Source organism: Carassius auratus, chromosome 4 (assembly GCF_003368295.1).
Source record: "Carassius auratus strain Wakin chromosome 4, ASM336829v1, whole genome shotgun sequence".
NCBI lineage: Eukaryota > Metazoa > Chordata > Actinopteri > Cypriniformes > Cyprinidae > Carassius > Carassius auratus.
Genome location: NC_039246.1, coordinates 6312298 through 6379242, shown reverse-complemented (window position 1 = coordinate 6379242; position 66945 = coordinate 6312298). Strand labels below are relative to the sequence as shown.

The following is a 66945-nucleotide window of genomic DNA, read 5'->3' as shown; positions in this document are numbered from 1 at the left end:
TCCGGGGGCTATTCCAAAAAGCAGGATAACCTCAGCTTTCGGTTTTAAAATGATATGTAATAGCTGCTTGCTCTCTGAAGATGACCTGCTCCGGGGCAGGTGCTGTTCCAGGGTCAGTTCATAATCAGCGCACTTGTGATCAGTGGGCGTGACAGAGAGCGCATAATATAGATTAGTACAATACAGTTATGTATATAGCAAGTGGTCTTCGGTAAACCCAGAGTTTTCTCGGTCTCTTCCCCCTTTTAAAGCGTAAGCAATTTTTAAATACCTAAATCATTCATTCACGCTGCAAAAAAATACTTTTATTGCTGATATATTTGCCCTATTTCAAATATTTTCAATACAAGAAAAAATATATACGATATTTAGTCTTGTTTCCTGGGGTAAACAAGTAAAATTAATTGCAAGGGGGGTAAGAAAAATCATCTTAATGAAAATAGAAACAATATTATTTTTCTCACTGGACAACTTTCATTTTCATCATGCAGACATGGTATATGTGACATAAATGGCATGTCTTTTTTTTATTTGTTATTTTTTATAAGGGATCCATAAGATGAGGAGGCGGCATTAATTTGCAGTGCGTTACATTTACGTCAGGAGAGGATTTAATTTAATTAAATTTATTTTGTCATATACACATGCATATTTATTTGAAAGTTACCATTTTTAAATGGCGTTCACTTGATAACATCTTTTTGGGACCTCTTAGTAACCTTATAATTAGAATTTCCTTTAGGATTTCCAGTGTGGTTGGATGCATTGATTACACACACGTTCTCACCATCGCACCTTCTGAAAATGAAGCTGATTAGGCTACTGTATGGAATGGAGGAATGCCAGATGGAAGGGTAGTGCAAGATATATGCCATAACCTTCACCACAGCTGTTAAATAAACCAAATTTATTTGGTCATCTTTATGTTCTACAAATACAAAAGCAACAAATGATCCCTTTCCCTGATGGATTTTAAATATTAGTATTGTGGCCATCTCTTCTTCATCTAAGACAAGGGTATTGTTCAAAATTAATATATAACATGTAAGTCTGCTATTAATCCATGTTATTGATCACATGTTTTATAATGTTATTGGCTTATCACACATTCGTGAATACAAAAGTGCACCAAAAACGATTGGTTTTTCAGTACTTCTGTTGGGTGACTGAGCTGGCAACTCCATCCTTGAGATGCCCTCCTCCTCCAATAATTCTGTCACCAGTCTTGCTCGATGTGGGTGTGCGTTGTCATCCATTAGAACAAATCTGGCCTGTCAGGCTGCCATTTTTGATGATGACAAGCTCTGTCCACCCATCGAGATAATAATAATTAGGGGTCATATGATGAAATTTCAAATCTTGCCTTTCTCTTTGGAGTGTTACAAGATCTTGGTGCATAAAGAAGATCTGTAAAGTTGCAAAAGCTAAAGTCTCAAATCCAAAGAGATATTCTTTATAAAAGATAAGCTTTGTTGAAATTGATGTGTTTCAGAAACGCGGGGCATAGAGGAGCAACAATGATGTACTTTATGTGAAAAATAATGTTTTTTATAACTTTAAACCACATAACCACACTTCATGACACCAAATACACCAAATAATGCTATTTTTAGCAACATCTTATGACCCCTTTAAAAGTCGCATCTTAAAGTGCTTTACAAACATATAAAAATATGAAGTTTAAATACAATAAGTGAAAAGTACAGGAAGTAAAAAAATCTAACAAAAGACTACAAACCTTTATAATAAAAGACAAATGAATCACATAAAAGCTAACCTAAAAAGTAAACTTCAAGGGATTATTTAAAAACACTAAGGGATTGTGCATTCCTAATCTCAGAGGGCAAGGAATTCCACAATTTGGGAGCCAATGAAGAAGCCTGATCACCCATAGTTTTTAGCAGAGTTGTATGAACCGTTAAAAGACCAGCTTCAGAAGAGTGTATGAACACATGTAGGGATGTAGGGTGTTGGGTGTTGAAAGCTCTGACAAATATTGAGATGCCAAATTATTCAAGGTCTTATAAGTGAGCATGAGAATTTTAAAATCAAAATGAAAACTAACAGGAAGCCAGAGCAATTTTTCCAAGATAAGTGTGATGTGCTCCCTTGCACTGGTCTTAATCAGAATTCTTGCAGCTGAATTTTGTACCAACTGTTATTTACTTAGGGTAGCTTTTGTAACTTCTGTCAGCAAAGCATTACAATAATCAAAATGCAAAAGAAGAAAAAAGTGTTAATTAACATTTAATCCACAGAAAAAGTCAATATGGGATGTAATTTACCTATGTTTCTGAGATGAAAAAAGATGCTTTGACTGTATTACAAACATGCCGAACAAATGGTAAGTTGGTGTCCAATATCACCCCCAGATTTTTTTTTGTTGTTGTTTAGTTTGAAACTGTAAAGAAGAGCCATCCACACTTAAGGTTACAGGCTCCGTTTTGTGCAACTGGTGAGGTGAACCAATAAGCATAACTGACTGTTTAGACAGAGAAAATTGGACTGGACCAAGTGTTCTGAAAAGTTGGCCAAGTGGAAAAATGTAAATACTAAAAAATAAAGGGCCCAAAATTGATCCCTGAGGAACACCAGAGTGCACCGCACCGACCTCCCCAAACCATGAGCAATGATCTGCCAAAATGTTCATGCTGTACAACATTTTGTGACAAATGTCTCTCCCCAGGGCAACGCCTGTTTGGGAGGTTCATGCAGAACTCATCTGTGTAAAGCACTGTAGCCTACTAATTCAGTGTCCACCTGAATTTTTTTGTGGCCCACTGCAGATGTACCAGTTTGTATGCTCTGGAAAGAGGCGATACTCACACCCATGTTGCATCAAGAAGGTAATTTCACAGACTGACTGCAGCCATGAAACAATTTCTGTGGGCATGCAGGGTCAGTAATCGGTCTTGACAGGCCTTATTAACAAAAACTAAGAGTTTGAACTGAATACATTTGGCCACAAGATGCCAGTAAAGTTGGTGAAGGATGAGAGTATTGTGTGCAGATTTTTTTGTTAAACGTAAGGGCTCAAGCAGCAGAGTTTTATACCATTTGGAGGCAATGCATAACTTTGGCAGGTAAGGCGCTATATAAGGAGTTACAGTAATCCAATCTGGAGGTTATAAAAGCATGTATAATAGTTTAAATATCTCCTAAATTAAGTGAGGGATGTATACGAATAATATTCTGCAATTGGTAAAAGTATGATTTAACAGTCTAACCAATATGTGAATCAAAGCATAACAAATAGTCAAAAACACCCCCAAATTCTGCACAGTTGTTGAGGAGCTAATCTGGACCATAAATATCTATGAAGAAATAATGCTGGGAAGAGCTCTGTGATTTACGGCCAACCAAAAATATTTCAGTTTTGTCTGCATTTAGTTTTAAAAAGTTATTTGACATCCATGTTTTAAAGGGTTAGTTCACCCAAATAATAAAATTATGTCATTAATGACTCACCCTTATGTCGTTCCAAACCCATAAGACCTCAGTTCATTTTCGGAACACAGTTTAAGATATTTTAGATTTATTCCGAGAGCTTTCTGTCCCTCCATTGAAAATGTGTGTACGGTATACTGTCCATGTCCATAAAGGTAATAAAAACATCTTCAAAGTTGTCCATGTGACATCAGATGGTCAGTTTGAATTTTCTGAATCATCGAAAATACATTTTGGTCCAAAAATAGCAAAAACTACGATTTTATTCAGCAGTCTCGAGAATGAATCAATCTTTAGTTCGTTATCTGGCTCGGCTCTGTGTTCATCTTCAGTTCTCTCTTCACAGCAGTTCAGTCAGTGCACTGTTTGAGTAAATGAATTACTCTGGGATATTGGTTTGTTTTAACTCAGAGGTAGTTTCAGCCACATTACAAAAAGTTAACAGCTTAAGTCATTTTAAGTATTTTCGATGCTTCAAAATATTCTAACTGACCCTATGATGTCACACAAACTACTTTGATGATGTTTTTCTTACCTTTATGGACATGGACAGTATACCATACGCACAGTTTCAATGGAAGGACTTAGAGCTCTCGGACTAAATCTAAAATATCTTAAACTGTGTTCTGAAGATAAACAGAGGTCTCACAGGATTGGAACGACATGAGGTTATTAGTTATTAATGACATAATTTTTGGGTGAACTATGCCTTTAAGTTACTTGTCTTATATTGTCTGACTATAATATTATTGCCTGATTTTGTTCTATTTTGTCAACTAAAATAGTAAAAAAAAAATCACAACTGAGCTGCTGCACATTTCCATTCAAACACAGCGTTGTTTCATTTATGAATGAATCTCCATTTTTTAACGAGTCATTTCGGTAACTGTGCTTTGCTTTAGTGTTGTTATGCATCTGGATGTCTGTGTCTTCCCCTGGAACCTCATCCACTCATCGCAACCATCACAAGCATCACCACTTACCTTCGGCTCGATTCCCCGCAGTTCCTGTGCCATCCTCTCCTGCTGCCAACTCACCACCACCATCTGGATAACTCACCACCTTCCACCATCTTGGATTATCGTCTTCCCAGCGTTGTTTGTGTTCTAGTTTGTTTTGTTTTTGTCTTCATTAAACCTTGTTCATACTCGCACTTGTTTCCATCTTCTCCTTCACCCAGTCATCACAGAACGCTCTCACCACCATGGAAGCAGCGAGCAGTACCTCCTTGTAGTGAGGGACTTTATCCACCACAGCGTCAATCATATGGATCAGCAGCAGGAGTGCATCGCAAACACCGGACGCGCTATCCAAGCGCTGGTGGCACAGGTGTCCGAGCTCACCCAGCAGATCCACCAGCTCACCTCTCCCACTGTGCCCATCGCACCGCCTGTGCCGCCCGTCCCCCAGGAGACCCTCCAGGATCACTTCCGGCCAGAGCCGTGACTTCCGGCACCAGAGAATTATTCCGGTGAGCCAACCTTCTGCAAGACTTTCCTTAATAAGTGTTCCATGCACTTTGCCTTACAGCCCCGCACCTTTGCCATCGAGGAGTCGAAGGTTGCGTTCATCTTGACTCTACTATCTGGCAAAGCCGCCCTGTCGGGGACGGCGGTGTGGGAAAACCACACCCATGCAGGTGGGTAGAGCTCGGCTGTCCCGGAGGGAGAGAGAGCGGCAGAGGTCCCAAGAACTATGTTTATACTGCGGAGGCTCAGGACATTCCATCTATTCCTGCCCGGTAAAAGAGCCAGCTCGGGAGTAAAAATGAGGCTACTATCGGGTGGGATCTCCGCTGGGAAGTCCTCAACTACATCATCGACTCTCCTTCCGGTGAAACTGCGTTGGGAGAATCACACTCTCGACTGTCACGCCCTTCTGGACTCTGGAGCCGAAGGTAATTTCATCGACTCACTCTTTGCATGTCACCTGAACATTCCTGTCCTGCCTGTGTCTCTTCCCATTTATGTCACCGCCAGGAACTGCCTCAACGTCACCCACTATACTGAACCCATCACTCTGCTCACATCAGGCAATCATTGCGAAACCATATCCTTTTTTCTCATGGACTCCCCCGTAGCTCCCATTGTCTTAGGTCACCCCTGGTTAATTAAATATAATCCACAAGTGGATTGGGGTTCCAACACTGTCACATTGTGGAGTGAAAGCTGTCATGAGTCTTGTCTGGTTTCTGCTTGTCCTGTTGTCCCTGTCTCTGTTTTTCAGAAGGAGACATGGTATTATCAAATGTGCCCGCAGAGTATCTGGACCTAAAGGAGGTGTTCAGTTAGTCCCGTGCTGCTTCTCTTCCTCTGCATCGTCCCTACTACTGTGCTATAGATTTAGTGCCAGGTAAGTCTCCGCCTAAAGGCAAACTTTACTCTCTTTCTATTCCAGAGAGGGAGGCCATGGAGAAATACATTTCTGATTCCTTGGTATCTAGGTTTATCCGCCCTTCCTCTTCTCCAGCGGGGGCGGGATTCTTTTTTGTGGGTAAGAAGGATGGCTCTCTGCAACCTTGTATTGACTACAGAGAGCTGAACAACATTACGATAAAGAACCCCTATCCATTGCCAGTTATGTCTTCAGCTTTTGGGAGGTTACAGAGAGCATCTGTATTCACAACTTGCCAGGGGTTTTCCAAGCACTCGTTAATGAAGTGTTGAGAGATATGGTAGATCAGTTTATATATGTTAACCTGGATGACATACTGATTTTTTCTTCATCTCTCCAGGAACACGTTCAACATGCCAGACGAGTGCTCCAGAGATTACTTGAGAATGGGCTTTTTGTCAAGGTGGACAAATGTGTATTCCATGCACAGTCTGTTCCCTTCCTAGGGTATATCTCCTCGTCCGATGGAATACGTATGGACCCTGATAAGGTTAAGGCTGTGATAGATTGGCCATCTCCAGATTCCCGTAAGGCCCTACAGCGGTTTCTGGGGTTCGCCAATTTCTATCGGCGTTTTATTCGCAATTTCAGCCAACTAGCCTCACCTCTGATGGCCTTGACCTCTCCCAGTACTCCGTTCAGGTTGTTGGACACAGCTGAGACTGTGTTCACTAACCTCAAAAGCCGCTTCGTTAAGGCTCCCATCCTTGTGCCCCTGACCCCACACGGCAGTTCGTGGTGGGGGTCAACGCATCAGAGGTAGGGGTAGGAACAGTGTTGTCCCAACGTGGTGCCTCGGACAATAAGGTACATCCTTGCGCGTTTTTCTCCCATCGTTTATCTCCTGCTGAACGCAATTATGACGTTGGTAACAGAGAATTGTTGGCCGTCAAATTGGCTTTAGAGGAGTGGCATCACTGGTTGGAAGGCTCAGGGGTATCTTTCATTGTTTGGAACAATCATAAGAATTTAGAGTACATTAGAACTGCCAAAAGACTCAATTCCAGGCAGGCTTGGTGGGCCCTTTTTTCGGTCGCTTAGATTTTACTCTATCGTACCGCCGGGTTCCAAAAATGTCGAACCCGATTCTTTATCACATCTTTTTGATCCCTCTGCCCGCCCTGTGACTCCCGAGTGTATTTTACCTGAGAGAGCAGTGGTCTCAGCACTCGTATGGGAGGTCGAGTCGAAGGTCAAGACGGCCTTAGAAGGGGTAACGCCTCTGCCCGGTTGTCCACCGAATCATTTATTTGTGCCGGAGGAGTTAAGGTCCGAAGTCATTCAGTGGGGTCACTGCTCTAACATTGCTTGTCATTCAGGGATAAGTCGTACTAATGGGTTAGTTAAACTACGATTCTGGTGGCCACTTATGGCTCGTGACGTCCACGATTTTGTTTTGGCTTGCTCAGTGTGCGCCAGTGGTAAGTCATCTAATCGACCTCCTGATGGGCTCCTTCCACCGCTGTCTCTCCCTTCGAGACCCTGGTCCCACATCGCACTAGATTGTGTTACTGCCCTCCCGCCCTCTAATGGCATGATGGTCGTTTTGACCATAGTGGACCAGTTCTCGAAGGCGGCACATTTCATTCCAAATTACTGACAGCCAAGGAGACAGCGGTCACTGTCCTAGATCATGTCTTTCGGCTTCATGGCCTCCTGGTAGATGTGGTTTCTGACAGGGGATCACAATTTATATCCAAATTTAGGGTACCAGCCACCAGTTTTTCCCAGTCTGGAATCTGAAGTCACGGTCCCCTCCGCTCATGCGTATGTCCAGAGGTGTCTCCGCACCTGGACCAGAGCCCGCGAGACTCTGCTCCGGGTGAGGCATCGCACTAAGGCCAAGGCTCCTGGACCACCCTTCGGGGAAAAGGCAGCGCTCACTCCCCAACCTCCAGGTGTTGGGTGGCCTCCGCCAGCTTGATGGCCTCCACCAGCTTGTTGATGTTGGGAGGGGTTCCGCATACCGGCTGCCTGAAGAAGAGAGCGGATGCAACAGCACAACTAAGCAGCCAGGAGACCCCTCAGGGTGACTTGGACAGACATCCATGAAATTCTATACAGTGCTGTGCCAGGCCTGATGATCAAGGAGGCTCCCGCAGAAACTTGTGATCTAAGTTACCAAATAGCAGAACATGAAGTTGGATGGCTGTACTGATGAGTGTTTAGTAAACACTGTAACTGAGCACTGCAAAGGAAACTCAGTTTATTAGCAGACACATAACCACCAGCCTTTTTTTTCTCTGAAAAAGAGATGAATGAGAGCGGAGCATTTTCATTGAAAAAACGCTCACAATGCATGCAGATTGCCTCCTCAAAGACATTGCGTGTATGCTCTTCACCCAAACAAATGACGCAAAGATTATGTGTGTCATCAGGTGTCAAATAACGCAGACACGGGTGCACACATTGTCTAAACGCTTGCTAGTAGTTGCCATGATAGACAGAGAAAGATCACTCTTACCAGTTCTTTCAGAGAACTGCACGCTTTAAACAGGACACTCAGTAGAGACGAAGAAGAGAATGACGTGTTCTACCAGTGCCTGTTCATAGTCACATCGGTAGTGACTTCTGAGGCTGTGGCCGGCCAATTCGTTGGTGTTTTTTCAATGTATGCTTCACACACAGGTCACGATGAGGTGTTCCCCATAGCGCCCCCTAGAGGACGTGGTTCGATACTCCCTTGAAAGGGAACTGATCTTCCAACTTTTTAGCTTAGTTCCTTTTAGCCACTCTAACCTCTTTAATCAGTGTGTTCCTGGCCTGATTGTTCATTTCTCTAGAAAGCATCTTTGTCCTGACGAAGATGTCTGAATTTGGCTGTAAACCATGGCTTATCATTGCTGAATGTTAACTAAGTTCTGGTAGGAATGAATATATCCTCACAAAAACTAATATAGGATGTTACAGTCTCTGTGAGTTCGTCCAAGATAAACAAGTATGACTGTGTGTCATGCAAGCTCTTGGTGGAGAGAATCGGTTGGTTCTCCAAGTGAATCCGAGTTCTTTGGATTCATACTTACATTAGTCAGTCTTTTTTGTCAAGATAGAAAACACTGAAAAGTTTGGAAATTGAATATGAACAACCATTATTGAACACAGTTTGAGAGGACACACCTTTGTTCTGTGTTTCTAATTCAACAGGGAAGAATACATTAAAGGAATAGTTCACCCTAAATTAAAATTAGCTTGTAATGTACTTACTCTTGGCCCATCCAAGATGTAGGTGACTGTTTTCATTAGTAGAACAGAACAGAAGATTTTAAACTCAAGATCTACTGTGGTCCTTTTTTTTTTTCGTTTAACCTGTTAGCCTTCACCCCAACGCCTAACGTTCTTAACACCCTTCAACTCGCACGTGTCAATGTTTACGAATAGATTAAATGAAATGGGACAAATTTAATCTTGACAAACTATATATCATTATAAAGATCTAAGCCTAAAGCATCGACAACAGATTGCTATTTTTCAATGGAAAGCTTATAAAGACTGTATTTGCTAGATTTTTTTAAGCAGTACATACCAGATTCGTCGTAATAATGAGTCACAAACACATCCACAGCTGTAAATCCCGGTTTGTTAGAAAGGGAAGGGGTCCACTGAACAACATCTCATGGAGCACGTTTAGTCCAATGAAGCAATAACTGAAATCTGGCTAAAACCAAATGATTATGTTGGTCTAAATGAGTCTACTCCACCAAACTACTGTTATAAGCATGAGCCCCGTCAGTGGCGGAAGTGTTGCAACAATATATAGTGATATTCTCAATGTTACCCAGAAAACAGGATACAGGTTTAACTCTTTTGAAATACTTCTGCTAAATGTTACTCTGTCAGACATGCAAAAGAATTCTAATGTATCTCTTGCTTTGGCTACTGTGTATAGACCACCAGGGCCGTATACAGAATTCCTAAAAGAATTTGCAGATTTCCTCTCAGACCTTCTGGTTACAGTTGATAAGACGCTAATCATGGGAGATTTTAATATTCACGTTGATAATACAAATGATGCATTAGGACTTGAGTTTACTGACCTAATAAACTTTTTTGGAGTCAAGCAAAATGTTGGGCCCATTCATCGTTTTAATCATACACTAGATTTAATTATATCTCATGGATTCGATCTTACTGCTATAGATATTGTACCTCAAAGTGCTGATATTACAGACCATTTCCTTGTATCGTGCATGTTGCATATCACTGATATTAACTATTTGTCTCAGCGTTATCGTCTGGGCAGAACTTTTGTTCCAGTCACCAAAGACAGATTCGCAAATAACCTGCCTGATCTATCTCAACTGCTATTTGTACCCAAAAATACACATGAATTAGACGAAATTACTGACAACATGGGCACTATTTTCTCTAATACATTAGAAGCTGTTGCCCCGATCAAATTGAAAAAAGTTAGAGAAAAACATACTGTACCATGGTATAACATATACTCACTCTCTCAAGAAAGTAACTCGTAGTCTTGAACGCAAATGGAGAAAAACTAACTTGGAAGTTTTTAGAATTGCATGGAAAAACAGTATGTCCAGCTATAGACAGGCTCTAAAAACTGCTAGGGCAGAGCATATACACAAACTCATAGAAAATAACCAAAACAATCCAAGGTTTTTATTTAGCCACCAGCGTTTATTAGTAATGACTTTATGAATTTCTTCACTGATAAAATAGATAACATTAGAAATACAATAGTGAATGTAGATTCTATGGCGTCTAACACTTCAGTTTCATCCATCGCACCCAAAGATAAACTGCAGTGCTTTACAACCATAGGACAGGAAGAACTAAATAAACTTAAATAAACTACCTATAAAGCCCTAAATGGTTTAGCTTCTGCGTACCTAACTAGCCTTCTACCACGTTACAATCCATCACGCTCCCTAAGGTCACAAAACGCTGGACTTTTGGTCGTTCCTAGGATAGCAAAGTCCACTAAAGGAGGTAGGGCTTTCTCACATTTGGCTCCCAAACTCTGGAATAGCCTTCCTGATAATGTTCGGGGTTCAGACACACTCTCTCTGTTTAAATCTAGATTAAAAACGCATCTCTTTCGCCAAGCATTCAAATAAATGTATTTCTCAAATTGTGAGTGTAGTTGCATCTGATCAAATGTGCATTATTATTCATTAGCTTGGGTTAAACAAATTTTACTTTGTTGGATCAGCAGCTATGCTAATGATGTCTCTATTTTGTTTCTATGTTTTGCGATGAGATTTACATCCCGTGGTAACTAGGATTTACACAAGCTCCAGTCTGGACCCAGCACACCTGAGAAGAGATGATGCTAACCATCAGAGGACCTCAGATGATGCTAACCCTGAATCAACAAACAGAACTAACAAATATTGCTACAAGTGTGACTGCATCATATAATAATTATTAATGAATAATATTAATAATGTTCATCATCTGGCTGACTACGTCTTGTATTAATTTTTCTAAAAATCCTGTCAAACATGCACAAACTGACAGTCACCACTTATAAGCTACTACTAAATATTGTAGAAAAATAATTTTCTGTAAAGTTGCTTTGTAACGATTTGTATTGTAAAAAGCGCTATACAAATAAACTTGAATTTAATTGAATTGAATCGAATTCCAGGCAGGCTTGGTGGGCCCTTTTTTCGGTCGCTTAGATTTTACTCTATCGTACCGCCGGGTTCCAAAAATGTCGAACCCGATTCTTTATCACATCTTTTTGATCCCTCTGCCCGCCCTGTGACTCCCGAGTGTATTTTACCTGAGAGAGCAGTGGTCTCAGCACTCGTATGGGAGGTCGAGTCGAAGGTCAAGACGGCCTTAGAAGGGGTAACGCCTCCGCCCGGTTGTCCACCGAATCATTTATTTGTGCCGGAGGAGTTAAGGTCCGAAGTCATTCAGTGGGGTCACTGCTCTAACATTGCTTGTCATTCAGGGATATTTTTGAGCATTATCAAATCTGGTTCATAAAAAGCCCAAAGGGTCTTTCCAAAGACATCAAAATTATGTGTGTAACACTGAAGTAAGAAACTGTTACAATTTAAAGTTAGGTAAGCCACTTTCAGCTTTGAGTCCCTTAATGGGAGGTTCTGGCTAACAGGTTAAAGCAAGTAGTGGTTGCATTTTTTTTTTTTGAGGATAAAAAAGGAAATCAAGGAACAAAAAATATATAACTGTGGCTCTTGATGATAAATCGAGGAGTGATGAAGCAAAACAATCAGTCTATGCAAGAAACCGAACATTATTTACAGCATTATTACTTAAACCATAGTCTTAGGCAGTGGGGAATAAGATTATTTTCTGCATTTGTTTCAATGAACTGGTTCCGTTCTCTAGTTCATTTATGCTACCACACAATAACTTAACGCGCCAAATAATTATGTGAAATGTGAATGTTTAAATCATACAAAGTAAATAAATAGGGCTGTAGTACTCGAGTCCGGTCTTGGACTCGAGTCCGGACTCGAGACATTTTTCTGTCGTCTCGGACTGGTTGAATTTGCACTCGGACTTGTCTCGGACTTGGCCATTGGACTCGCCAAGTCTTCTAGTTGGTCTTGACCGAGTCCAGCAAAAAAATAAAATAAAAAATTTCTCCTTCATAACAAAACCACATTTGCATGATGTCGCTACTGAAAACGTGTGGATAACGCTAGGCGCGCCGCTCTCCTTATTTCCAAAGCACTCTGTAATCTGCGCTTGCGCTCCAGTGGCGTCTGCTGTTGCTGGGCAACCATGACCCGCTCTCCATGATGACGCAGAAGTTTCAGCAAAGAATAAATGGAATTCCAGCACTTAAAATCACTTGCAGTAGCTCTGCTAATAGATTCATTTAAAAAATGGCTATCCTTGTACAACTATGATCATCTGTTTCTCCATCTTGCCTTAGCTTTCAGTATTGTTCCGGGAAAGGATGTGCATGACCAGCAGTGCACTTACTGCAACCTGAAAAGTTTAGATGTTTCTAATTTAATTTTCTACCTGTTAGATTGTGTTTTATTTACGTCTACACCTAGATAGCCTTTTTTTTTTTATCAATAAACGCGTATTAATGTATAGCCTTATGCAACAATTACATATGTAAATTTTAAAAACTTTATATATGACATTACATATTTACATTTTCATGTAACAGCCAGTATTTGTATCTGTAACAATCACAATTTTTTTCCTATCTGCATTCGGATACAACATCGTACGGTTACTTGATAAGACTGTTATGACTTTTTATATATTTTTTCGTAGTTATCACTGAACAAGTATGTCGTGTTAAACTGAAATAATTATTAATTTATAAAATAATATTTATCATGCAAGCAGAGAGATGTCATGACAAACGTGTCATAGTGATCATTTGAACACGACTGAATCCATTCAATGCACACATTCTCATTACGCAGAACACTTTGAGCGAGTCTTAATGTTAATGAACTTCACTAAACAGATGTGTGTGTTCCGCGCAAACCAGCAAAAGGTAAATATGCAAACATGTAGGACAAGTAGACAATGTATCCGTATCGAAGCTGATTATTAGCCTACTCTTGAGAGAGAACTGATTTGGTTTTTGAGAGACTGAGACGCGCAGCGCGGCTGTTTGATTGGTGAGCGCGCTATGCTTATTCCATTCATTCGTATCATGGTAGCCTAAGCTTTCAATATTTGCCTTTTAAATATATGCAAATAATATAACGTGTAGCTATGATGTATTATTATAGGTAAAATTACTCTTGCAATGCTCTGATTTCTGAGAGATAAACAGAGAGGCGACAACAATGCAGTGTTTGATTTGCGCTCTTTTCACTCATAAAGTTTACATTCATTCACTTCTGGCGCTGATGCCCTGGCTCACCTGTTATCTAGCAAACACCAGACTCTGTCAGCTTTAGCCGAGTATTCAGGCAGAATTATTCCTTGAGCGTTATTCGTTTTTTAAGCCATTATCCGTGCCATTCCGAATAAGGTATTCGGCTTCAGGCACAACCCTAATTATTACATTACATATTTTATTTTTACATGCAACATAGATAAGGTCATATAGTAACAGCTCCACGCAATATTGTAATTCTAAAATTCACGTCGTTCTTGCAAACACTTTGTATGCATTATGGTTAATGCATGCTGGAGTAGTCGATTGTTTCCGACAGAGCTCGACTAGTCTATGCAAGCACAAGCACAGTATCACAAAATGTCGCTGTATTTATGTGCGCATGTCCAGTAGAGCCAAACGTATCCATTCTAGCCTTGCTGCGCGCATTTGTCATATCCCGAGCTTTGCGTGTGTCTGTGCACTGTGCCAATTAGGCATAGTCATATACATTTTTGACCACAGATATAATGTCAACAAAAAATAAAGTACATAAAAATTATTTGACCTTACAGTTCCAAACTTTGTTTATCCAAGTTTAGCTCCCAGGGTCGGACTGGGGGTAAAACCACTCATTAGCAAGGCCCCAAAGGAAGAGAGGGCCCTTGAAAAGTATGAATCTGAAATATATATTTTTTACCTGGATATTTTCATGGGTGGGGGCCAAGGCCCATCAGGACTGCCTATGCATAGGGCCCAGGATCTTGTTTAACGCCCCTGTTAGCTTTAACCCTAATTATACACACTTGAACCTAATCAAGCTCTTACTAGACACACTAATCTTCCAGGTGTTTTAAGGCCAGTTGGAGCTAAACTTTTCAGAGTTGTTACTTTGCACATGCTTTTTGAACATTACAAATAATAATGTAAAATGATTTTCTTAGAATAGGAGATATGCTTTCTCTTGCATCACAAACATTATCAGTAGTTAAGTATGTGGTCTTGAAGAGGACCCTTTTTTCTTTCATTTGGACTCGGTCTTGGACTTGGACTCGAAACTTTTGGACTTGGACTTGACTTGGACTCGAACCTCCTTGGACTCGGTCTTGACTCGGTCTCGACTAGTCCTGGACTTGGACTTGACTTGGACTCGACAAAGCCGGACTTGACTACAGCTCTATAAATAAATGTCTTCATCAGCTCAACTTTTACATAAGCAATGAGAAATCATAAAATAGTTCATTTTGTCCTTTTTTTCAAGTACTTGTTTCAACATAAAAATCACTGGCTCATTTTCAATCTGAGTTGGAACTGTTTCCTATGTTCAATGTACTGTTTGATGAACTGGAAGGCTGAAAGAGTATGCAAAACCAGAAACACAGGATCATACATGCTGGTATTTTGGTTCATTTCAAATTGGAGTATCTGTCATGCACATCCGAAAGCTAGTTTGATTGAGTGACTAAAATCTTGAAGCAGCCTTCCTTTCAGAAGTGTTCCTAAAGGAAAGGTCCTTGACTGGTGTCCTTAAATAAGTGAGGCAGGAAGTGGTCATCTGATATTCTCATAACCGCACTTTAAGTGACAAGCAATCCAAAAAGTGTGCTGACAGTCCAGGAAGGAGCAGGACTGGAAATGACTACAGATGGTTTGGTGAAAAGATATGTGCTGCTTCACGGCATCCAACTGCCTCAGACCCTCCCTAAAGTCCCTGAGACTTCCCTGGTTGCCAAGCGTCTACGGACTCAGCCAGAACAACCAGCGGAGCAACACCAGTACAATCTACCAGAGAGCACAGCAGTTCAGGCAAAGCAGAGGCAGAATTATGTTGGGCGACCCACTCTCAGACCAAAGGCAAAGGTGCTAATCCTGAATCCATGCCCTAGAGACCATACAGGAAAACTGCAGAGGCATTCACTTCGCAGTTCAAAACGAGTGCAATGGGACACAGCCAGTAAAGAGGCAGGGTGTAAAGCCCACAGACTGAAACTGTTACAAAAGAAGTGAGGTTTAAAAGGAAATGCAGAAAAAGAAAAAAAGTATATATTTTAATGCATATTGTTCATAGTGTCTAAAGTTGTTTAGAGTTTACCATATGTAATAAATAGAAGTTTACCATAAATAGAGTTTACCATATGTACTTGTGTTGAATATTATTTAACTTATTTCATGTTTTATTGTTTTTAAACATTATATAACTTTTTAACATTTTATTTATAATTTCCTAAAACGTAATTAACATTTTATTAACCTTTTTTTTAATTTTAATTATTCATTACAGTTTTATTATTTAATTAATTTGCTTCTCAATTATTATTAGTGTTTTTAATGATGGTTCTTATTATTATCAATGCTAAAATAGTTTTGGTGCTTAATATTTTGTAGAAATATTACTGTGGTAGATTGTACTGGTGTTTTTTATTATTTGGATTATTTGATGAATAGAAAAAGAAATAACCTTTAGTAACATTCTAAATGATTTTACTTACACATTTTATCACTTTAATTCAAATTCTATTAAACACACACACACACCAAACATTTGAATAGTAGTATATCATGGCACAGCTTTTTTCAACAGTGATAACAGAGCAGCAAATCAACATATTAGAATGATTTCTGAAAGATTGTGTGACAATGGAGACTGAAGACAGTATGATGAAACTAATTAAAGTACAGATGTGTTTATGTCATCCATTTATCTAAAATACAACACAAATATTTAAGCACACACAAATGTTGCTACAAATTAGATCCTACTACTTTATTGACGCCTCTTTTCTCCTCTATGGAGTTTCTTTGTTGAACCAGGCAGACGTTGTTGATGTTTTAGTGGTACTTGTCCTCTCAAGTGATTAAGTAAATTCATATACAGCTCTGCACTTAACCTTCAAAGGCTCTGTCATAAATGTATACACTAAACTAACTTTTATATGTCTGCCATTGCTGCATTGTTCTTGATGTTAGACCCATGTCTCCTAAAACATTTTTCATTTGTGGAACAGCATCTCTCCATGTCTTAAAGACAGTTATCCATAGGATGGTTTTTATCACAGAGCCAAAGACCATGGATAGAGATACATGTGCATGTGTGGAACATGAGAATGTTATGCTGCTGGTTAACAAATTTGCCAAGATAGTGCTGTTGAACACAACCTCTTATTAGAGTTAATAAATATGGTTGTGTGTGAACCATAAAACAAAGCATGCATGGATCATGTATGTCCGAAGTGCTGCCTTGATGAAGTTGAATTTCCAGAGACAGGCTGTACTGAGGATTCTTGGGTTCAATGGGGGCAGGTAAAGTCAAAGAATGGAGAGAAAACCTTTGCAAATGTTTTAAAACAAACATACACAGGGATGTACAAGAGCTATTTCTCAAAAGGCTAAATCTGGAGAAAGCAACCTTTGAGAAAAATATTGCAAAATAAATCGAAAAAGAAATAAATTGTATGGGCAGTTGTGCTATAGGATGGATGGAGGATGCTAACAAATAAATGTAAGGATATTGCACATTTTTATTGCATAAGTGGGGAACATTTAACTGTTCATGAAGTAGATTGCCTGAGGGAAGAAACTGTTCTTGTACCTGGCTGTCCTAGTATTTGTGACTCTGAAGAACCGGCCAAATGGCAAAAGTTCAAAAAGGGGATAACTTGGATGTAAGGGATCCAGAGTGATTTTCGGAGCCCTTTTCCTCACACAATGTATACAGTTCTTTAAGAGTGGGCTGGGGAGCACCAATAATCCTTTTAACAGTCCAAACTATTCTCTGTAGTCTCCTCATCTCTGATTTTGTAGCTGAACCAAACCAGACAGTTAGTGAAGTGCACAGGACAGACTCAATGATGGCTGAGTAGAACTGTTTCAGCAGCTCCTGTGGCAGGTTAAACTTCCTCAGCTGCCGAAGAAAGTACAACCTTTATTGGGCCTTTTTAACAATGTCAGGTCAAGTGAAGTCACCTTTATTTATAAAGCCCTTTAAACAAAATGCATTGCGTCAAAGCAACTGAACAACGTTAATTAAGAAAACAGTGTGTCAATAATGCAAAATGACAGTTAAAGGCAGTTCATCATTCAGTGATGTCATCATCTCAGTTCAGTTTAAATAGTGTCCTGTGCGATCATTTGCAATCAAGTCAACGATATCGCTGTAAATGAAGTGACCTCAACTAAGCAAGCCAGAGGCGACATCGGCAAGGAACCAAAACTCCATCTGTGACAGAATGGAGAAAAAACCTTGGGAGAAACCAGGCTCAGTTGGGGGGCCAGTTCTCTTCTGACCAGATGAAACCAGCAATTCAATTCCAGGCTGCAGCAAAGTCAGATGAATGAGTGCAGTGCAGAAGAATAATTTTTCCTGTGATTGTTGGCGTCTCTACTGTGTTTGAGCTCCGTGACTATATATTTTTTATCGCCTATTTTTATCTTAAAAATCTATTTTATACACCATCATTTCCGTTTATATAATGTGTGAATATATAATCTATTGTATTCTACAACAAAAAACAATCAGAGCGCCTCTTTATCACTAGTTTTATTTAGATCTCCTGGGTCCGCTATTAGCTTATAGCCCATTAGCATCAGTGAGCGTGGTTGTTGCTAAACATTGCTTACATTGCTAATACTCTATTCACACACATTACCACTGCTGTACTCACTGTTACTTGCTTTAATGGCGGATGAATGTCCACCTTTGATTTCAGATGAGGACACGTTCGAGCTGCATTCGGTGGAGCTCAAGGCCATGGAGAAGCAGATTCGCAACCTGGCGGTGAGGCAGGCCCAGCTGAGAGAGCGGAGAGCTGCGCTGGAATCATCAACAGTTATACCAAATAAACTGTTTCACTTATCCTCTGCGTTTGAGTCCTCTCTCTTAACGCCCTGACAGAATCTACTGACCATTATGAACTCAGCGGAGGAGATCGATGTCCTCCGAATCTTCAGACAGCAAGGCACGCTGCTGGGTAGACAGCAGGAGGAGATCACTGCTTCAAGTCTCGTGTTTTCGGAGCTGTCACTGCAACTGACCCAGCTCACTGAACGGCTTGACCTGCTTCAGATTATTCCTCCCGCAACTCCTGTTGTACAACCTCTATCTGAACCAGAGGCTGTGGCTTCCCGTCATGCAGAACCTCGTCTCAATCCACATGCTCCTTATTCTGGTGAGCCCAACTCATGCCGTTCATATCTGTCACAATGTTCACAGATTTTTTCACTCCAGCCCTCCTGTTTTCCCACGGAGTGATCTAAGGGGGCATCCACCATCACGCTTTTAGTCGGACAAGCGAGAGAATGGGGAACAGCCATGTGGGACAATGAACATCAGTGTTGCAGCTCATTTAAGTAGTTTTTGGAGGAGCTCCGCAAGGTGTTCGATCGCTACGCGCTTGGGACAGAGGTGGCGCGGGCGTTATATTTGCTGCAACAGGGAGGTCGGTTGGTGTCGGATTACTCCATGGAGTTGCGCACTCTCAGTTGCGCACTCTCGCCGCAACATGCGGTTGGAATGCTAAAGCGCAGTGGGTTCACTTTCTCCACGGGTTGGCTGTCTACATCAAGGATGATATATATTCTCTCGAACTGCCTCCCAGCCTCGACGGCTTAGTCAACCTCGCCATCTGGGTTGCTCTCCGGTCCCGGCATCGGAGGGGCATGGTCTCTCGTGAGCTCTTCTCCGACCTGGTCGCTGGAGCGGCGGGTGATGCTGCTTCTCAGCATCTCGTCATGCCTGAGGAGGAGCCCATGCAGATCTGGAGAGCCCTGCTGAAGATCACAGAGAGGCGCCATCATTTCACTCACAGTCTGTGTCTTTACTGTGGGGGGGCAGGGCATGTGGGCATCGTGTCCAGTGAAGGGGCGGCGTTTTTCGTCCAAGGAGGGGTGTATGGTGAGCTTCACTAATACATTGGTGGTCGTTCCATCCTCCAGGCTTCATTATAATTTAATAAGACTATTCATCAGGTGTCCGCTTTAATTGATTCTGGAGCAGAGGGTTATTTATGGACAATGAGCTGGCTGCCCGATTAGGTGTTCCATCTGTTCCCCTGGCCGAGCCCATTTCAGCCAGGACTCTGTGCGGCACCCATCTCACTAGTATTACACACTCCACCAGGTTTATCACTCTCACCCTCTCGAGAAACCATGCTGAGGAGATTTGTTTTCTCCTCATTCATTCTCCCTCCGCTCCATTAGTGTTAGGACACACATGGTTAGCCAAGCATAACCCACACATTGACTGGACTCTTAATTCTGTTTTGGTCATGCCCTTTGTACTTTCTAACTCCCCGGCAGTCTTCCAGGCACTCGTCAATGACGTGCTTAGAGATATGGTCAAACCGGTTTGTATTTTTTTATCTTGATGACATCCTGATCTTCTCCCAGAACGAGCGCGACCATGTCCAACACGTCAGGTGAGTACTCCAGTGGCTGCTTGAGAATCGTTTATTCGCCTAGGTGGAGAAGTGCGAGTTTCACGCATGGTCAGTTTCGTACCTGGGATTTATTCTTTCACCCGAAGGAATCCAAATGGACCCTGCCAAGGTAAAAGCAGTTGCTGATTGGCCCACCCAAGATAGTCGTAGAGCTGTCCAGCAATTTCTGGGGTTTGCCAATTTTTACAGGCGGTTCATTCGGAATTTTAGCCAGGTCGCCTCTCCTCTGACAGATCTCACCTCCACTCGTAGACATTTCTGTTGGTCATCGTAGGCTCAGGCTGCATTCTCTAATTTAAAAAGTCACTTTATTTCGGCTCCCATTCTTGTAACTCCCGATCCGTCTTGTCAGTTCGTTGTGGAGGTGGATGCGTCAGAGGTGGGAGCAGGGGCAGTTTTGTCTCAGAGGTCACCTTCGGGTGACAGAGTACATCCCTGAGCATTTTTTTCTCATCGTTTAACCCCCTCGGAATGGAATTACGACATCGGAAATAGGGAGTTACTGGCTGTTAAGTTAGCGATGGAGGAGTGGCATCACTGGTTAGAGGGCGCGGAGGTCCCTTTTTTAGTTTGGACCGATCGTAAGAACTTAGAATATACTTGCACCGCTAAACGTCTGAATTCCCAACAGGCTCGCTGGGCACTATTCTTCAGTTGGATCAATTTTAACATCTCCTACCGTCCGGGGTCCAAGAATTGTAAGCCTGACGCACTTTCGCGGATCTTTGAGGCTGAACCAAAATCCATCCTTCACCGGACTATTCTGCCCCCCGATCGGGTAGTAGCAATGGTCACCTACGTACACCTAACATCCTACAGTGGGGTCACTCGTCCGTACTAACTTGCCACCCAGGAGCGACTCGTAGTAGTTTAATCAAGTAACGCTTCTGGTGGCCTTCCATGGTGTGGGACGTTTGTCAGTTCGTGTCGGCATGTCCTGTTTGTGCTGTGGGGAAGGGCTCCAATCGACCCCCAGCAGGGTTACTCCAGCGGCTGCCTGTCCCTTCGAGACCCTGGTCACACATAGCTATGGACTTCGTCACAGGCCTACCTCTGTCTAGCGGCAACACGGTAGTCCTTACTGTGGTGGACAGGTTCTCGAAGGCCGCACATTTTATTCCCCTCCCCAAATTTCCCTTAGCGAGGGAGACAGCGACTATTGTTCTGGATCAAGTTTTCAGTATTCATGGCCTCCCGGTGAACGTGGTTTCTGACAGGGGTCCCCAATTTGTGTCTAAGTTTTGGGCAGAGTTCTGTCGATAGCTGGGGGCGACTGCGAGTCTTTCCTCTGGGTATCACCCGCAGACAAACGGTCAGGCTGAGTGTGCTAACCAGGATCTGGAGAGAGTCTTGCGTTGTGTGGCGTCCGCAGAAAGTTAAGTTCCAGATTAACTATGGTGGAGTATGCTCATAACTCCCTCCTGGTCTCATCTACGGGTTTGTCTCCCTTCCAGTGCTGTTTAGGCTAACAGCCACCCTTATTCCCCTCCCAAGAATCTGATGCCGCTGTTCCATCTGCGCACTCGTTTATTCAGAGATGCCTCCGTATGTAGAGGATTGCCAGAGAGGCTCTCACTTGAACTGGTGACAGGAACAAGGTGTCAGCGGACCATCACTGTGCTAAGTCACCACTTTACATGTGCAGTCAGAAGGTCTGGTTGTCCTCCATGGTCATTCCTCTCAGACTCCCCTCAGGTAAACTGGGACCCAAATTTATTGGACCGTTTGCCATCTCTAAAGTGCTCAGTCCGGTGTCGGTTCAACTCAGTTTAACCCTCCAGTTTAAGAATATCCGCCCGGTGTTTCATGTCTCCAAGATAAAGCCCATCATTCGCTTCCCCCTTCAGCCCCAGACCACTGTCCTTCAGCCTCCTAGGCTCATTGAGGGGTCTCCTGCTTATACGGTATGGTGGCTCCTTGATGTGAGATGGAGGGGTAGAGGTTATCAATACCTGGTAGTCTGGGAGGGCTATGGTCCGGAGAAGAGATGCTGGATTCTGGCTCGTGACATTCTGGATAGCGCTCTCATTGACCAATTCCATCGGCATCATGGTGAGTCCTCCGGGGACGCCAGGAGGAGTCCCTGAGGGGAAGGTGGTACTGTCATGGTTCAGGGTGCTTCATCTGCTTCCCTGTTGTCTGTGTCCTGTCATTGTCTGCAGCTCATGACCTGGGCAATCAGCACTGGTACATCGGCGCTGGTGTGTGCAGATCACAAGCTGATTGCCCTCACATGTCGCTTGTTCCGATTTTCCCTTATATTCCCTGCTGTGTCTGTCTCTTGTTGTCAGTAGATTTTGTGTTGTCTTTGTGACTTTACTGCATGTCTGTTTCCTTACCTGTTTTCCACTGTGTTGCTCTGGACGTCTAGACGAGGCGTTTTTTTGTTAGCCGCGTGCCCGAGATCCTCTGTCTATTTTTTCCATGTCCCGTTGGGCATTGCACCAGTGGTGGTCTCCACAGCCTGTGTCCACAGGTTACTGTACGGACAGCTCTGGAGTTGTTACACTTGGTTTTTGTTCATGTGTGTGTCATCACACATTGGATTATTTTTGGAATCACGGTTATACCAAATAAACTGTTTCACTTATCCTCTGCATTTGAGTCCTCTCTCTTCACGACACATGTGACTAGTAAGACAATTCTCAAATAACTATTATGATGACTTTTGTTCCACCCGCTTAAATGATAAAAGTACTTGCACTGTAAAATCTATTAAGACTGTGTCTGTTCCCCGAATAGTGAGGTCAAAATATAAATTTAATTTAAAAATCTTATCTTGATTAAACCAAAAACATGTAAAGTAAATGAACAAAAACAATCTTTAAAGTTTGTGCTCATAAATATTAGATCACTCACACCCAAAGCAGTTATTGTAAATGAAATGATCACAGATAATAGTTTTGATGTACCCTGCTTGACATTAGAAATACAATAGCAAATGTAGATTCTACAGCATATAACACTTCAGTTTCATCCATCGCACCCAAAGATAAACTGCAGTGCTTTACAAATATAGGACAGGAAGAGCTAAATAAACTTATCTATGTATCTAAACCAACAACATGTTTATTAGATCCTGTACCCACTAAATTACTGAAAGAGTTGTTACCTGTAGCCGAAGAACCGCTTCTCAATATCATTAACTCGTCGTTATCTTTAGGTCACGTCCCAAAACCATTCAAGCTGGCGGTTCTTAAGCCTCTTATTAAGAAACCAAAACTAGATCCTAGTGAACTAGCAAATTATAGGCCTATTTCAAATCTTCCATTTATGTCTAAAATTTTTGAAAAAGTTGTGTCTGCTCAATTAAGCACCTTCCTGCACAAAAATTATCTGTATGAAGAATTTCAGTCAGGTTTCAGGCCCCAACATAGCACAGAAACTGCACTTGTTAAAATTACAAATGACCTGCTTCTTGCGTCAGATCAAGGCTGCAATAGCCTTGGTCCTAGGTTTCCTTCTGTTTTCAATATACATGTTGCCCCTTGGTAATATTATTAGAAAATACAGAATTATCTTCCACTGTTATGCTGATGATACTCAGCTATGTATCTCAACGAGACCAGATGAAACTTCTCAATTATCTAAGCTAACAGAGTGTGTTAAAAATGTAAAAGATTGGATGACAAATAATTTTCTCCAATTAAATTCGGATAAGACAGAGATATTAATTATTGGACCAAAAAACAATACTCAGAATCTAGTTCATGCATTTATGACCTCTAGACTGGAGTATTTTAATGCACTTCTAGGTGGCTGTTCTGCTTCTTCAATAAACAAGCTACAATTAGTCCAAAATGTAGCAGCTAGAGTCCTAACCAGGTCAAGAAAATGTGATCATATTACCCCAATTTTACAGTCTCTGCACTGGTTACCTAATAAGTTCCATATCAGTTACAAATTATCATTACTTACCTATAAGGTCCTAAATGGTTTAGCTCCTGCATACCTAACTAGCCTTCTACCACTTTACAATCGATCACGCTCCCTAAGGTCACAAAACACTGGACTTTTGGTAGTTCCTAGGATAGCAAAGTCCACTAAAGGAGGTAAAGCTTTTTCACATTTGGCTCCCAAACTCTGAAATAGCCTTCCTGATAATGTTCGGGGTTCAGACACAATCTCTCTGTTTAAAAAACGCATCTCTTTCGCAAAGCATTCAAATCATGTATCTTAAATTGTGAGTGTAGTTGCATCTGATCAAATGTGCATTAATTATTCTTTAGCTTGGGTTAATCTAATTAATTTTACTTTATTGGATCAGCAGCTATGCTAATGATCTCTATTTACACAAGCTCCAGTCTGGATCCAGAACACCTGAGAAGAGATGATGCTGACCCCTCAGATGACCCCAGATGATGCTAACCCTGAATCAACAAACAGAACTAACACATATTGCTACAAGTGTGACTGCATCATATAATAATTATAAATTATTAATAATATTAATAATGTTCATCGTCTGGCTGAATACGTCTTGTATTCATTTTTCTAAAAATCCTGTCATACGTGCACAAACTGACATTCACCACTTATAAGCTATTACTAAATATTGTAGAAACATAATTTTCTGCAAAGTTGCTGTGTAACGATTTGTATGTTAAAAAGCGCTATACAAATAAACTTGAATTGAAATGAATTGAACTGTGGTCTTGTCCTGGTGGTCGTCTTAGACAAGGTCTTTAAAGGGGATCTGTATCTGGGGCTCTATTTGTGCTGGTCTCCACTGTCTTTTAGTGCTGTATAGGTCCTTTCTAGGTGCTGATCTACCATCTGATCTGGATACATACTGGATCCAGGTGACTACAATTACCCTCTGACTTGGATACAGACTGGATCTGGTGGCTATGGTGACCTCAGAATAATAGAGAAACAGACTAATATTAGCGTAATGCCATTCTTCTAATTATGTAGCAAGTACATCAGGGGTTATGGGAAGTGTTCCTGGTTCCGGTTTACCTAATTAATGCAGCCTAAAAATCCTTTAACGGATTTGGATATTAGAAGCACATTAGTGTGTTATGTGTAAGCCAGGTTAAAGAGATGGGTCTTTAATCTAGATTTAAACTGTAAGAGTGTGTCTGCCTCCCGAACAATGTTAGGTAGGTTATTCCAGAGTTTAGGCACCAAATAGGAAAAGGATCTGCTGCCTGGAGTTGATTTGGATATTTTAGGTATTTTCAAATTGTTTTGAGTTTTGAGAACGCAGCAGACGTGGAGGATTATAATGTAACAAGAGCTCATTCAAATACTGAGGTGCTAAACCATTCAGGGCTTTATAAGTAATAAGAAATATTTTAAAATCAATACGATGTTTGATAGGTAGCAAGTGCAGTGTTGACAGGACCGGGCTAATATGGTCCTACTTCCTGGTTCTAGTAAGAACTCTTGCTGCTGCATTTTGGACTAACTGTAGTTTTTTTACTAAGCATGCAGAACAACCACCCAATAAAGTATTAAAATAATCTAACCTTGAGGTCATAAATGCATGGATTAACATTTCTGCATTTGACATTGAGAGCATAGGCCGTAATTTAGGTATATTTTTGAGATGGAAAAATGCAGTTTTACAAATGCTAGAAACGTGGCTTTCTAATGAAAGATTGCTATCTAATAGCACACCTAGGTTCCTTACTGATGACGAAGAATTGACAGAGCAGTCATCGAGTCTTAGACAGTGTTCTAGGTTATTACATGCAGACTTTTTAGGGGCTATAATTAACACCTCTGTTTTAGTTTTTTTTTCAGCAGTAGAAAATTAAGTGTCGTCCAGTTTTTTATATCGACTATGCATTACATTAGTTTTTCAAATTGGTGTGTTTTGGCGGGCCGCAAAGAAATATAGAGCTGAGTATCATCAGCATAACAGTGAAAGCTAACACCATGTTTCCTGATGATATCTCCCAAGGGTAACATGTAAAGCGTGAAGAGTAATGGTCCTAGTACTGAGCCTTGAGGTACTCCATACTGTACTTGTGATCAATATGATACCTCTTCATTCACTGCTACGAATTGATGGCGGTCGTATATATATGATTTAAACCATGCTAATGCACTTCCATTAATGCCAACAAAGTGTTCTAGTCTACGCAAAATAATGTTGTGGTCAAGACGTAGTCAGCCAGATGATGAACATTATTAATATTATTAATAATTTATAATTATTATATGATGCAGTCACACTTGTAGCAATATTTGTTAGTTCTGTTTGTTTATTCAGGGTAAGCATCATCTGGGGTCCTCTGAGGGGTCAGCATCATCTCTTCTCAGGTGTTCTGGATGCAGACTGGAGCTTGTGTAAATCGTAGTTGCATAACAAAACATAGAAACAAATAGAGACAGGCAAAACATAGAAACAAATAGAGACATTATTAGCATAGCTGCTGATCCAACAAAGTAAAATTAATTACTTTAACCCAATCTAATGAATAAAAATGCGCATTTGATCAGATGCTACTACACTCACAATTTAAGATACATTATTCATGCTTAGCGAAAGAGATGCGTTTTTAATCTAGATTTAAACAGATAGACTGTGTCTGAACCCCGAACATTATCAGGAAGGCTATTCCAGAGTTTGGGAGCCAAATGTGAAAAAGCCCTACCTCCTTTAGTGGACTTTGCTATCTTAGGAACTACCAAAAGTCGAGTGTTTTGTGACCTTAGGGAGCGTGATGGATTGTAACATGGTAGAAGTCTAGTTAGGTACGCAGGAGCTAAACCATTTAGGGTCTTATACATTAGGTAAGTAATGATAATTTGTAACTGACACAGAACTTAATAGGTAGCCAGTGCATAGACTGTAAAATTGGTATAATATGATGGTCATAATATGATCACATTTCCTATACCTTACCATACTTGAACTGGTAAGGACTCTAGCTGCTGCATTTTGGACTACCTGTAGCTTGTTCATTGAAGAAGCAGGACAGCCACCTAGAAGTGCATTACAATAGTCCAGTCTAGAGGTCAAAAATGCATGAACTAGCTTTTCTGCATCAGAAACAGATAACATGTTTAGTAGCTTGGCAATGTTTCTAAGATGGAAGAATGCTGTTTTTGTAACATGGGAAATATGACTTTCAAAAGACAATTTGCTGTCTAATATAAAACCCAGATTTCTGACTGTAGAGGAAGTAACAGTACATCCGTCTAGTTGCAGATTGTAATCTACAAGATTCTGTGTAGTGTTTTTTGGTCCAATAATTAATATCTCTGTCTTATCCAAATTTAATTGGAGAAAATTATTTGTCATCCAATCTTTTACATTTTTAACACACTCTGTTAGCTTAGATAATTTAAAAGTTTCATCTGGTCTCATTGAGATATATAGCTGAGTATCATCAGCATAACAGTGGAAACTAATTCCGTATTTTCTAATAATATTACCAAGGGGCAACATGTATATTGAAAACAGAAGGAAACCTAGGACGGATCCTTGTGGCAATTCATTTTTACTGATGATAAATTAGATGACTCCCCATTTAAGTAAACAAAATGGTAGCGATCGGACAGGTAGGATCTAAACCATCTTAGAGCCTGCCCTTGAATACCTGTATAGTTTTGTAATCGATCTATGAGTATGTCATGATCTATGGTGTCGAACGCAGCACTAAGATCCAGAAGCACTAGTAGAGAGACACAAAACATCAATGTTATTGTCCCACTTCAGGTCCTGAGAGATCTGAATGACTCCTCTGCCCCCACAGTTCTGTTTCTGGTGGTGAGTGGGGGAGTATGGGGGGGGGGGGGTTCCTCCTGAAGTCTATCATCTCCACTGTTTTGAGCAGGTTCAGCACCAGGTTGTTAAGACTGCACCAGACAGCCAGCTGCTCAACCTCTTGTCTGTAAGCAGACATGTCATCGTCCAGAATGAGACAGATGACTAGAGTGTTGTCTGCAAACTTCAGGAGCTTGACAGAGGGGTCTTTAGATGTGCAGTCGTTGGTGTACAGGGAGAAGAGCAGTGGGAAGAGAACACATCCCCGAGGGGCGCCAGTGTTGCTGGAGTGACTGTTTGACATGTATTTCCCCAATGTCACTAGCCGTTGCCTATCTGTCAGAAAGCTGGTGATTCACTGACAAATAGAGCTAGGAAAAGAGAGCTGGGTCTGTTTGGTTTGGAGGTCTGTTGAGATGATGGTGTTGAAAGCCAATCTAAACTCCACAAACAGGATCCTCACATAAGTCCCTGTTTTGTCCAGATGTTGCAGGATGAAGTGCAGTCCCATGTTTACTGCATAATCCATGGACCTGTTTCCTTGGTAAACTGCAGGGGGTCCAGTAAGGGTCCAGTGATATCCTTCTGATAAGCCAGAACCAGTTTTTCAAACAACTTTATGATGACAGACGTTAGAGCCACAGGTCGGTAGCCGTTAAGTCCTGTTATCTTGGGTTTCTTTGGAACAGGGATGATGGTGGAGCATTTTGAAGCAGGAACGGACTTTACACCACTCCAGGGACCTGTAGAAGATCTGTGAAAAGATGGGGGCCAGCTGTTCAGCACAGGTTTTCAGACAGGCTGGTGTAACACCATCTGGGCCAGGTGCCTTTCTTCTTTTGTTCTTCCTGCTGGAGGTATTAACAGTTGTGTAGAGAGATGGTCAGAATGAGTGTGTGGGGGGGGGGGGGGGAGGGTTTCAAATCTACAATAAAAATTGTTAGCAAGTTGTTGATTCGCCTCATTGCAGGGGAATGGTGTCTTGTAATTTGTCATGGCTCTCTGACCTTACCACACTGAAGTTGAGTCATTGGAAGTGAACTGATATTTCAACTTTTTAGCTTAGTTCCTTTTAGCCTCTATAATCTCTTTATTCCACGTGTTCTTGGTCTGATTGCACAAGGCTCTGCCCCCATTTCTCTAGGCAGCCTCTTTGGCCTGACGAAGATGTCTGAATTTGGCTGTAAACCATGGATTATCATTGCTGAATGTTAAATAAGTTCTGGTAGGAATGAATATATCCTCACAGAAACTAATATAGGATGTTACAGTCTCTGTGAGTTCGTCCAAGATCAACAAATATGACTATGTGGCATTCAAGATCTTGGTGGAGAGAATCGACTGGTTCTCCAAGTGGATCCGAGTTTTTTGGATTCATACTTGCATCAGTCAGTCCTTCTGTCAAGATAGATACACACTGAAAAGTTAGGAGAGTGAATCTGAACAACCGTTATTGAACACAGTTTTTAGAGAACACACCTTTGTTCTGTGTTTCCAACTCAACAGAGAAGGAGATATTAAAGGAATAGTTCACAATAAATTAAAATTTGCCTGTAATGTGCCGTATTTTCCGGACTATAAGTCACACTTTTTTCCATAGTTTGGCTGGTCTTGCGTGACTTTTAGTCCGAAAAATACGGTACTTACTCTTAGCCCATCCAAGTAGGTAACTGTTTTCATAAGTTGAACCTGTGGCTCTTGATGATGAATAGAGGAGTGATGAAGCAAAACAATCAGTCTATGCAAGAAATTGAACATTATTTACAGCATTATTACTTAAACCATAGTCTTAGGCAGTGGGGAAATAAGATTATTTTCTGCAAACTGGTCCTATTGGCAGTTCGTTTCAATGCACTGGTTCCATTTACTAGTTCATTTACGCTATCACACAATAACGTAACGCACCCAATAATTATGTGAAATGAGGATATTTTACATGTCTAAAGCATACAAAGTGAATAAATGTCTTCATCAGCTTAACTTTTACATAAGCAATGAGAAACCATAAAATTTAAGTACTTGTTTCAACAATTGAATATCACTGGCTCATCTCTCTTCAGTCTGAGTTGGAACTGTTTCCTATGTTCAATGTACTGTTCAATGAACTGGAAGGCTGAAAGAGTATGCAAAACCAGAAACACAGGATCATACAGTACATGCTGGTATTTTGGCTCATTTCAAATTGGAGTATCTGTCATGCACATCCGAAAGCTAGTTTGATTGAGTGACTAAAATCTTGAAGCAGCCTTCCTTTCAGAAGTGTTCCTAAAGGAAAGGTCCTTGACTGGTGGCCTTAAATAAGTGAGGCAGGAAGTGGTCATCTGATATTCTCATAACCGCACTTTAAGTGACAAGCATTCCAAAAAGTGTGCTGACAGTCCAGGAAGGAGCAGGACTGGAAATGACTATAGATGGTTTGGTGAAAAGATATGTGCTGCTTCAGGGCATCCAACTGCCTCAGACCCTCCCTGAAGTCCCTGAGACTTCCCAGGTTGCCAAGCGTCTACGGACTCAGCCAGAACAACCAGCGGAGCAACACCAGTACAATCTACCAGAGAGCACAGCAGGTCAGGCAAAGCAGAGGCAGAATTATGTTGGGCGACCTACTCTCAGACCAAAGGCACCAGTGTAGAGTCAGATGCTGGTTACACAATAAGTGCCTTGATCATCGATGCAGCTGGTATCCAATACTTATACCAGCACAACTAGGTTTCCAGGGTGTGCCAATGTTTCAGGGTGTAACAGCATTTCAGGATTTGCCAGTGTTTCGGGGTATGCCAATGTTCCAGAGAGTACAAACTGTCCAGGGAACGCCAATAGTACAGCACCTTCTAAAGCCTGCAGTTGTGTAGTCACCAGCTCACAGTCTGATGCACAGTCTGCTTCATATACAGCTCTGCACTGAACCTTCAAAGCCAACGTCATGTATACACTAAACTAACTTTTATATGTCTGCCATTGCTGCATTGTTCTTGATGTTAGACCCATGTCTCCTAAAACATTTTTCATTTGTTTTTGTTTTTTTACATTCAAAAATGTATGATATACAAATGATCTTAAAAATGAAATAATTTAGTTTTATGGACTTTTTGTGATGCAATAACATTTGCAAATCAATTACAAGATTTCTCTGTTCAACACATACTTCTGCAGGAGCGCTGAGAACACAGGAAGGAAGTGGGGTTGGGCTGTATTGAATGTTCATGGAGCAGAAAGTCATTGACATCTATTGTTTCAGCAAAAGTTCAAATTCACCGGCATTTATGACCTTAAAGCTTCTGATGGAGCACGCATGCTGAAGAAACACATTTTTTGCCTATTTTTGTGCTAGTCTATTACAGTTTGAGTATTTTAGAGAGACTGTGCTACGTGTCTCCACTGGACTACCAAAAACAATGGTTCACTAGACATCTGATGGAGGATATCCTTTAGTGACAGGATTGTTTGGCTTCACACTTTCCTGATTGTTGTGGGCTAATGAGTGAAAGTGAGCAGTTCCCACAGAGATCCTCCAGACTGGATTTTCCGAAAAGTACTTTAAAAGAACTCTCTGGAATATATACTAAGGAACGATATGCCTTTTTCAGCTGGATTTTGGTGTATTGACTAAAAACGTCTTTAAAAAAAAAAGAGAAAAGAGAAAAAATAATAATGCTGAGAAAAAAAGCCATTCATGTAGCTGTTTGGGTAGCATGTGGAATATTGGTAAGTTTTAATAAACATTAAAAAAATATATAATAATTATACTACCCTTGATTTCAACTTGCAAAAATACTTTTCTGTATGTGGACTTCTGTAAACTGTTTTATCAGTTCAGTTGTTTCTCACTTTTTTCTTCTTCTTTTCTTTATTTTTATTTTATTTTTTAGAGTACCGTGGTGGTAGACACACAGGAATGTAGCATTAAAGTTGTGAAGACCATTTCTACCACAGACTCGATACACATTACACTGAATAATGAAGATGTGAAATGCCAATACACGGTTTCTGTCAGGGACAGACACAATGACTCAAAAGACTGTCATCAAGACCAGGAACATTTGACACATTTTGAGTGCAAAATTGAGAATTTAGATCCTGGAACGTGGCATCACCTGGATATAATATCAAAAGTGGATGGAGAACAACAGACTCAACATACGGTCCCCCTACCAACTAGTAAGAATCTTGCTTATTAATATCGAATGTTGTATTATTTGCATTGTGTTCAGTCTGATGCAAGTCAAATCAATACGGTTACTCATTGAATAGACTTCTAAAATTTAGATTTTTAAGTAAAAAAAAGCTGATATAACTTTTTTTGAAGCCTTATTCAGTGTAGTTTTGATTTTATTATTGCTTTTTTTTTTTATCAAATGACATTCAATGGCCCAACATAGCCCATACTGACAAAAAGTGAAGGTATTTCATGAAAATTACTGTACACAACAACAACTGCAGCAGCAGAAATAATAATATAATAAAATAGCAAGCTAAACATAAGCTGTCTTTTAAACATTTTTCTAATGCACTAAAAATGTGACTTCAGAGGGGTTAACTTACCATCATATAAACCACAAAGAACATTTACTTACAGTTAGTTGTAATTAAAATGTTGCCAAGTGGATATTTATTCATTCATTCAATATTTATATTGTGTGTTTGATGATAAATATATAAATAAAAATATAAACTTTCTGTGCTTGCAAAAAGAATATAATTTTACAGTCATGTTGTGTATAACTTTTGATTAAAACAATTGTTTAACTATATAATATAAGACGAAATATGCAAAATATCTCATAGCCACTGGAGCCTCATAAAACGCATGATAAAAGTTGCAATGATAATGTTTTTGTAAGCCATTCTGGAAGTTTACATCACCGTTTCCCTCACAAAAAAAAAAAAAAAAAAAAAAAACGGTATTTATTGGCTTTTGCAGTATTGCAGAAAATAGTAATTATAATAATGAAAGTTTATAATGCTTACAAATTTTGAAAATCATGATCATGATTATCTTAAAAAATGTAAGATTACAATCTACAAGGCAGAAGTAAAAGGTTAAACATATATGTAAAAAAAAATAGTAGGCTAAATCATATGCACAATTTCTATTTTGTTCCCTCTCAACAAATTTTCTCAATGCGTACAATTTTCTAATTCGTTCCCTCTATTTGCTAAATTGTGCACCTGATTTATAAATGGAGCGAATTAATTAGTAAATCGTGTGGATAATTTATTTATTTTTTCTCGCATGTCATGTGCAGGCCTCCATATACACATAAACTTTGGAGCAGGCACAGAGTCTGCCAAAATGACTTGGCGCATCTGTCTGCATTGACCCATTTGGGAAATTCAGAATATTCATAATTACACACTTTTGTGCTTCAAATCCTCTTTATGGGAATAACTGGAGTATGGAGGACTTATGTAAATCTAGAGTTCTGTGTCCAAATCCAAATGGCCAAGTGTCAAAAGCTTCTCTAAATATGAGGAAAGGTTGGCTTGTACTGATAATGTGCTGTGTATTTGCAACTGGGCTAAACTCCAAAACAGGAGTTTGACTGTGGGTCATTTCTTTCAGTCTGTTCTCCCCCTCCCATCCGGCTCATTGTTCTTTTGTTCTAATATACACAAAGACTCGTTAGCTCTCAGAGATCTGATTACAGTAATGCTTATATAACATGTACAGTGGACCCCAAAGGTATTTGGGATATTTAGGTTACCACTGGTTGCATTTGAGAACAAAGTATAAAAAGTGTCTAGAAATCTTTAGTTGTAAATATTCATAAAAACATCACCAGACATACAGAGGCTCCTTCTGTTCAGATTTCAGTGATTAAAACAAAAGACGATGTGGGGCCAGTTAATTTAATTTTGTATTTTGGTGATTGATTAATATTGCATTTTATTAGTAAGCTTGGATAATTAACTTGATCAAAAAATGTAAAAAAAAAAAAAAAAAAACAATGACTGGGTCTCAAGGGGAAAGAGCGTAAAAAAAGTCATTAGAAGAGGTTGCCTGAATTTGACCTTCAACCTTAAAGGTTTCTTATCCTGCCTTCTCACAATACCCTTTCAACAAAGCCTCATTAGGAGGGAGATTTCTTAAAAAAGCAAGGATTGGCGTTATCATGTTTGCACATACAGTAGGTTGCTAGACATGCTGCTCCCTTCTCTAAGAATAATTCACAGCAGGACACATAATGTCCACACCTATTCGTTTCTGTGTAAGAGCTTTTACAGACCATTTTACCATAAGGATTGTTCTGATACTGTCTGTAATAAGCCACAAAACCAAAGGGATCACTGCTTATGATTTGCAAGATATTACTTAATTGCAGTAAATTTAAATATGCCTTATATACACATCTAAAACATTTCAATGTGTCTTATATACACATCTTAAATGTTTTAAATATAATGCCTGCTACATATAGATTCACTTTAAAATATTTTTTATGTAGATTTTAACATTTAATGCATCAATTAATTATATTTTAAATATTTTATTTATTATTATTATTATTTTCCACACTGTTGATAGGATTTCTAAATGTCTTTTGGTTAGGGCCTTCAGCAGTGGAAAATCTTTGGGTTTCTGGAGATACAAACAGCTTGGAAATTTCATGGCAGCCTGGTCCAGGCAAAACCGAGCGATACTGGATCATGCTTATAGACAGCAGTGGTGTGGGTTCGATCTGGAATTCAACAGTTGCCAGCACAGCCACCTCATGCACAATAAAAGGGCTGATTCCTGGACGACTCTACAATATCACTGTGATTACAGAGGTTGGAGAGCTACAGAATTCAGTGTCTAGACAAGCACAAACAGGTATTTTTCATTTAAATCGTCAGTTATTAATTAAAATAAATTAACATATTTGACAATACAGACACTAAAATGTCACTTCTTTCAACACTTTTATAAATATGTGTGTGTGTGTTTGTGGCTGTGATCATGTATCTGTGCCTGTATGATTTTCCTATGCTATATTTTAGGCAGACATGTTAACACCCTTTCCTGTTTTTAGCGCTGAAAGGTCACCTTTGTCTCCTTGTGTTCTGTTAAGTTACGTCATGCTATATCAATCTTAAAACACTGCACTAATTATTATTTCCTACATTCATTGAATTTTTGCGCAATTTTGTTTGATTTACTATGTTCATTATCACACTGTGAGATCTTGACAGCTAATTCTTAAACATACGTAACTTGATTATATTCAGTTTGTTTGGCTTATCAAATTATCCTGAAGCCCTTTTGACACAATCTGTTTGTATACAGTGCTATAGATCTAAAGTGGTCAGGTTTAGTCATTCAATATATTTTTGAGAATAAAACCAAAAATTAATTTCTTTGAAATTTTCAACCATCAACTGATACCATGAATTACATGAACTTCACAAAAGAAGCATTTGTTAACAAATGGAATATTTTACACACTCCTACACAATAGTAAACATTTTGCCTATTTATTTAAACATCAGTAGTGTTTTGGGGGCCAGTTAAAATGCAATGTTTCAAAAACAGGTTTCAAATACCGTTACCGTTAAAAATACCGTTATTTTCTCTTTGTATTGTGGAAAAATGCCATTCAAGGAAATGTAACTGCATTTTATATTTTTAAAATGACCTTATTCACCTTAGTCAGTACTTTGAAAACAGTTGGTGCATTTCCATTATAAATTTGCGCAAAACCATGGCGATATTTTATAAATGCGAATTAAAAAGTATTGCAAAATGACAGCATTTCCATTTATCTTATGTTATGTGTTTAAAACGTAACCTTTTGCCTCTCACGATCAAGTCATGGCTATGGATTTTGATGGATTTGGGCTTCAGAAAAGTGTGTGGCACGACTGGAATAAACACAAGAATTTACTGGAGTGGCTGTAATCAGCTTCAGTGGCTGTATCAGCGCCACACTGCACCACAGACATGTGCAGTGTCAATTGTCTAAGCGTGGAAAGCCCCTTATACTGGTGTAATTGTCTAAGTTATGGAAAGTTCCCCTTATACTGGAGAGCAGCCACATATTAAGTGTTTCTTGGAGGTTATGGTACATAGAAGAATGATCATATGACTTTTTACATCCACCATTTGACCAGTAATTAAAATTAAAAAAAAGTTTCCATCGCAGTCTTGCAAATTATTCATTTTTTGCATTGACTGAAAAACCAACTAATGCAAGCTTAAAAACATTTTGTGCAATATATGAGCATTTTTGTGAAATGTATGCGTTTCTATTAAGCGTATTTTCAATTAAATTTGTGCAATTTTAAGGTTAATGGAAACGCGTGTAGTGTCGCATTTCATTTTATTTCTGTAATGTGGTGTTTTCCCAAACAGAATATGATATAAAAAATTGTCTGGAAAAAATGGGTTATTATAAACGATAGTGAAGAAAGTTATATTACATTTTGATGAAACATTATGAAGATAAAACTCTCTCTTTCTCTCTCTCTCTCTCTCTCTCTCTCTCTCAGACTTTAAACATATACATTATAACATATTTAAACGAAATGTAATTGACCTCTTCCTCTCCCTTTACAGTACCAGCTGCTGTCTCTAACCTCAGAGTGGTGAACAATGACAACAATGGCAACCAGAAAACCCTCAGAGTTCTGTGGGATAAAGCTTCTGGTGATATAGACAGTTACCTTGTTAATCTGACATTACCTGGTTCAAACTCTTTTGAGAAAGCCGTGTCCCCTAATAGTACAGATGTAGTGTTTGACAGTCTGAGTCCTGGAATGACCTACCAGGTGTCAGTCAGCACCAGGAGTGGAACACTTTCTAATAATACATGGATCACAGTAAAAACTGGTAAGAACAAATAACTTGAGAACTTCTTATGAGTGCACTTTTATGCTGTAAGTGCTCTAAGACACTTTTTTTTCAACAGTGACTTACTAATTCATAAATATGAGTACATTTTGGAGACGTATTCAGTCAGATTGCTTTTTTAATGTTGATGCTCATGTGATCAAAGACATTCTAACAGCCTCAAAATACCACCTGACCTAATACATAATCATTGTGAAATGTGTTGTTTGGAACTGCACTAGTCAGAATTAAAATCTGGCTGGCCTGAAGTCATGATTTGAAGAACAAAAAATTAATACTGCCTCATTTGTTGTGGCCTTGTGCTTTCAAAACAAAAACAAAAGCTCTTTTTCTACCACCTCTTTTCAGTTGTGTGAGCGCTTTTTCTACATCAAAATATTTGAAACAAAGCTCTTTCAAAAGCCTGAACAAAATTTCAAGCTGCATTATTGTTTGCCAACAATAACAGAAGCAACAAAAAACACTGATGTTATATTACTACACAGAAACTTTAAAATTATATTTTAAGTGAAACTGAGGTCACTTCAGACAAAAGAAAGTTCACTTCAGCTAGTAAACACTACCATTATTATTACCAATACCACAATTTTCCTCCTTCCCATCTAAATATTTTATTTTCTTCTGTTTAGCTTCTGTTTTAATTTCTTCTTATCCACATTGTTATCAATAGGTGCTTTTGATTAGATGCTTTCTTAACTGCTGTTTTCTCACCACTGTGATGGTGAGTGACACATTTAAAAGACTATTAAACACTGACCTCAGTGGCCTTTTACAAGATGTAATATAAGTCTCAGGTGTCTATTATATTTACAGTATATATTCACAGGAGCCTAATGTATAGTCCCTGTTGCTGTCTATCTAAAATGAAAGAAAAAAATGAATTTTTTCATCGCTTTTGACTGAATAACTTTAGTAGTTTTAATGAGAATACATTTGTAGAATGCTGCTATTAAATTTGATATTTTTTTGTAATTTAATTAAATAGATTTAATTTAATAATTTTAATTGATAGTTTTTACTATTTGCATTTAACATTGTGTTTTCCTTATTAGAACCAGGAAAGGTGTCAGATCTGGTGATGGAGAACCTGTCTGATCGTGGCGCACTAAAGATCACTTGGACTCTCCCTTCCGGAGAATGGGAGCATATCCGTGTAGTGCTTTCAAATGGAAGTGAAATCCTTGCTAACCAAACTGTGGACAGAATGGCAAAGGAAATACTCTTGTCATGGTTAAATCTGCAGCCTGGCAGAGTGTACAGCATGGCAGTCAGTGTAGAGAATGGAGGCCTGGCTAATACAGTCTATTACGAGGAGGAAATAGGTAACCATGTGCTGATTCTCTAAATTGGTTGATTTGTAACTCCAGTCTTGGGGTGCCATCAAATTTTGTATTTCTTCCTTATTTAACGCAGCTGATTCAGATCATTGGCTTCTTAAGAGAGCCCCATGGACTGAATTAAGCAGATGTGCAGAGCAGTGGTTCCCCAGGAATGTAGTTGTGAATTGCTGCTCTAAATAACTATAAATAATATAAAAATCACTGAAGACACATTTTATCTGTTTTTGAAATTTTTCTGTTTTATACTGTTTTATATATTCATCATTCATACTATAATGGCTATAATTGTGTACAAGCCTTTAAAAGTGTTTGTGTCTGAATTTCAGGACCGCTTTTTTCTAATCAGGAAAATATTTAACACTGGTTATCATAAGTATATTTGTGGCAAGAGCTCTTTTTTAGTCTGCTATGTTCCGTTTGGCCTTATTACTTTCTTTTTTCTTCGTTTCAAATATGAATAAGACAACAGACACTACATTCTTGTATCTCTTCTCCAGTTTAATCTTTGGCCCTGTCCAAACGAATGCGGTCATTTTCAAAACTGCAGCTTTTTCTACGCGGTTTGGCCGTTATTCCACACGCAAACATAATGACAGGTCACTGAAACCAAGCATTTTTGAAAATGCCTGCTATGGTGAGGATTTTCAAAAACTCTGGTTGCAATGTTTTCCTGTAGACAGCGAAATCTGAGTTTTTGGTTTGTGACGTTGGAGCAATTGCTGTTATCTTCTTATAATGGAAACTTTGTCAGGCTTCTGATTGGTCAATATGGCTTTATGGTTGAAATTATATCACCACCTGTTTGTTTGGCGTGCTCTTGACAGTGCACCATAGCATGGGTTTGCATTTTCATGTGGACAGAGATTTTTTTTAAAACAGAAGAAGGAAAAACTTTTATAAAGTTTAAAAAAAAATACTTGTGTACTGTACATGTGGACGTGGCCTTTGACTGATGCCCATTTCAAGTGTTGGAGCCTCCACTAGTTAGCTGATAAGTTGAATCAGTTGTGTTTAATTATGGAGTATTATTGGTACACCAGGAATATGGTTAGGAACTACTGCTGTATATTATGAATAGTTCACTGAAATGCAATGAGAATCTAAAAATTTTCTTCTTAAATACTCACTTGTGTTTCTTTCTTAGATTGTTTTTAGATTTCCCCCATTTTTCACATGTAGACTCTAGCAGTTTTTACAGGAATGTTTCTAAAGCATGGAAATAAAATATTCATTTACTGTCAAAATGTCGCAAAGCACTTGTTGCAGTTAATGACAGAAATACAAAGGTATTACTGTAGTACAGGTTTTCACAGCGATGCCAAAGGACAATTTTGGTTTCTACAAAAAAAACCTTTCAGTTAGCAGTTCTCGAAAGCACTATTTTAGTCATTCAAAAAACCTACTGTCCAATGGAAAGGCTCCAAGCATGTGAAATTTTCTTCATGGAACCATTGCTGCCAGTAATTGTCTCAGCTTTTTAAGAGTGGACTGATTGGGCACAACCCTCCTCCATTTAAAAAAAAAAAGTGTGTTTTCATTTGTCTTGGGAGAATAGGATTTTAAGCCGTGTTTGGAATGGAACTCAAGCACACTGTATAATGTGTAGACCACACGGTCTGCTTTTTAAAACAATAGTAAATGTAATATGCTATGCCTTTTTGTCATGTGACTTCAACACAAAATTATAAGTTATTTAATATTAATATAAGTCTGCAGAATTTTGAATCTTACTTCTTCCTAAGTATCGCCCCAAGACACAAACAGTAATTCAACATAATTTTTTCTGTGAAAACAACACTCACTAAACTTTTCTGGTTAAATTTATATTCAATTTTTGAATTGTGACAACAAAATTTAACCTTAAAATTAAGTTGTTTATAACATAACCTTTTTTACTTCACATTTATATTTGTAACCCCCCCCCCCACCCCACCCCAAAAAAATGCCCTGTAATCTAATTTTTTGAAAATAATACTGTTGTTTTTTTTTATTCCTAAAACTATTTCAAACTGTAGTTTGGGTTTTGTAACATATTTCTTTTGGTATTGGTCTATTTCTTTTCAGGTCTTCCGCCAGTATCTCAATTGCACATCCGTCACTCAGACGAGACCTCCCTAAGCGCTCTGTGGACTCACCCCTTGGGCTCATCATCCCGCGACAATTACATCGTACAACTTTTTCAAAGCAACACATCTACAGCTCTTCAGACACGAACGTTGAGTCGTGACATGAGAGAGTGCACATTTAATGTCCTCACGCCTGGTCGTCTGTTTGACATTACTGTAACCACTACCACAAAGAACCTGCGGAGTTCTGCTACAGTAAAGGGAAGAACATGTAAGCTTATATTGCCATTTTCTTAGAAAATTACTCGGTGCTACTATAACACTAGAAAGTAATAACCATTACTGTCTATAGGACTACAGTAAGTTATGTCTAATTTCAAAACGAATGAATTCTAGTTAGTTTGTTTGCCCATTAAATAATATTAAAAGATACAACTTTTGATTTTAATAATGTATTAATAATTGCTGAGATTAACTAATAATAATAATACATGCAGTAATTGCTAGTTCATGTAAACTAATGTAGGTAAATAATGTTAACAAATGGAACTTTATTGTAAAACGTTACCAGAAAAAAAATAAGTACTTCTGTCCAGCACTACCTCATTTTAATTCACACTAAAATCTAAAATGTGGGTACGGAATGATTTTAGGTTGTATAAAATGAACCATATGATAACAGAATTATTTTTTTTATTTTTTAAATATAAATGTCGAAATGTTATAAATTTATTTTCAGTAACTCTTTACAATAGGGTGATATATGTAAACATTAGTTAATCCATGTAAACTATAAGTGAACTAACTAATAAAAAAAACAAAACAATGAACAAAACTTTTCATAATTATGTGATGTTGGTTCGAGGTTATTTCTACGTTCTATTTTTTTCCTAAAAAATGTTGCGCTTTTATATTCTAGCTTTTCAGCAAGTTAATACATTATGAACAAACAATCAACAATTGTAATCTGAATAATTTCAATGCATTAACTTATATTAACAAATAGAAGTGTGTTGAATTATTATAGGAAATACTGAAAGAATCTGATTGTAATCAAATGATGTGTTCTCAGTGCCTTTAAAGGTGAATCACCTGAAACTAAGTAACCAGGGAAAATCAGATAGTCTGAGTGCAAGCTGGGAGAAACCATCTGGAGATCTGGATTTCTACAACTTAACTCTGTTATGGAACGGAGAGACGGTGCACAATGTGTTTGTTTCAGCAAACACAACCTCCACCCTGCTTCCCTTCCTCAGACCCGGTGCTTTACACAAATTACTAGTTACCACGGTCAGCGGATCACAGACTTCCAAATTAGCTGAGGCCGAATGTCGTACAGGTAACATTAACCCAGACGAAATACATTTAAAAAAAAATCATGGTATGCACTTTCAGACTGTGTAAAATATTCTATTAATAAACTAATAATATAGATCTTATATTTCCCCGTAACTATTTTCCCACAGATTAAATGCAAAACAGAAATGCAAAACAATTTGCAGGTCAATACAAAGGGGATTTATGGAATTTCAGGAAGCTCTGCATAAAAGGAGCGGGTCATATTAAACACATCCTGTCGGGCTCAAATGCTCTTTCTATTTTCAGCCAGCGTTTAATGAACTCTTGTGAAGTTGCCCAAACAATGGAGAATAGTTACACATTTTATAGCAGCTAGACACCATACAGACACATCCAGTCAAAGCCTTCTAATTGATTAAACAAGTAATGCATCATTTTTAGTGTTATAATATTTTCTCATATTACAATTTAATACACAGCTACAGTAAAGTCAAGTGTAAGTTGTGTAAATGTTTGAGTATGGGATGCACAAAAATTAAAAAAAGATCCTTCAGTTAGAAAAAAAAAAAAGAAATTCTGAGAAGTTTGAGTATTTCAAACAGTATAGTGACCTTTATTTGTCTATCCTAATGATTATTATTATTCTTGACATACTGTCACCTTCTCTCTTTGGTTTTTAGTGCCCGCTGCTGTTTCTGACATTACTGTGACTAACAGCGGTCCAGATTTTCTGAACGTGTCCTGGAAGGCAGCAGAAGGAGATGTGGACAATTACATGGTGATGCTAAAGGACCAGGAGATCATCGTACACACTCTCGCCGTGTCTAAAGCAACCACCGAGTGTGTGTTCAGGAGTTTGGTTCCTGGCCGACTGTACAGCATCTCCATTACCACACACAGCGGCAGTTTCAAAAACCACACGCTTGTGCAGGAAAGAACACGTAAGCATTAATAACACCATCATTTGTATCGTTACATTTCAGAAATTTCATAGCAAAATCAAAACCTTAAATCTTCATAACAGTAATGAATCAATAGTATTATTTTGTTCTTGTTGTACATTACTAATATACTTTTATAATCCAACTAATATGCCTTTTCGATAACACTTTATAATAACTGCACACTATTAATCATTAATTAAGCATTAGTAAACAGATAATTCATAATTTATAAAGTATTAATAGACAGTAATTAGCAGTTTATAAATACAGATATAAATGTTTTGTTCTTGATTTAAAAGCATATCTATAATGTGTTTAATAATTGTATTTTCATACTTTATTCATGATCAATTTATCATTTCTCAATGAAGTATAGCATTATTTACAAACCAGTTATTTAGGAGTTGCCAGTGATTCATAAGATCACAAGAAATGAAGTAATTTCCGGTAGTTATAAAGCATTTAGTAGTGGTCAGTTAACTATTTATGTGAGCTCATCTAAAGTGAGGACTAGTTATGCCTTGTAAAGCATTTATAAAGGATATTTAAAGGCTCAGTTATCTTCTAAACAAAAAACGGAAACAAACACAACATAGTGATACAGAACTATGTTGCAGTATAGCAGCCTTTAAATCTCATTTGTAAAAGCTTTACAAGGCATAAATAGTCCTCACTTTAGATGAGCTCACAAAAATAGTTAACTAACAACTACATATGTTTTATAACTACCTGAATTAACCCTGAATTACAGTAGAAATACGTTAATAAACCATTTATTAACACTATAAGTAACTAGTACTATATGTCTGAATAAAAAGATGTATGAATGCACATTTAAATAATTTATTAATCATTTACTTACAATTTCTAAGTGATCTTATGAACCACTGACAACTCCTTAATAACTGGTGTGTAAATAATGCTATACTTAATTTAGAAATGATAAATTGAACATTAATAAAGTATGAAAAAACCATTATAAAATATATTATAGATATGGTTTTAAATCATATATAAAGCATTTATATCTGTATTTATAAACTGCTTATAAATGTTTATTAATGCTTTATAAATGATTAATTAACTGTTTCCTAATGCTTAACTAATGATTAATAGCATGCAGTTATTATAAAGTGTTACCGTATTTTCTTTCATATTTCAATATCATCTTTGATCTAGACTACTAACTAAAGGGCCATTAATTGATTTATCAAGTGTTTTATTTTTGGGCACTTGATAAGTTTAATGTTTTTGGGAGGCTTCCATTAAGCTTATTTATCCTTCTTTTTTTTCCCCTCATTGATTAAAGTGTAATGTGTTGTTTTTATTGTTACATTATGTTCACAACACTTTGCACTATTTCCTTTTTCAGAGCCATCCACAGTCCAAAACCCCACCGCCATCCACTCAGCCAGAGATGACTTTCTGAAGGTCTACTGGAATCATGCATCTGGGGATTATGACTATTACGAAGTGGCGATCGTGTATAACAGCACAAGTCTTCAAAGCCAGAAGCTCAATAGGACACAAAGTGAATGTGAGTTCAGTGATCTGGTTCCAGGACGTCTCTACACTGTGACCATCAGCACCTGGAGTGGCCAGTACAACTCTACTGTCTCTATACATGGCCGAACATGTGAGTGACATTATTATTTAGCATCTGTTTTTCCTATTATCAAGGAGCATGCACCGGGAACATGCAACAAAGGGAGCAGTATCAATGTTCTCAAGCAGCGTTTCTTAATCGTGTTCCTTGCATCCCCTGTTTCAACAATGAACGTTGTCCCACTTAAACACTATATGTGTATAAAGACAAACAGATATTTTTCACATAGCTATGAGAAGCGTTAAACATGGACGTGTGTGCGGTTCCCGTGCTGTATAAAAGCTATAATCAGGATAAAACTGCATGACATAACAATGTAAAACAATAGAGCGTGCTACATTGGTAGCAGGGTCGCAAGGTTTTTCTCAACAAAACCCACCCAATTGCTACTCAAAGCTAGCCCAATCATGTTTCAAGGGGATCCCCCTGTAAAAATCACATTCTGGTGAGGCTCCTCTGGTAAAATTCTAATTTTAGGGACTAAATATCAGGTTATTGGGGTCGCTTAAACTGGCATACATGAAAAACAATCTGCGGCAGCAGTGTTTAAGTAGCCCAATTCCGCAGCAATACCCCAGACTTGTCAACACTGATTGGTAGGCACCTTAGACACATTACCTTGTCTAGGGTGAATAAGAGCTTTCACCATCCCAGGAGAAAACTCTAGTAAGGAAGAGGCAACAGACCTCCAGATTTCTTAGCCTTGTGAAGTGATTGCAAGGAAGAATGCCATCTTGAAAGTCAGAAATTTCTCTGAAGCTGACTCACAAGGCTTGAAGGGGTTGAACAAGGCCACCAAAACAATGGCCAAATCCAACCCCAGAACACTTGAATGAATTGCAGGTCTTAGCAACATCTTTCTACTAGGAAATAAGACACTAGAGGGTGTCTCCCCAATGAATCACCACCTAAAGATGCCTGTCATGTAAACCTTTGAAGTGGTGGGTAATATCCCAGCAGAAAAGTGATCTTAAAGTAACTTTTTTTTTTCTCTTTTTTCTTTTTATTTCCTTTGATACTATTATACTTACGCGAGTACACTGCATAAATACATTATGTATACTTCTGTATTTCTATATGTGTTTTCACATGTTAAGATGTCCGCATTAAAAGAAATTTACAAAAGTGATTTTATGTCCACAGAAAGCACATTAAATGGAAGTTAAGTGTCTACACTTAAGGTTTCAAATAAGATTTTGAAGAATACAATTTCTAAATTTAGTTTAAAATAATGTTCCATTGTCATTCAGTGTATACTTGCATAAAAATTCAAACAACATGCTTATTCTGACCTGTACATATTAAAATATATAAAAGAATAAGTGAGCATATTGCATTTTATTGGGTTTTAAAAGAGTAAAAAATTCTTTGTGGCAATTGTGGCAAATGTAAAAATATAAAATAACAACTAGTTAGTATTTGGGGTGAAAGTACTTAGCTTTTTGAATATGTCATAAATAAAATTTTGTTGTAAATATGCTTGACAAGATTGTTACACTAAATTACATTTTAGTTGGTGTCTTCTGTAAATCAGGGGGACATTTATTATATTTATTTTTTGCTCAGAAAAACAAAAATAAAAATAACATGAAAAGGAAAATGTTTTATTTAATTATTTTTTTGGAAAAACAACAAAAATTTAAAGCAGTATCGTTTTTATGCTTAGACCATTTTTCATCTTTGACCCATGTATATATGTTCTTGTTTTACATTGAAATAAAATATAAGAAAAAAATCTCATATATGTGTAAATATCAAAGACATTTTGATTTTCCAATCAGTTGAATACAATAAAAATCACATTTCACCCTTCTGTATTTCAGTCCCGGGTGCTGTGGGTGATTTGTTCCTAACGGAGCATGGAACAAGTTTTCTGAGGGTGAACTGGATGTCTGCTCCAGGAGATGTGGATAACTATGAGGTACAGATTCTCTTCAATGACACACAGGTGTCACCAGCTGTCAATCTGAGCAGTACAGTTAGGGAACACCTGTTTTCCGCGCTCACACCTGGTCGGCTCTACAAGATTGTGCTGTCTACTCACAGTGGATCATACCAGCGCGCCGAGATCCTTGAGGGCCGCACAGGTAAGGTTTTACTATAGAAAGATTTATTGTTCATGTATAACAATAAACCTTTTGCTAGGGAAAAGTACTCGAAACTAACCTTTTGGATTAGTAAATTTGTCAATAATAATAAAAAAAGAAAAAAAGAAATTACATTTCCCATAAAACATTTTTTTACATCATTTTCATGGATTCAAGCATGTATACGTATATATATATATATATATATATATATATATATATACACACATATATATACACACATATATATACACACAGATATATACAGTATGCACACACACACATATTATAGTAATATTGTTGTATTGCCATAAATGTATGCTGATTTAAATAATCGCAAATGCAGTAATTTGTTTCTGTAATACAATAAATTAAAAAAATAGATATATTTTAGTAATGATGGTATTATTGTCATATTGTGGTGTAAAAGAAATGCCCGAATATGACGAATATAGCAGTAAACAGTCTTTAATACATCCACATAAGGGTAATCCACATCAGGTAGGTGGGAAACACATAGGTAACATTAAGACCGGACAACATGCACTGAGCAGACTGGGCTTAAATACTAACGTAAACTAGGGTAATTATTAGAACACTGGTGAACAGAATGACACAATCAGACACGAGGGGAAACTAGGTCACACTGAGCTCATGGGGAATGAAAACACAACAAAACAGTTCATAGGTGTGGCAATTATACAGTATTATAATAATGGTCTTACGCATTACAGTAAAGAGAATATGGGGGAAATGGAAGGGAATTAAATAAATAAAACATGAGACGGAAACGCCAATTGTCCTTTCTCCTATTGTGGTATATATCTAAGTGAAATGGATCCTGAATTAGAATTATAAACTTTAATAGTGCTGCAAATATTGCAGAATATTAATCTCGATAAACTGAGAGAAGCAGAAATCATCAAAATGAAAATTTATTGTGCAGCCCTATCTGAATAGAATCAACACTGACTGACTTGAGTAATAACAATACTATCTTTTAGAGACAATATATACTATTAAATATTTACTGTTTTCAAATATATATATATATATATATATATATATATATATATATATACATACATACATACATACATACATATATATATATATATATATATATATATATATATATATATATATATATATATATATATATATATATATATGACTTGACAAAATGTTGAGTAAAAACCTGGTCATATTTTTGTGAAATTCCTCTTTAAATATACTTTTTATAATGACGCTAGCTATTTTACCATTGCATCAATCAGTGGTTACAATATTATTTTAATACTTTTTTTTTAATTACTTGTGATAAATTGTAACAGATTTAACGCTGATTGTGTTGAATTAGAAGTTGAATTTGACAGGATTTGATCATGATCACAGTTTGATGATATCCTTGTGTTTTTTCCCCCATTTTTCCGCACAGTACCCAGCCAGGTTCAGGATCTCCGTCTTAGTGCTGGCACCGAAGACAGCAGTCTCAGAGTCTCTTGGTCCTCTGGTGATGGAGACTTGGACTTTTACTCAGCGAATCTGTTTTTTAATGGGACACATTTCCAGGAAGCCAAACATGTTCCTAAACACATCGTTCAGACCGAATTTCTCAACCTGGTACCTGGACAACTGTATTCTGTTACTGTGCAATCGGTCAGCGGAATGCAGACAAACAACAGTACAACTAGTGGAAGAACAGGTGTGAAATACACATATTAACTGTAATTTACATGTCAGAACTAGATTCGCTAATGGAAATATGATACTTCATGAATTTGAGCTCTTCTGAAACTCTCCGCCTTCCCCAGCTCCACCTGTATAGATCGGCGAACGGCTAAAATGCGATGCTAAAAGTTGTCATGATAGAAATACAATAATATTGTCTTAGAAAGATGGAAAAAAAACTACAGTCTAATGTGAGCTTGTGTGTGTTTCAGACCCCTCCACAGTCACCAATCTGTGGTTAGATAATGAACTCAGCACACACAATCTGTTAGTGAGCTGGACGCCAGCTGAGGGTGTTTCTGATGGATACAGTCTACAGTTACTAGATGAGAGTGAAAGAGTGATCGCCAGCGCTTCTGTGCCCGCTTCTAACAACCAGCACCTGTTTAAAGATTTAACTCCAGGAAGTTGGTACAGAGCACATGTTCAGACACTTAGTGGCACCGCCACAAGCAAGGACATCACTGCTGAGGGACAAACACGTAAGACACACTTCTTACACTATGTTTTTCAGTGTGTAAATCCCCACACAGTTGAGTGTGTAATCTCACATGATCAAAAAATATTAAGCAAAAGAACACTTTATGGTATGGTATTTTATCGAATCTCACTGTCCAGCATCAAGAATACTCTGAGCTTTATTTCACGTCAGATACTTCAAGTTTACAGGTCTTGTTCACCTGATCTCCTCAGGTCCAGCAGCAGTGACCGGGCTACACATATGCTCCAACACCAGCACTGAACTCTCATTCTGCTGGACTGCACCGGAGGGCCGGGTGGACGATTTTGATCTGTATCTGCACGATCAGACCAAGACAACACAGTCCCGCGGGACACTGGGAAAAGATGCTCTGCGCTGGTCCCTCACGCAGCTGGTGCCAGGGACACTGTATGAGATGAAGATCACCAGCAGGAGGAGAGGGAAACTGAGTAGTCAGTCATCTATTTGGGCGCGTACAGGTGAATACTGAAGCTCGATTCTTACCTTACTTTTCACAAAAAAACATTGGGTCTCATTCATGAAACACGAGCAGAACGAATTTTTGTGTAAATCGCGTGTAAAGTGGTTTTGGCGTAAATTTTCGGATTCATTAAAATGTTCGTATTTTCCAAATGTTAGTTGGTAAGAAAGAAATCTACACCTGCTCCCAGCCACGCGTAAATAGTGCGTTTAACGTCTGAACGTTTTGCTCATTAATACGGCTGCATTTTAATTCACCTTAATCGGGTACATATTTACACAGAATTTTGAAAAAAATATTATATATATTAATTACATACGGTTTTTCTTTTAACTTTAATTATGAGAGCCAGTAATAGGATCTGTAATATGCTTCCAAACTTCCTTTTTTAGGACCTGATATGCCACTAGTACGCTTGAAAATAAAATGTGGCGTTTTGAATGAACTTCTGATAATAAAACTTCAATTTCTGCAGCTGAGAAATGTTTCTTTTTCAGTTGCTTTTGAGAAGACACGTTGAAATCCTTCATTTGGTGTCATAATATGATGCTCATATATAGTTGTCAGTCGGATTTAATAGGCAGGATTTATGGTAATTGAGAGTGAGCGTGCACGCGCGTCCCATTTACGACTGATTGGAATTCATAAACACACACACACATCACATCTGACGTTTACGAAGTTTTTGTGAATCAGGAGAAGAGTTTTCGGGAAGTTCTCTTTATGCGCAAATCACTCAGATATTTACTCGTATATGTACGAATGTTTCATGAATGAGACCCATTGTGTGTATATTTTTGTTTGGATGTTAAAAATTTTTGTATTTGCAGCTCCTGCCTCTGTCATAAACCCTCATGTTGAGAATCAGGGTCAAATGGACAGTCTTCTTCTGAGCTGGATGCGTGGTCCTGGGGGACTTACTGGATATTCTGTGACCGTGGATGGCTTCGAACAGCGGCTGGGTCCAGAGAGCACACAGGTCATCTTCCACGGCCTGGTGGCTGGTCGGCTTTATTCTGCCACACTTCAGAGCTGGAGTGAAGATCTGACCAACACCACGACTGCAATGGGGCGTACAGGTCAGTGCGGCCGCAAATCACACGTTTTACATTATAACTGATCTAATGCCATAGTAACGGGCCAGTTTCATTCGACAAAGTGCAACCAATGCTCTACAGCCCTTCAAGCTAAATGACTTGTTATATCACCACAGTTCCTGCACCACCATCATCGGTGTCTGTCAGCAGCTCTTCTGGCTCGGTGCAGATAATGTGGCATGTTCCAGAGACAGGAGACTATGATGATTTTGAAGTCACGTGGTATCCTCAGGACAGTCTTAATGTTTCTGGACTTCATCCCACTCGGCGGATACTGGAAGGACTTTATCCAGGACGGCTCTATAATATCAGCCTTCGGACTGTCAGTGGTATGACATACAGCCCTGTGACCTACAGTCGTCCTGTTTACCACACCATCAGAACCCGTGAGTAGTCACTTTACAGGAATCCTACAGTATTTACAGGAATCTTAAAGTATTGAAGTAACCCGGTGAAGAAAACACACCAAAATCTAACCACAATGGAAAAGTGTTCATAACAGAATCCTTTTCCCTATAGCTCCACATTCAACTGAAAGCATCCACTGTTTCCCCCTGAGCTCCACCTCTGTCTCCTGCTCCTGGGTACCCCCGGCGTCTGATTTCGACTCTTATGTAGTGGAATGCCGCAAACAAGGGTCCAGGATGCCGGTGTACACATACACACTTGGACACAATGCTCACTCGCAGCATTTTGACAGGCTGGAACCCTTTAGAAACTACACCGTCTACATCACAGTGATGTCTGGAGACAAGCAGAGTACAACCAAAGAAACCAGCGTCATCACCATGATCGACAGTAAGTGACAGTGTAACACAAACATGCTCTTTCTCCTTGAAATCACCTACTCTCACTAAAAAACATTATTGACTTCTGGTCACTTCTGGTCACAACTGCATAATGTGATCTCAACATGACAGGCAGCCATATACTTCATGTAAAAAAAAAAAAAAAGAATTGGTAAGACTCTAGTCATAGGGACCAATAATGCCTATTACTAACATATTGGCTTTTTATTAGTACTTATAAAGCACATATTCAAAAGTCATAGTTAATGGTTTTTCTAATAGCTAATGTGACCTAGCTTTTTCTAGATAACAAACTTAAAAAAAAAAATACATGTAAATATGCTACACAACTTTTGAAACAGATTTTTCTATTGATCGAAGACTAAATCATGTTTGATATTTTGAGCCCATTTTAAAATGCATATTGTTTTCATCTGTCATGCATCTCTTAGCAACATTTCTTTTCGAATTTGTTGCTTTTTAAATAATTTAAAAAGTCTAGTATTGTGTGATCCTCAGTCATTTAGTGTATGATGCCTAGTTTTTCTCTTTAAGCGTTCACAAAGTTAGCAGGTGTATGATGCCAAGTGTTTTAAAATCTGCTCCATATCTGAAAGTTGTGAAGTGTATTCCAGCTTTTAAATAACTTAATATATGAGCAATATTTCTAATATATAATTTAGATATACCGTATTTTCCGGACTATAAGTCGCACTTTTTTTCATAGTTTGGCTGGTACTGCGACTTATAGTCAGGTGCGACTTATTTATCAAAATTAATTTGATATGAACCGAGAGAAATGAACCAAGAGAAAACATTACCATCTCCAGCCGCGAGAGGGCGCTCTATACTGTTCAGTGCTCCTGTAAACTACACTGAAGACATAGAGCGCCCTCTCGTGGCTGTAGACGGTAATGTTTTCTCTTGGTTCTAAATAAATGCAACTTATAGTCCAGTGCGACTTATATACGTTTTTTTCTTCATCATGACCTATTTTTGGACTGATGCGACTTATACTCAGGTGCGACTTATAGTCCGAAAAATACGGTACCTAATCTCAAGAGATATTTGTTTTTCAGGGCCCCCTGCCCCACCGGTGACAGTACGGGTCAGTGAGCAGTTCGCGGTCATCACCCATTTCACCATTCTGTTTAATTTCAACTGCAGCTGGTTCAGTGATGCTAATGGGGCTATTCGTTTCTTCACAGTGATCGTCACTGAGTCAAATGGTACCAGTCACTGGAATTTCAGTTTCTTTACCAGAGTTAGAATCTATGGCAATATTATCGCCATTTGTCTCTTATTATGCTTCTCTAAGAACTGAATCCAGTCTCGTTTCATTTTATTCGCAGATGTTCATAATGTCCTGCCAGAGCAAAGACATCCTTTGCCATCATATCTGGACTACAGACAAAACCGCTCCATCAAAGCATACCAGACCGGCTACTTCCACAGCCTGTGTGCCGAGGGATCCGACAGCAAGAGCCGTGTTTTTGAGATAAACCTCGGAGGAGGAATGAAACGATTGGGGGGAGCCTGTAAATGGGATTCAGAATCTATCCAGCATGGAACGCATTTCTGTGACGGGCCGCTTAGACCCAGAACATCATATCGGTACAATTGAATAGCATTATGTAATACTTGTAGTATCTCACCTTACATTCAAGTTTGCAGTGTTCATTCATCTCAGTGTCAGTGTGTTTTAGTATAAAGTTGTCTTTGTATTAAAAATTGACAATAAGCATTTAAATTGAACCGGAATTTAAAAGGTGCTATTGGATATCATACCAAAAAGTCACTCTCATTATTATTATTCAATACCTGTAATGATGTTCATTCTTTTGTGGAACATCAAAGGAGATGTTTAGCATAATGTTCGTGGTGCTCTTTCTCATATAGGGAAAAACAATGTTGATAGGTCCTCCCAAGTTCTAAAAATGACCCAAATGTGATTACATTCAAATATTATATATATGATACAAATATGAGAAAATGACAATGAAAATTTATACCTGAAATAATTGTTTCAACTCAGGTTTAAGATGTGTAATTCTGAATATTCACGCTTTACTGTCTCAGATTAAGTGTCCGTGCCTTCACTCAGCTGTTTGATGAAGAGAACAGAGAACGTGCGCATCCCCTTTACACCGACACATACCTTTCTCTCCCATTGACGACTCAATCAGGTAAAACCCTGTTGTTTGTTTGTGAAGAATCAATAGGACAGTTGAGTTTATGGTTGTTGGGATGAGAACATGACACATTTACTTCCCCATGTGTACAACCACTGTACCATAACTCAAATCAATTTTTTTAATTAAATAATGTCATTTTTCTCACTGTTTTTGGCATTCAGCACCACGGAATGGACTCACGGGAGGAATCACAGCTGCTACGTTTCTAGTGGCCATGGTGCTTGCTGTGACCGCCTTGCTCATTTACAGAAAGAGGGCTCACAAAATGTGAGTGCATGCACATTTGTTAACACACAAACTTTGTTACTGTGCTGATCTTTATTTGTTGTATGTGTTCTTCAAGAGCTGTAAAGGAAAGTCCAGTAATGAAAATGTGCATGTGGAAGACGCTGCCTACCTCACAGATGTGCTCAGGCATAAGGAGGTACCACAATACTTCATCTCTCTTTAAACTGATGACAGAGGAAAATAAATATTATTGATATTTATAAACCATATTTTGTAAAGTACAGACTAAATAGACTAAAAACATGCTGATTTATTAATGATTTAATGTAGCATTTATTTTAACCATTTATTATTATAAGCATAGATGTTATTGATTTAGAATTTCTGTTATGTTTTAGCCCGGTCCAAGCAGCCCACTTTGAGTCTCATCTTGCTAAACTTCAAGCTGATTCCAATTACCTTCTGTCTGAAGAGTTTGAGGTAATGCACTGCATATCAACAAATGAATTATTTGGGATAAACCCCTTGAGGTGCATCATCATGTTTTCATGGGGGTCCTAATACACAAAAATGTGAAAACATAAGACCAAAAAAAACAACAACAATTACAACAATCAAAAGAATAAAAACATCAAAACAACACACCCTGCTACAGTATTAACATATTAAATATTTATAATTGTTTTGATATATTTATATTTACCAAGAACGTATAAGTATTTTCTAAAGCAATTACAAGTAGTTTCAAAACAAGAAAACAAATCATTTCTGAACATATATAATAAAGACAAAAGATTGTACATTTTAAAGGTAGATTATTCCAATCTGCAAGAGCCTTATAACTAAATGTCTTTTACCCCAAAACTGAAAAAAAAAAAAAAAAATAGATATTTGCACATTGTCTTAATTGATATATAGAATAATATATCAAATATTGACGCAAATAATTAGGATAGTTAAAGTCTATACATTTGAAGATAAATTGCATAAAGTGAATTTTTTTCAAACATTATAAAAAAAAAACGTTTTGATCGATACAGTACATTGGTTCCAAAATTTATCTTGCAAAGTATATGGTCAATGTAAGGTTTAGAATAAAGTTTTGGATTCAGTCAGAAGCCCAGATATTTAGTTTGATCACTTTGTGCAAGTATGTACCATCATTAAAAAATATTTTTAGATTATTAGATTTTGATTTAAACATATGCTTTGTACCAAAGACCATGGTATGAGATTTACCTTTGTTAAGTAGTAAATTATTATATTAGTGTATATTATATATTAAATGACAGTTTTGTATGCATACAGATGAACAGAACAATGTGAAAGAACTAAGGGAAGATCCTTTATAAAAATAGAAAAAAGAAAAGGACCCAATATTGAGCCCTGTGGTACCACTCTTTCTTCAATAAATGAATCAGAGTGTTTATCTTGGATAACCACATGTTATTTAAATAAGAATTAAACCACAATAAAGAATTGAGAAAAACCAACATACAACTTATCTAATAACAGGACATGATCAACTAGAACAAAGGCCTTCTTAAGATAAATAAAAATATCCCCTGTTAGGTCACCACTATCTAATGCTATATATACATTAGTCAGCTTTAGAAGAGCACTAGTTGTCGAATACTCCTGCATAAATACAGATTGAGAAGGTGATAGAATATTATTATTTTCAACATACTTTGATAAAATTTTCAAATAGTTTGGCAATAACACAAATGATCAATATTGGTCTTTATTGGAGTAATATGGGAGTACATCTAAATAGCTGGTAGCACTAGATTGTAATGACATTAAAGAGATCAGCCAGAGGGAACATGAGAATATGCAAGATAGATTGATTAATCTTGGCTTAATATAACGGAAGCATGTAACGAAAATGAAACACTAAATACCTAGAAGTCTATCAAAGCAGTGAATGAACAATAGTCATTCCATGGAATGTTTCACTTTATGTTTCATCATTCCACTTTGCTCTAATCTAAATAGACTATTTATCAGCAAACAAGCTGAACTTTATCATTTGAATGCATTACTGATTATTGCCTCAACTTTTAACCAATGTTGAAAAGGACCTAAAAGACGTTGGACGGACCCAAACTCAAAATGCTGCACGTCTACTTGGGAACCGAAGCAAAAATCGCTACAACAATATATTGCCCTGTAAGTAGAGACAAATGATATTGTAAGTAAAATACAAGTATTATAAATGTACATCTCAAAAGTATATTTACATATAAATATAATATAATTATTTTCACATCAATATGGTATCAGCAGTCAAACTGATTATATTAAAGGGTTAGTTCACCCAAAGAGGAAAATTATGTCATTAATAACTCAAACAGTGCAATGACTGAACTGCTGTGAAGAGAGCACTGAAGATGAACACCGAGCTGAGCCAGATAACGAACAAAAGATTGATTCATTAATGACATACTTTAGATTTTTGGGTGAACTAACCCTGTAATAGAGCTACAGTATAGTTGCTATGGAGTCATTTTCACTATGCAATTGCCCATAATGCAAAGCAGTTTGATTCTAAAATAATTTATTTACAGATGACTCGATGCGGGTAAGACTGTCTTGCTTGGAGAACGACCCCTATTCAGACTACATAAATGCTAACTACATACCTGTAAGTTGAACATATGTTCTTCATTTGATTGTTCACTGGCTAAAAACTGGGTGGAACCGTGGGTTGTGTGGTGTAAAAGTTAAAGAAAGAGGTTCTGACACCTGAGCAGAGCTCCAAACAAATACAAGCGTCTTGGTTGTTGATCATAGAAACGTGATATTCAATGCAGAGATGTCACTAGTCACTTAACCCATCTAAAATATTCAAATAAGTTCTATATTAGTCAATATATTTTATCTGTCATTATTTTTCATAGACCAATCCATCATACAGCATCTTAAACTTCAGAACTAGGACCTATGGGAGGCTGCTAAGTGCTCTGTTCTACAGTGTAACAAATACTGCAAGCTAATGTTAACATTTTTTTTTTTTTTTTTGGAGTTATATGGCAATGATATCTGTGTAATTTTATTTAACATATAGAGTAGTACTCATATAGCCATGTAATTTCAAGTTATTACTTTTGGTGTTAAAAGTGTTTGCTTACCTTCATGTTGTTTCAAATCTATCTGATGTTCTTTCTCCAGTGGAACAGAAAGATATTATGAACAATCTTTCTTTCTTTCTTTCTTTCTTTCTTTCTTGACCACAGAGTGAAAATAAGTGAGGTCCAAAACAACAGTGGACCCCACTGGTTTTCATTGGGAAACAAAACAAACGAAAATAAATTTGTAAAGAAAAGTTGTAATATAACATTTCTTAAAAGGATCCCAGGTATTAAGACATGTATAGTTTAATATAACATAAACGATGTCTCTTATTGAATATGTAGTAGAAAACCCATGAAAGATGTATGCTGGTGAACGTGATTTCACCAAGTACAACATGTTCCTGGATAAACATCCTTGTTGATTCTGGAACAACATTCCAATCAAGCAATCAGAACGGAGATATAATGTTTCAGGAAGTGTTTCTGTTTTAGGCTTACAATCAGGGTTAGGTGCGTCTACACCCTTGTTAATAATTTCCTTCTGATTTTAGGAATAAATTATGTGTAGTGTTAGGTTTAGGGATTGGGTTTAATATATATTTTTGGATAATAATGTTTATCCAGGACTATCAAAAGATGTGGATCATGTCTTACTTGGCAAAATCACGGCGACCAACTGATGTATGTTATTAAAAAAAAATCTTTAAACTATGTGCACAGTACATTCTGCGTTAATGACGTCAAATGGTTGCACTGATATCCATCTTATATCCATCACCACATGTAAGTTCTTTCAGTAGCTGTAGTCATCATATCAGTATTTTATTTTCAGAGTTGTCTATTCCGAGTTGTGTTGCTGTAAAAACAGCAACAGGTAGCGGCGTCGGCGGCTTACCGAGTGCAACCATTTTACGTCATCAGAATAATGGCACCCCTTAGTCCAAAATATGGAAACTGAAAACAGTCAACGGTCCTTTTTGCCCTCAGACTCAAACGTATTTCTGTGTCTTTTTAACAGGGAAACAATTTCAGATGGGAGTATATTGCCACACAAGGGCCTCTACCAGGTACCAAGGATGATTTCTGGCGCATGGTGTGGGAACAAAACGTACACAGTCTTGTAATGGTGACCCAGTGTGTGGAGAGGGGCATGGTGAGTGTAGAGGCTTCTAGTGCTGGTTTTCTGGTGATGTGTGCTGGTCTCATGTTATGCTTTTGTGGATATGTGTATGATTCAGGTGAAGTGCGATCGATACTGGCCAGGTGACAGTGAGCCTTTGTATTACGGCGATGTTGTCGTGCAACTGTTTTCTGAGAAGATCCTCCCAGAGTGGACCATTCGGGACTTCAAGATATCATGTGTAAGTGTCAAATAACTAGATATATTGATACTAAATATAAATATGTAATACTTAAAGGTGAACTTTAAAGGTATTTATTACTATAAGGTAAATTAGTTATTTCTTAAAGGTATCTATTTTTAATGGTAAACTTCTCAAACATCGAGAAAATTAATTTTGGGGTAAAATATGACCTGGACATTTCTTTGGAAGATTCCGCGGTTTGGGAAACCTGTTTTGAAACTTATTTTTGCAACTTTGTGATTTAGTGGTACAAAAACTGTTTTAAGTATAATATATATGAAGAAATAAAGTTAATGACTACCGTACTACCGTATTTTCCGGACTATAAGTCACACTTTTTTTTCATAGTTTGGCTGGTCCTGCGACTTATAGTCAGATGCGACTTATTTATCAAAATTTATTTCTAATGAACCAAGAGAAATGAACTAAGAGACATGAACCAAGAGAAAACATTACAGAGAGAGGGGGCTCTATGCTGCTCAGTGCTCCTGTAGCATACACTGAAAACATAGAGCGCCCTCTCGCGGCTGGAGATGGTAATGTTTTCTCTTGTTTCTTGCTTCTAAATAAATGTGACTTATAATCCAGTGCAACTTATATATGTTTTTTTCCTCATCATGACGTATTTTTGGACTGATTCGACTTAACCTCAGGTGCGACTTATAGTCCGAAAAATACGGTAGTAGTTTTTTTGTAATATGAGACGACATGATGCTAATTCTTTTTTCAGGAGGGTCAGTTGAGATACCCCAGGACTGTGCGTCAGTTCCATTACACCATTTGGCCAGATCACGGTGTACCGGAAACAACCCAATCACTCGTTCAGTTTGTGCGAACAGTCAGAGATTACATCGACAGGACAACTAGTCCAGGAGTCACTGTAGTACACTGCAGGTATCTGTGTATCATCTAAACATCTTTGAAGAACATTTCAGGGTGTTCACATGCAAAATATATTTACACTGGATATGGTTTTCTCTCTGTCAGTGCTGGTGTGGGCCGAACTGGCACTTTCATCGTGCTGGATCGGGTTTTACAGCAACTGGACAGGAACTGCACAGTGGACATTTATGGATGTGTGTTTGATCTACGCCTGCATCGCTCATACATGGTACAAACGGAGGTAGGAACCTGTCTGTATAGCAACATCAGCAACATTTATATTGGTGTCATATTGGCATTGCTTAGTGAAATAATTCCAGTTCAACAGTTCAAGTTCATCTAAAGTGCTGCTATCCTACACAGACAAGACACAGAGTTATCGTTTGGCATGAATGGGCTTTAAAAATGCCCAATTTTAGTTAGAAATCAATTAAATACGTAGTTACTCTATTTTGCCGCAGTAGGTTTAATGAAATGTAAGAACTGGTTTATAAGCACCCTAATATGATGGACTTCTCTTCTGCAGTCTCAGTATGCTTATATCCATCAGTGTGTGCGGGATGTTTTGAGGGCTCGCAAACTTCACTGTAAGCAAGAGAACCCTCTTTTCTCCATCTACAACAACCTATTATAAGGGTATGTATAGCATATTTCACTTTTATGGATACAGTTTTACAGTTCTGTTTGATCATAACAAAACTAACTAGTAGTCATAGAAATGAAATGACAGTTATTTCATACAGTTCATTTCACATCTTTATATATACATACATACATACATATGTGTGTGTGTGTGTGTGTGTGTGTGTAATGATTCAGTTTCGTGCTGACTTTAATTTTGAAGAAAGATTTCCTGAACGTGTGATCTTATGTAATTTTTTTTTTTTTTCACAGAGTGTGTATACATCATCATGAAGATTTTTCTCCGTATTGAACAAGAACAGATTTTTTTTTTTTTCATCTATAGTTTTAATAGCAGTGCATAACAAAGATATATTCTTTATTTTTATACAACTTTTTTATGATACACTAATGTACTTCATTTCATACATGTGCACCTCTGTAATTATTTATGTTCTGTGCTAGTTTTAATAAATTGTATTTAGATTACTGGCACTTACTGGAATTTCCTATTTTCATAAATGCTTAATGCATGACAAACAAAGTGTGAACTTTTCTTTCTTAAGTAGCTGGGATATAAGAATCACAGTTGTTGACTCCCTAAGTTAGCTAACAAAAGAGTTCAATAAAATAAATATTATAAAGCCCCCAAATGTCTCATTTTAGCTTTTGTGCATGTACATTATCTGGGTTATTTTTAACTGTATGTTTTATAAGAAATGACTGCTTATGCACCTGAAGAGGTAGATTTACGATCCCTTCTTCTTTTTATATTTAATAGTTTTTTTTTTTAACCAAAATGGATTAAGTTCTCTAACAAATAAAGAAATAAAACTCATTTGTATTATTTTATTTTTATTGTCATTTATGTGAAAAGCTTTTAAGTGTGTGTAATTGTTAAATAATAATGGTTTTTTTTTACTCATTTATTTAATTATCTCTGGTTTTTATCTGGTATTATACTGTAGTTGTCTCTGACTCAGAAGCTTTGAATTGAGTATTATTAGCTGCTTCTAATAGGCCTGATGCACCTCCCTGTTATGGAATACCACTAAAGGCGGGCGTACACGGTGCGATTTTTGCTATCATTTTTAAACATGCCTAAAAAGTTTGTGAGCTATCGGTTTGAATTCGTGCCATTTGTGCGGTTGAACGAGCCGATTTGTTTATTTATCTGAAGTTGACCAATCACGAACTAGGAAAACCACAGAAGAAAGACGAAGACGGCAGCGCCATGGTGAATGTGGACTATTTATCCAGGAGGATAAACACGCTGAAGTCGGACAGGAACAGCAAGCGCTGTATGATGTTTCTAGCAACGTACTCCAATGCCTTTTTAGTTCTCTCTCTCTCGCCCTCTCTCTCTCACACATGCATATGTAGTTTACAGGGACTCTCCATAAACGTGATATCGAGGGGGGGCTTTGTGCTATGACGACAACTTCTCATTCTCAATAGACCCTTTTACAGTTGGTAAACAAGGTGACGTATTTGTGTGGGCGGGGCTTAGCTGGAGGCAGAAAGATTCCCCTCAACACTTGAACAAACGGTAGCTAGCGAGTTTTCTTAGCTTGTTTTTTTAACAATGGCTGGAGAAAATCTGAATATATCTGCTTTATCTGAATATTTAAGGTCACTCACTGTCCGGGACCGCGATAATTATTTGAAAAAGTTAACTTTAACGGGCGGAACCAGATTGGTCGACCCGTACACAATCACTCATTGGATGGACGATCTGACAGGATTACCTCCGATTGAGTGGCCTGACATCTACACTTACCTGATAGAGAAACCGAGCGTGTATAGTAAAGAGAAACTGAGGGCGTATAAATCCTTAGATTAAATAAAGAGTGACATTACAGTAAAATTATTTTTAAGATGTAAATATTTTCTAGAAAAAAAAATTCTGAAGACTGCAAATTAATTATAAACTTTCTGTATTTATTCTTTCTTACCATGTTCTTAAATTCCGGTCACAATTAATCACAACAATGTATATAAAATGTTCTCCGTCGATTCTGGCAACCAACAACACAACAAGACGACATTTTAAGCTTCTTGAGTAGCCGACCCTGTGTTGGTTTGTATTAGCCGCCTCCAGTTTTCTGTTTGTTTTGCCTCCAGCTAGTGCCGTGACGTACCTGTGACGTCCGCTCAAAAGGAGTCTATAGGCTACTTTAGATCCCCATACACTACCTCTATCCATCACGAAAAATGCATGTTTAAAATTTCTATTAAACACCATATAGTATTTTTATAAGCCATTTGGTTTACGAGGGCACAGGAATTGTCCTCACAAACCATGTTTACATTTTAATACCCATTTCAGATATTTATAAACCATATACAAGAGCACACACACAGGGTAACCAAACGTCCTGGTTTCCTATTGCTGGAAAAATAACCTGTACGCGTAGGAAACAGTCACGGCCCGTATTAATATTTTATTTGCAGTTATGAGAGAGGGAGAGTAGTTATATTAGGCGCGTTCCACTTGAAGCAGCGCTTCACAGAAGGATCACTGTATGACATTAAAGTACCGCGAGAGCGATTCGAATGCATTGGATATGTGTGCTCTCTTATCGCTCTCGCGGTACTTTAATGTCATACAGTGATCCTTCTGAGTGTGCAGCGGTGCTTCAAGTCGAATGCGTCTATCAACTTCGTGCGATTGCTTCTGGAATTCGCAGGTTGTAAAATCGTGTCGTATATCATCTCTTCCGTACGATTTTCAGATAAACTCACTCGTGCCGTGTGCGTGGACATACGATCTTCCGACCATCTGAATTTGCACCGTGTACGCCCGCCTTAAAAGAGGCTGAAGATAACAGAAACACAGTTAATTTATGCACAAGCAGAGGAGCGGGTAGTGCTGGGTAAAGTGATGGTGCTGAGGCAGTGAAGAATGGATCCGTTGATGAGTCAAGTCAAGTCACCTTTATATAGCACTTTAAACAAAATTGTGTCAAAGCAACTGAACAACATTCATTAGAGTTGGGGTACTCAATTTTGAATGAACTCGGACCTGTCACGCACTCGGGTGTACTTGGACTTGACACGGACTTGAACATTTTGGACTCTGAAAATATTCAGAGTACAGTCGAGTCCGCGTCATGTGTAACAATAAAACCAGCATAAATTTGAGATGATAAATTAATGAATGTCTCCCCTTCTGTCATTTTACTGCACCACACCGGCAGGCAGCAGTGGCATATCATCTAATGCTTGCAGACGAAACACACGCATCACTCACTGGATATCAATGTGGATTAGTGATGGGAAGTTCGATTCTTTTCCGCGAACCGGTTCTTTCGGACAGTTTGACGTTATGGCGTCTAGTCTATCAAACATTCAAATATATAAAGTCACTAATCATAACTTCAGTCAGTTAAAAACCTCATAATCATGAAAAGTTTACAATTAAGTTTTGCAACAACACACCCAAATACAGTAACAGCAATAATGTGCATTCGAGGATTTAAGTCTTGAAGATATAAAGTAAATTAGGTGTCATCAGCGCAGAAACCATGATTCACTTACTATACATAATCCATTGCGATGTATTTGTTATTAAATGAACTTATGTTTCGTCAGATTGCCCTTCATTCAAGCCCTCGGATTACCCGCACTCATAACATTAGCACAGAATCAGTTCAGAATCAATGACCAAAAGAATCAGTTCGGTTCATACGCGCTGTGAGTCAGTCGGCTTCATGCGAATGTGCAGTATCATCAGCTACTCATTTCTAGAATCGGACCCGTCCGAAAGAAACGGTTTTCGGTTCAGTGTACTGATGATCTGAAAACCGATGCAACCGGTTCTTGACTCAAGAAGGAGAATCGCTCTAACCGGCACGTGCTGCAGTTCAGTATCATCAGCTGCTCTACTCAGTGTTCATGTTCTGTTTACTACAAACTCAATTTGTGAATGTGTCATCATTAACTATAAATACAGTACAGATATTTCATAAATCACCCCTTATTCCTATTAAACATAGAGTCTTTAGAGTCTTAATTATTGTCCAACTTCGCTGAAAACCCCTTTGCCCCATACATAATCTACACTATACAGATTAGAAACATATATTTAAAAAAAATAAAAAATAAAAAAAACAATATATAGTTATCCGATGTTTAACAAAATACTTTATTACATATTACACGAATGTGTAGTATCATCAGCTCCTCGGTTCTCAAATCGGACACCTCCGAAAGAAACGGTTTTCGGTTCAGTGTACTGGTGATCTGAAAACCGATGCAACCAACTACCAAAGACAGCAGCAGCAACCAACAGATGCTGCACAGCTCAGCATTGCAGGATTTGCAAGACCAGAATTGACCAAACAAGCAGTGCTACTTTATGAAACAAGTTCTCCAAGACAACAAGAAATTCATAATGTCATCATTAAGGATCATAAATAATTATAATTAAATAATTGAAATGTCAGTTTTAACTGGAGGACAATATAGTGTGATACAATAATAAAATAGGTTCATTTGTATTTTCATGCATTTGTAATACAATAAAACCTTTGAAACCTTTTTTGATAGGAAACTAGTTCTGTTGACATAAAATAAAAATGTTCAATGGCAATGACTAGATGTAACAGTGGTATTTTTTTAATTACATTTTTATATTGCCATTGGTTTAATGGGTTGAAAGGTTAAAATATTAATATAATGTAAAAATTTACAATACCAATTTATAATCTTTTTGAATTTAATTAAGAACTTTAATTTAAGAACTCGGTCTTGAGTCCAACTCGGCCCCTTTTGGACTCGGACTCGGACTTGGACTCGATGTTTGTGGACTTGGTCTTGACTCGTACTTGACAAAGGTGGACTCGGACCCAACTCTAACATTCATTAGGAAAACAGTGTGTCAACAATGCAGAATGACAGTTAAAGGCAGTTCATATTTGAATTAAGTGATGTCATCTCTGTTCAGTTTAAATAGTGTCAGTGCATTTATTTGCAATCAAGGCAACGATATCGCTGTAGATGAAGTGACCCCAACTAAGCAAGCCAGAGGCGACAACGGCAAGGAACTGAAACTCCATCGGTGACAGAATGGAGAAAAAAACCTTGGGAGAAACCAGGCTCAGTTGACATGGTCCATGGCATCCTCCACCGTCAAGTCTTGGTGAATCATCAGATATACCAGAACAAATGTGGGACATTTTCTGACACCATCTAAGCAGTGCAGCAGCACCTATAGGAGTGAAAACACTTTTGTAAATAATATGATAACTGATCATAATATAATGTTCTCTGTTTGACAGAAACCTGGCTAAAACCTGGTGATTACATTATTTTAAATGAGTCCACCCCCCAAGATTACTGTTATAAACACGAGCCACATCTAAAAGGCAAAGGGGGAGGTGTTGCTTCAATTTATAACAACGTTTTCAGGATTTCTCAGAGGGCAGGCTTCAAGTATAACTCGTTTGAAGTAATGTTGCTACATATAACATTATCCAGAGAAACAAATGTTAATGATAAATCCCGTTATGTTTGTACTGGCTACTGTATACAGGCCACCAGGCCACCAGGCCACCATACAGACTTTATTAAAGAGTTTGGTGATTTTACATCCGAGTTAGTTCTGGCTGCAGATAAAGTTTTAATAGTTGGTGATTCTAATATCCATGTCGATAATGAAAAAGATGCATTGGGATCAGCATTTATTCTGAACATTCTTAACTCTATTGGTGTTTGACAACACATTTCAGGACCTACTCATTGTCGAAATCATACTCTAGATTTAATACTGTCACATGGAATTGATGTTGATAGTGTTGAAATTATTCAGCCAAGTGATGATATCTCAGATCATTATTTAGTTCTGTGCAAACTTCATATAGCCAAAATTGTAAATTCTACTTCTTGTTACAAGTATGGAAGAACCATCACTTCTACCACAAAAGACTGCTTTTTAATTTATCTTCCTAATGTATCCAAATTCCTTAGCATATCCAAAACCTCAGAACAACTTGATGATGAAACATAAACTATGGACTATCTCTTTTCTAGCAGTTTAAATACAGTTGCTCCTTTACACTTAAGGAAGGTTAAGGAAAACAATTTGACACCATGGTATAATAAGCATAATCGCACCCTAAAGAGAGCAGCTGAAAAATGGAGCGCAGCTGGAGGAAAACAAAACTAGAGGTATTTCGTATTGCTTGGCGGGAAAGTATCATATCCTACAGAAAAGCATTAAAAACTGCTAGATCTGATTACTTTTCTTCTCTTTTAAAAGAAAACAAACATTACCCCAGGTATTTATTCAATACAGTGGCTAAATTAACGAAAAATAAAGCCTCAACAAGTGTTGACATTTCCCAACGCCACAGCAATGGCTTTATGAAATTCTTTACTTCTAAAATTGATACTATTAGAGATAAAATTGCAACCATTCAGCTACAGTATCGCATCAGACAGTGCACTATAGACCCCCTGAGGAACAGTTCCACTCATTCTCTACTATCAGAAAGGAAGAATTGTATAAACTTGTTAAATTATCTAAACCAACAACATGTTAGAGCCTATACCATCTAAGCTCCTAAAAGAGGTGCTTCCAGAAGTCATAGATCCTCTTCTGACTATTATTAATTCCTCATTGTCATTAGGATGTGTCCCCAAAACCTTCAAACTGGCTGTTATTAAGCCTCTCATCAAAAAAACACAACTTGACCCCAAAGAACTAGTTAATTATAGACCAATCTCGAATCTCCCTTTTCTGTCAAAGATACTAGAAAAGGTGGTATCCTCACAATTATATTCCTTCTTAGAGAAAAATGGTATATGTGAGGATTTCCAGTCAGGATTTAGACCGTATCATAGTACTGAGACTGCTCTCCTTAGATTTACAAATGATCTGCTCTTATCATCTGATTGTGGGTGTATCTCTCTATTAGTTTTATTGGATCTTAGTGCTGCGTTTGACACAATTGACCACAACATTCTTTTGCATAGACTTGAACACTTTGTTGGCATCAGTGGAAGTGCATTAGCATGGTTTAAATCTTACTTATATGACCGCCATCAGTTCGTAGCAGTGAATGAAGATGTATCCTATCGATCACAAGTGCAGTATGGAGTACCTCAAGGCTCAGTACTAGGGCCGCTACTCTTCACGCTTTATATGTTACCCTTGGGAGATATCATCAGGAAACATGGTGTTAGATTTCACTGTTATGCTGATGATACTCAGCTCTATATTTCTTCGCGGCCCGGTGAAACACACCAATTTGAAAAACTAATGGAATGAATAGTCGATATAAAAACTGGATGACGAGTAATTTCTTACTGCCACATTCAGAAAAAACAGAGGTGTTAATTATAGGACCTAAAAAGTCTGCTTGTAATAACCTAGAACACTGTCTAAGAATTGATGGTTGCTCTGTCAATTCTTCGTCATCAGTTAGGAACCTAGGTGTGCTATTTGATCTCAATCTTTCCATAGAAAGCCACGTTTCCAGCATTTGTAAAACTGCATTTTTCCATCTCAAAAATATATCTAAATTACGGCCTGTGCTCTCAATGTCAAATGCAGAAATGTTAATAATTAATAAATAATAAATAATTAGATTATTGTAATGCTTTATTGGTTGGTAGTTCTGCATGCTTAGTAAACAAACTACAGCTAGTCCAAAATGCAGCAGCAAGAGTTCTTACTAGAACCCATCTCTTTAACCTGGCATACACATAACATACTAATATGCTTTTAATATCCAAATCCGTTAAGGATTTTTAGGCTGCATTAATTAGGTAAACCGGAACCGGAAACACTTCACATAACACCTATGTACTTGCTACATAATAAGAAGAATGGCATCTACGCTAATATTTGTCTGTTTCTTTCTTGTTCCGAGGTCACCGTAGCCACCAGATCCAGTCTGTGTCCAGATCAGAGGATCACTGCAGTCACCCGGATCCAGTACGTATCCAGACCAGATGGTGGATCAGCACCTAGAAAGGACCTCTACTGCCCTGAAAGACAGCGGAGACCAGGACAACTAGAGCCCCAGATACA

At 38.1% G+C, this 66945-nt stretch overlaps 1 protein-coding gene across 1 annotated transcript; it reads left to right on the top strand.

The window, feature by feature from the left end:
* The first annotated feature begins 30973 nt into the window (after positions 1-30973).
* On the top strand, positions 30974-59555 carry ptprb (protein tyrosine phosphatase receptor type b). Its single transcript, XM_026224357.1, has 30 exons — positions 30974-31495; positions 31660-31948; positions 34341-34604; positions 36327-36599; positions 37673-37942; positions 40025-40297; positions 41099-41365; positions 42006-42266; positions 43642-43905; positions 45699-45962; positions 47401-47667; positions 47906-48175; positions 48387-48653; positions 49486-49734; positions 49869-50138; positions 50272-50550; positions 51620-51769; positions 51893-52154; positions 52620-52726; positions 52897-53002; positions 53079-53159; positions 53362-53443; positions 55045-55135; positions 55534-55610; positions 57059-57193; positions 57279-57401; positions 58135-58298; positions 58392-58527; positions 58813-58922; positions 59181-59555. Exons 1-29 carry the CDS (start codon positions 31442-31444, stop codon positions 58918-58920), a joined length of 5703 nt encoding a protein of 1900 aa, XP_026080142.1. The 5' UTR covers positions 30974-31441; the 3' UTR covers positions 58921-58922; positions 59181-59555.
* The last annotated feature ends 7390 nt before the right edge of the window (positions 59556-66945 follow it).

Excerpts from the sequence above, each read along its gene's own strand:
- ptprb (XM_026224357.1), top strand. The coding sequence starts at position 31,442 with ATGCTGAGAAAAAAAGCCATTCATGTAGCTGTTTGGGTAGCATGTGGA. Across the intron at positions 53,003-53,078 it reads AGAAAGAGGGCTCACAAAAT|AGCTGTAAAGGAAAGTCCAG; the intron begins GTGAGTGCATGC and ends GTGTTCTTCAAG. Across the intron at positions 55,136-55,533 it reads CTACAACAATATATTGCCCT|ATGACTCGATGCGGGTAAGA; the intron begins GTAAGTAGAGAC and ends ATTTATTTACAG.